The sequence below is a fragment of the Lissotriton helveticus genome, chromosome 1_2, assembly GCF_964261635.1.
Source record: "Lissotriton helveticus chromosome 1_2, aLisHel1.1, whole genome shotgun sequence".
Taxonomy (NCBI): domain Eukaryota; kingdom Metazoa; phylum Chordata; class Amphibia; order Caudata; family Salamandridae; genus Lissotriton; species Lissotriton helveticus.
In genome coordinates, this window is record NC_136058.1 from 318,335,319 (window position 1) to 318,407,407 (window position 72,089).

Genomic DNA, 72,089 nt, shown 5'->3' on the forward strand with positions numbered 1-72,089 from the left:
GGAGATGCTACCAGGAAGGAGAACTGCTGTGCTGCTGAAGGACTTCCACTCTGTTTTGCTGGACCCCTGCCTTGCTGTGCTGCCCTCCTGCCTGCTGTTACCCTACCTGAGTGAGAATGACTGGACCTGCATCACTTAAACCCAGAGTGACTCCAACGACTTGCTGGGACCCCAGTCCTAGACCCTTGAAAGTTGGCCTAAGGTGTTTGTTCCAGCGGAACCGATGCATGAGAGCAGCACAGGCATTGCACAGGGAGTCTCTGCTGCTGTCCCAGGGTCTGCTGGGACTAGTAAGCACCAGAACACAAAAGGGAGAGTAGCGATACTGCTGACAGATACATGCTTTTTTTCATTATTAACCCAGCGCTCCTCCTCCCATGCTCTGCCTCCCATGCTCCCCCACGCTCCCTGCAACTCCTCCCCTCCACCCGCGGCACCACCTCTTCATGGTGTCAGCCACCACTTCTTGCTGAAGATATGAGTTTTGATATTGCTGAGGTTGAATATCTGAGGGGCAGGTCTACCTTTCTTGTTTCTGGTGTGCATGAACCTCCTGTCTGATCTTTGACCCCACGCACTAACCTTGGTGCTCCACGCATTGTTCCATATAATATAAATTTGACTCTGGAATGCAGTGTCAATGCAGTAGTAACTCCCCAATCTGTCAGCACTCAATGGCTAGGGAACACTGATGAGAACTGTAGAAGAACATAAACTGGATGCCAGGTTCAAAGGCCCTGGCGCTGAATTCATGTGACATCACACTCCACATTTTACTATTCTGCCGACCCTGCTTGTTTTCTTGTCAATGAGATCTGTGTCATGTCACAAGACCACTAGTTACTGCTCTACAACGATGTTGTATATTACTCACCAGCAGAGTGACAGAGGTACACCTCAAAGTGAATATGTGATGTTACATCACATGCATTACAATGCATGCAGTTACAACGTGGTTGTTACAATGACCGCGTTGTTACAATGTATACCATTACATCGAACGTAGGGGGCTTGCTGGATTTAGGAATAGTATAATTTGCTATTCCAACTCCAGCGTGTGCAACAGTAAGGAAGGTGTTGGAATAGTAAATGACACTATTCCTTAGTTTAGCACGCCCCTACAGCAAGTCGTAGAAACGACTTGTGTTGTAATGATTTGCATTGTAAAAACGTGGTCCTTGTAACAACCGCGTTGTAATCGCATGCGTTACAGTGCATGCTTTGCAGCGCATGCAATGTAAACGCTGCTTCCCCCTCAAAGTGGTACTCCTTTTAATGTGCATGGTTCTTCAAATGCAATGGCGCTGCAAATCTTGGGCGGCAGCTGATTATAGTCGAGATGTAACAGCCTTTTCCATGTGAGGGACCTGTCAACTGTCTTTAGCAGGTAAACAAGAGTAGTGACGCTGTCTCCCCTTTTGTTGCATGCCCTTTGGGCCCTGTGCGTCAGCAAATCTGTTGAATCTTTTCTAAAGTCAAGTACAGCTGTAGTACTCCTTCATTGCACTGGACCTGGACTCAGCCAATCCCAGCAGGTTAGCCTGCAGCTAGAAAAAAGCCAGTACCCAAGCAATACAGTGGCCCAAATATAGGGCCACGGTGACACAACAGCGTCAAAGAAAGGGGCTCCCAGAGGCAAGATGGCCACTGACGGGTTGTAGTGAGAAGTCGAATCTCACTCCTCCTCCCGTTCATTACAGAAATGGCTAAAAAGTGATCCCGCTGAAGGTTATGAGCTCGAGGCCCTGGGCTCCGAATCGTGGAGGCGCAAGCAACACTCCAAAAGTTTCACCTAGCTGGCTTTGGAGACTGTCAGAGCTCGACCCCCCTCCCCCCCCCACCCGAAATGACAAGAAATCAACACTCCACCCGTGTGTGGAGCAGCACCGAACAACATTAAGTCCCGCGACGGCCGGAGGTGAAACTACAATTCCCGGCATGCCGAGAATCGCGTCGCACAGGAGACGCTGGGTCAGGCGCTCACCCGGAAATAAAGACCGCATCTGAAACCAGCGGCGGCGCCGATAATTCAGCTTAATCCGGAGGGGTTGGTGCTGTAAGCAGTGGTAGCGGTAAGCTTTTCTGGTCTCTGTTACGGGTACTCTCGAGACCCTCAATACTCTTTTGTGGACTACAGTTCTGAACACGCAGGTAGCGTGTGTTATGGGCATCCGGTGACTTTTATTGTGCCTCAGTTCTGAACACGCAGGTAGCGTGTGTGAAAGTGCTCCAGTATCTCTTTGGTTGAGAGGGGTAAAAAATGATCAGTGAGGACTCTAAACGTGCATAAGTACCGGCGCAGTGTTGCAACGTCGCATAGATGCATTAGTCAAGATTTGATTTACTGGATTAGCAACACGAGCATAGAGACATTAATAAATTCAGCAGGCAAACAACGTTAAGGAGGAATTAACCCTGTTTGCTGTCTTTTGTTTGTTCTTTCCACAACCTTGTTTTGTTTTGTTTTCACATGCAGGAGAACCGAGAGAGGGGTATCTAATGTAAGGGGTCCTGTGCTGTTAGGTGAGCAGTCCGGAGATGGTATGCGTAGAACTGTATGAGTGAATAGTGTGGTCTTTGTCAACCTCAGGGTTTCATGCAGGTTCTTTTTGTCTCTTATACAGTTAAACAGAATCCCTGGTATCACCTCAAGTCTCTTCTCCTCACCTTAGTCCTCATTATTTTCTTCTACAGGTATGAAGGAAAGGTTATACAACTGCTTTGTATTTAAGTAGGAGGAGTGTTAGAAAGCAGTGGGTTCGGGGGGGTACTATTCTAATAGTTTGTTTATTTGTCATTCCAGATCTCCCTCCCCGCTGTTCCCTTCATTTCCTTCCCCGGTGAAACTACCTTAATGGTCTAGTGTTTAGATCCGGACATTGGGGTAGTTCTTCGGGGGAAGGTGTGGGTCTTTTCAGCACAGTTCCGAAGAGAAAGAGGCGGAGCCTGACAGGAGACAATATACCGCCGACTATCTAGAGGAGCTACTTGCTCGTGCCCGTGTCCACAAGTCGATATCTGCTTTTATTGCGCTGGCCTGTAGAGCGGTATTGAAGATGCCACCCAGGACGGTGAAAGGGAATGATCTAAAAGATCCTGTATCACTGAAAAATCCCGCTGGAAAAGAGAAAGCTGAAGGGAAAAGTGGTACCGGCACTAGTGATCTGAGGAATTCCGCCATCAATTCTTCAAAAAGGACTTTGGCAAAAAGATGAGTGATTATCGAGCCGGAGGCGAGGTGGCTCCAACCCCAAGGGCCCCACGAGATAGTGCTCCCCCCGTCAAACACTGAACAAACCAAAGTCTAAGGAAGTCACCATGAGGCAGCCCACAGTGACGGAAAGTTTTTGTCACAAACATGGTGAACTGGCCGCAGAAAGAATGGAGGATGCAGGTGCCGCGGAATTGAGCAGCGGACAGATGCTTGCAGCGGAGAACGTCCTCGTGGATGCCGGCACGCCGGTTGCTTAGCAACCAGCACAGGCGCTAATGGCTATGCTCAACGAACGCAGAATGAAAGCAGCACCAGGGGTAACATCAAAGGATGGTAGTCCGAGAGTAAAGGAGGCGCACAACCAGACCCCTGGAACTGTGAGTACATTAGGCACAGTCCTTGTTGCAGATGGGGGCGGCACACTTACTTTGGATTCACAGGGCAAATCTTCGCAGGTGAGACCCCAGGAGTTGGCTGCAATAGCTATGGGCCACCAGGGGAACAGAATGGAGAGGGCAAAAACACCCTGACAACCTGGGGGAGTAAACTAGCACTGGCCGATCTACAGCAGGAAACAGCTCTGCCTGGCAGCATGTGAGCGGGGCAGGGGGGGCACCTCACCAGACCACTTCTTTTCTGTGAATGAGGACTCAGAATCCTTGGAGTCTGACGAAGAGAGCACAGGAGAATCCACTGATACCGGGAGCAGCTCCAAAGCTCCTAAATACACACAGAAGAAAAGGAGATCTAGAAAGAATTCTAACCCTTTGGGCAGCCCCACAGACCCGTCTAAAAAACTAATGTGGGACTATTCAGCCACCTCACAGACCTACCAAGATTCTGAGGAGGCCTCACTCCCTCCAGGGGCACAGATCCCAGCACATGGGTCACCCCAACCCCAACCTGATTTGTTATTCAATACCCTCAAAACAATGGAAAGTGAGGCGAGGGTGGAAAGTCGGAGGGCAAGACAAGGTGCAAAAAAAATTCATAACTGTCTTAGGAAAATGAGTAAGCTGTATGAGGAGGTTGCCGAGAGGGTTACACAGGTCGAAGAAAGGACAAGCAAGTTGGAGGATGACCTTGGTAGTTTCCACACTTTCAAGCAAGATCAACAGAAAGTTGCAGAGGTTGTGCAGTGGAAGTTGGAGGACTACGAGAATCGCCAGAGGCACAATAACGTTAGACTTTTGGGGGTCGAGGAGGGGCTCGAAGGACAAGATGTCAGGCTTTTTGTGGTGAATTTGCTGAAGGGGGCTTTCCCGGAGTTATCCTCATGGCAGTGGGAGGTGGAAGTGCAGAGGGCACACCGTTTCCCCTTTACAATCAAGAGGGGAGAAGCCGGGGGTAAAGACGGGAGGCCTAGAGCGATCCTCATATTCATCGGAAATTTCTTGTTGAGACAATTAATACTAGAAAAGGCAAAGCCAGAAGCGAAGCGCTCCTTTAACAATGTTTCTTTTTTTGCAAGACCTGACTTTTGCCACATTACGGTGGAGCGCAGATGGAGGCTCAGGCAGCTGATAGCTCCTATACAGGCCCTAGGGTCAGAGGCCTACCTGCTGTACCCAGCCAAATTAAAAGTGATCACTAAAGGGCAAATGAAAATATTTTTTTCAGAGATCAGGGCGAAAGAGTACATGATGGAGGTGCTGGGCTACAGGGAAGGGAGTCGCTGAGTAGAGAGGGTGAAAGGCGTTGGGTAATGGCTCTGATCTGGGTCACAGGGGTTAGTAATGGGTAAGATGGTAGGAAGGGTATCACTTTGTTCTCAGCAAAGGATATATAAGGATGGGAGGAGAAGGCGGCTACACTCCTAAGCGACCACAGATAGGTCATGTATGACCTATTTGCCGGTAGGGGGGAGGGTCTGGGTAAGAGACTGGGGGGGGGTGGCAGGGGAGAGTGGGGGGGAGGGAGAGGTAGGGCACGCACAGCACATGCAGCACAGCACAGGGGTTTTTCTAAATAAATACTCGGTGGAAATAGTAGAACAATCATTTGATCTTTTTTTAATGACTTGTCGCATTGCCACAATTAATGTCTGTGGGTTAAATGATGTACAGAAAAGGATTCGGGTCCCCGCACTTCTTAAAACAATGAAGTTAGACTTTGTATGCTTACAAGAGACGCATGTTGAGGGAGGGAAGGGTTTTCTGCTGGAACAACTGGGGTTTACCTTACTAGCTCACACTAAACAACGGTCTAAATCAAGGGGGGTTGCGATCCTGGCTAGAGAAAGGGGTTGCTTAGTTACTAGAAAGGCTGAAGATGTATGGGGGAGGTGGGTTATTATGGAATTAGTATATAGGGGGGAGAAAATTACTTTGGTTTCGGTCTATGGATCCACAGAGGATGAGCCGGATATTTTTGTATATTTGGACACAGAACTTGCTAGCTGGCCTTAGCCCATTATTTGTTGCGGTGACTTGAACATCAATAGCTCCTCAGACTATGAGATTCAAAGAGGGGGTAGATATACCGGTAGGAAGAAGATAGTTTTCCGAGCAGTAGCAGCCATGGCACAGCATATTGGGCTGGTAGATCTGTGGGCCAAGCTAAATCCACAACGGAATGGTAGTACTTTTTTTTCAGCGCCCCATAGGGTCCTGGTCAGGCTAGATTACTTTTTGATTTCCAACTCTTTAGTATCTAAATCCCAAATTGAAAAATCTCCACGACTTATCTCAGATCATAACCCCCTGATTCTCACAGTAAATTTAATAGGGACAGCTATTAAACAATGTACCTGGACATTTGAAAGGGCTCTGCTAAATGACAATGGATATATTAGGTTTATGAATAACTGGATTAAAGACTTTGGGGCAATTAATAGAGGGAGTACATCAGCAGGGAATGCATGGGACGCATTCAAGGCAGGAGTTACAGGGGAGACGCTTAGCTACTAAGTGCATAAGCAGAAGTCCAAAAGGAGAAGAGTGGATGAAATTGTTAGGAGGGTAGCAAGTGCAGAGGAGGGTCTCAATTTATTAATTCAACAAGGGATGCCTGTAGAACAACAATTGTTAAAAATCATGGCATTAAAATCTGACGCAATAGAGGATATTGCTAGTAAGGTGGCTGCTAAATACCTAGCTAAAAAGGAACAATCCTTTGAATTAAGTGAAAGGGTTGGGCATATCCTTGCAATTCGCACCAGGCAGCAGGCGGCAGCAGGAGAAATCAATGGGATTCTGGATGGACAGGGTACATTGGTAGAAGAGACAGAGGGGGTCAGGGAGGTGTTTAGGGAGTTTTATGCCGATCTCTATGGAACAGTTGAGGGAGGTAAAGGTAGTGAGATTAAGGATTATTTTAGGCATAATTTAGCACCGGAGCTATCAGAGGAAGATAAAGCAGCTTTGGATGCCCCAATCAACCTGGAGGAAGTGACCTTAGCATTAACAGACCTCCTGATAAGCGTGGCTCAAAGCCACCCGAGTGACTTACCGCACTCACCTATAATTACCAAGTAAGAAGTCAGCCGGACAGTGGAGAAGAATAAACAAAGTATTTTATTAGGCCACAAACTCCCATATGAGAGGGCCCTGTCCGACCTCAGCCCTAGGAGTGCGCCGAGCGGACTGACTCATCTCATCACAGCAATACATTATAACATGGTACAGCAGAGTGAAAACACGCCCATACTGGGGCCGAGTCAGGAATATACACACAGCAAGACGTCCCGATGACGCGACAGGCTCCACCCCTATCAGCAAGGATGACGTCAAGCACCATCCGATTCTGGATCGTAAATAATCTCATAGCCTGCATCTCTGCAGACATATTAGCTGCAATGTCTGCCTCAGTATTCACTACTTTCTCCATCACCCTTGACAATCTCCGAATAGCCCTACTGTTAAATATGGGACCCCAGAACGGCAGTAAACCCTTAGAAAAATCTGTCCATTGCTGCAAAGAAGTATCAGTCTGGTCTACATCCTCAACTTGGAGTGCCCTCCTTTTACGCTGTTCAGGCATTGTGGCAAACCGACGATGAGTCTTATGATAGTCTGAGGGTGCGACATAGACAGGAGGAAGCAGATAAGCCAGATAACAGACTCCACCCCAACTCTCAGGCAACCACAAGTATCCTTTATCTCCACAAATAAAGTAAATATTCGGGGGAGTGACTAAAGAAGGACTAAGGGGCAAGCAAATCAAAGCAGTCACATTGCGAGAACTGTCCCCAAGCTTTATAGGGCCCCTCCCCCTTATACAGAAGAATGGTGAGGGCCCAACAACTGCTAGGGGCACCAAAGAATGACTACTATCGTTTGTCATCGGAGGGTGTCTATAAGCCAGGGAGGAGTTCAACTGTAGGAAACTCTCCCTGACTTTGTCAGTGTCATTAGGAGTCACATACCGTCCCATTTTCCTCGAGCATGTTTCCAGAAACGTCTGATCGAAACGTCCATCAGTAAACAACCATCCAAGAGAAGAGGTGGGCATAGGGCGTACTCGCATTGTCAAAGTAGATCCTTTACTAGGTAATCGAGGCTCTAGAAAATCAGGTTGTTGGAAGAATTTCACCATCCCAATTAAAGTGTACCATCCCACACAACTATTCACAGGAGTTAAAAGGAGTGCCAGCAATCTATTCTTTTTATAGCCGGCAGAAGGTAGTAACCCACAAACCCAACAATCTGTCACATTATATACAGCATGGGCATGATGCAGAGTCTTAATAAAAACATGATCACTATAACCTTTTCGCAGACACTAACCATAATCAACAGTAACCATATTGTGCTCAGGAAGGGCAGAAGGTGTAGGGATAAACTTATGAACAGGATAGGCTTCATCTAGGAAAAACAGTATTCCAAGAATTATTAGAAATACAATGATGAATATCACAATGACCACAAATTTTCCTTTCCGTGACAGAGCAAGCCATGGAGAATCGGGTTCTGGTCTACGTGGAGCTGAAAAAGGCTGTTCCTCCTCAGGAATGGGACGGCCAAAAGGATACATGTTCCCTAACTAAAAGTCCAAAACTAAACTAAAAGTATTCAAACAGTCACACTGAAGCCTGCCAGGGGGGTTCTTCACCCTCAAAAGGGATCTTCTCCCTGTGTCCGTTAAAGCCTCACAGGCAGGCTTCTATTGTTTGTTCCCTAATCCCACGACAGAGTCGCCCAGCTTTTGTAACTCAGGAGCACTTAATCCGGGCCCAGGCGCAATCCTAGTGTCCCGCCGAACAATGTCTCGACAGTGCACCAGGGCTCTTACTAGAAGTCCATCCCTAACACTTAACTATGTTTCAGCATCCCTATCTCAGCCCTTCTTCCAGTGCTCAGTTCTCCTTCTGTCCCTTCCTGGGCCGCAGATTATAACGAGTGCTCCCTCGCACCTCTGGATCTTTGAACAGAATGGGGGGCTCCATGGCAGGGGACTTATCCGCTGATGTTTGCTCACTGTGATCAGGAGAGGCCTCACCACTTGCAATCAGGGTTGGCCTCTTCGCTCTTTGATCCGGCTCCTCACCCCTCAATGAAGCATCCGAGAAGGGTATGTACCGAGGAACTACTTCACATTCATGATCAGCGATGCAGTTTCTCACCCATTCGTCATATGGCAGTGGCAGTGGGACGCGCTTCACGTGGGACGCATGTGTACATGCCTTGCGGCCCTGGATCCGGAGTGCGGTGCGGGTGGTGAGGAGAACTTGCCTCGGCTCCGACCACCTTGGTTCCAAACAGGACTTCCGCTGGTACTTCTTCACGACAACCCAGTCCCTGGGTTGTATGGTGTGTCCTGGCCCCTCCGTCAGCAGCTTCAGGGTGTCTGCTACCTGCTGATGAACAGAACGGAGATCTTTAGTCAAATCATACGGGTAATCTATCAACAAAGGATATTCTATTTCCGAAAAACATTTAGGTCTAGGGACACCCCACACGTTGGCCGGACGGCCAAAGATGACCTCGTGGGGTGAGACACCTGTCTTGGAAATGACTGTCACTCTAGTGGAAAGCAAAGCCAGGGGGACTGCGTCTGGCCAACGTAACCCTGTACTCTCTTGCATCTTGGCCATCTTCAACTTCAATGTCCCATTGAACCTCTCTACCAAACCCGCAGCCTGGGGGTGTTGTGCTGCATGAAACTTTTGTGATATGTGTAGTCCCTTACATATCTGTTTCATTAATTCAGCATTAAAAGATGTGCCGTTGTCGCTCCAGATCACCCGGGGCAAGCCATAACGGGAAAAATATTCCTTTATCAACATCTTAGCTGTGGAGATTGCCGTACAATCCTTAGTTGGGAGAGCCTCCACCCACCTACTAAAGGAGCACACCACCACCAGGACGTATTTGAGGTTGTTGACTCTCTCCATTTCAATATAATCCATTTGGATCACTTCAAAAGGAAAAGAAGTAGGAACAAAATTGCCAACCGGAACAGGTGTTCCCTTTCCAGGATTATGTCTTAAACAAACCATGCACTGCTGCACTAAATGGGTTGCCACCTTGGAAATGTTCTTATTACTCCACACTGGGTCTAATAATTAACATATTCCTTTCGCACTAATATGAGCTGGCCCATGAGCCATCGTCACCACTGGGAGGACATATGCGTCCGGGAGTAACCATCGTCTTTTGTCTGACACATCTGTCCAACACTCATCCGAGTCCAACCGTCCCCCACCATTCTTCCATGTCCTCAACTCATCCTCAGTTGCTTTTTCTTGTATGTTCCGCACACTTTGTACAGTATTCACGAACATGTTAACGTCCGGTTCCCACCTAGCTGGTCCTGCCGCAAACATTCGTGGGAGTTTTGTCCTAGCTGTCTCCTTAGCTGTCTGATCTGCAAATGCATTGCCCCGTCCTACATCATCCACCACCACTTTGTGTGCGCTACATTTGATCACAGCCAGTCGTTTGGGAAGCGTCAATGCTGTCAATAGTCGTAATATCAATGGACCATTCTGGATCCTTTGTCCGTGTGATGTCAAAAAAAACCTTTCTGCCCACAGTCGCCCATAGCTATGAGCAACGCCGAAGGCGTATCGGCTGTCAGTGTAAATATTCACGTCCAGTCCTTCACTCAATTCGCACGCTCGCATCAATGCTATTATTTCTGCAGCTTGGGCCGAGTGGTACGGGACCCTAGAAGTCTCCACCACTGTCTTCAATGTTGTGACTGCGTATGCTGCAGTTGAGGTACCATCCGCAAGTTTAAAACAGGAACCGTCAACATACAGCTCCCCGTCGGGATCATCTAGGGGGGTGTCCGTTAAATCTATCCTTCCCTTCGTCTCCTTCTCTGTCCGAAACAAACAATCATGGACTTCATCGTCCTTTTCATCTGAAGTAATGGGTAGCAAAATGGCCGGGTTCAAAGCGGCACATCTTTTAATCGTAACATGGGGTACGAATAATGTCGTCTCATAACCAGTAAGACAAGCACTAATTAAATGCTGCGTCTGCGTTCTGTTCAATAAAATGTCCACAGCATGTGGTACCATTACTGTGAGGTCTGAACCAAGCACGAGCCCCACCGATTGTCTAATTGAGACCACAGCAGCCGCTGCAGCCCTTAGACAGCTCGGTAACACTCTCGCCACGTTGTCAAGCATAGCAGAAAAATAAGCGCAAGGTCTCTGTTTCTCTCCAAAACATTGAGTTAGGACAGACAACGCGCAACCTTCTGCCTCATGTACATAAAGCACAAAAGGCTTCTGGTAATCAGGAGTTCCCAAAACAGGTGCAGAACACAAAGCAGTTTTTAGTGCCTCAAAAGATTCTTGACATGCCGGTGTCCTGGGTAGGGGTTCGCGCACCTCCTTAGTAGTCAGATACGGAAGGGGTTTGGTTAGTAAAGCATAATTAGGTATCCACTGGCGACAATACGAGGTTATGCCCAAAAACACGCGCACCTCTCGCTGCGTGTTAGCTACAGCCATGTTAGTTATCGCCTTGATGCGCTCCGGTGTCAACCTCCTTCCCTCCTTCGATAGGAGATGACCTAAGTAGGTAACCTCCTGTCGACAGTATTGAAATTTAGGAAGGGACACTTTGTGTCCCTTTCGAGCTAAATTGTGCAACAATTTGACAGTGGCGTCTCGACACCCCTCTTCGGTGTCAGATGCTATGAGAACATCATCTACATATTGCAATAAAACATTGCCCTTGGGGAGTTCCAAATCATCCAATTGAGCTTTCAAAGCCTGGCTATAAATGCTGGGGCTCTCGGTATAGCCTTGAGGAATTCTACAAAATCTGAAGCTTCGGCCAGCCAATGAGAATCCGAAAAGATAACGGCTGTCAGGGTGTACTGGGATGCTAAAGAAAGCGTTTTTCAAATCCAAAACTGAGAAATATCTGGCTGTGGGAGGGATCATTGTCAAAATCGTGGTAATGTCAGAGACCACCGGATATTAGGGTTCAACCACCTTATTAATGTGGCATAAATCAATCACAAAACGATAAACATCAGGTGCACCATCACTTGCATCCGCAGAGGGTCTTTTAAGAATCGGGAGAATGGGGCTGTTTCAAATGTTAGATGCTGTCTCCTCCACTACACGTGACTGTATCAAATCCTGTATTATTTGTAGCAGAGCCTTTCGCCATCCCTGGAGATTTTGTATTGGGGTATTCGGGGCAATCGGGCTCCCACCTTAATCTTGATGGACACTGGAGCAATAGCCATCTTTCCCACATCAGTATCACCACTGGCCCACAAAGTGTCTGGAATCCCTATTAACTCAGCCGGAAGAGGCTTGTCTTTTGAGAAGCACTGTTGCGCACGCGCGACAGTAGGACCCAAAGTGACGTACACTCCGTCTGGAGAACAGTAAATGGCGGCCTGCAACCTTTTCAACAAATCCAAACCCAGCAGATTATCGCCACAATTCGAAGTCAAATGGAAAGGAGAGTCAACGGTGAAAGGACCAATCGTAAGAGTAAGAGGCTCAGAAATGGGGCTAATTACCGGAGTATCTGAGAACCCTACGGAAACATTATTCCTGCCAGACAGAGCCGCCCCTGGGACCTGAGAACGTGCTACAGAACTTTTCATAGCACCCGTGTCCACCAAAAATTTCTGAGGGGACCCCAACAAATCCGCAGTCACATAGGGTCCTCGTTGATCAACATCTACAGAAACTGGTCCCATGCTCTGTCCTACGCTGTCCTAGTTATGGGAGAAGCCAGTCGTGTCGTCCAATGCGTATGCATCATGGTAGTACTGTCTATCTCTGTCATGGTCACCCTCAGTTTGAAAATGTTGTCTAGCCCTTTCTCCGTCAAAGCAGTTTTTCCCTGGTCGTCTATCGTCATCAGATTGTCTGTCATCCCTGCGAAATTCACCACGACCTCTACATCTGCCTGGTCCAGCATTGGACCGAGCCTCCGGACAATCTCTCCACCAGTATCCCTCCTTTTTGCAGTTCGCACACTGATTCGGCCCCAGACTCTCTCTCTTCGCTCCCCTTACGTAACTACTTCCACCTCGACCCGATACCATAGGTGGGGCTCCACGTCCCCGACCCTTCGACACCTGCTGCAGCAGTACCCTTGTCTTCAAATCTTTGGCTTTCTTTTCCTGTCTGTCTTTGTTCTCATTCTCCCTATGTTCATAATACTGAGCCATACTCAGAATACCAGAGGGGGTGGACGTCGTCCACGTACTCTCCGATGCCTGCAATCTAGCCGATATTTCTGGTAACAAGTTAGTTACAAACCTAAAATTATATGTAACTTGAGTGTGTATCTGGATAAGAAAATCTACTACGTAGAACATCATATAAATGTACGAGTTCCCATCAGTCAACTCACGAGACCGCCCTTCATCATTTGGGGACCGTCACATTTCCACAATAGATTGGCTGTTGTTTTTAAGCCTAATCTATAACAAACATAGGAGGACTGGGTGTCTGTGGGAGACTGAGTAGCAGTGCAACAAAAAGTGAAAGTGAGTTGGTGAGTAATTGTTAAAATTGGGTAGTGATTGGGGAAAACAACATTTATTCCGTACCCCTTCAATCCCAAATCATAAAAACCAGTGCAATAGTAGTGTAACAAAATAACTACTAGGGAGTATCTTAGGTCGACATGTTTCTGCAGACTATTGGAGCCAGGTGGTCTCCCGCTGCTTCCTCAGGACCATTACATGCTACTGCTAAAAAACGTGAATTTATTATCAACTTAGACGTGATCTGTTACCATCTTCCAGACTTCATGGTGTAATCGTCCAAGGTAAAATACCAGATACATACAGAAGAAACAAAAAGGAACACACATGGCATTATTAGTATATGTCAGAATTATAAAAATAATATAATTCCAACCTTTGGCTAGTCTAATGACAGCCACTATTAACACTTGAAATTGTCATAGCATTTTCCTGCTCACTCACCTTATTGGCAGGAAGGAATAGCCCCACCTCACCTGGCTTCAGCTCAGGTACATGGAGCACCGCTCTGGCGGGGGAATAAACATGTATTTACAATCAAGAACTACAACACCATTAAACTGTAATGATTTCACTGTCTAAAACAGCCGACCAATCGGTATAGAGTACTTTCCATATTTCACACAGTGGCCAGATGATTTCATTAATTGTCACCAAAAGCTGTTTCTTGTGACAGTTCGCTAGAATAGAATACAGCCTTTAGGAGCCTTTAGGAGCGGGACTAGTGATGTTTAACAGAATCACTCGCTTCCGTTGTATTCTAAGGAGCGGGATTAGTGATGGTTTACCGATTCACTCGCTTCAGTTACATTTTAAATGTAATTGGAATTTGAGTTATTCAGGCAAAGTGATTTATGGTGATGTTTTACATAATCACTCGCTTCTGTTACATTTCCAATGTACTTGTAATTTCAATTATTCAGTCATAGGGATTTTTTGGGTCAAGTAGCTTAGCTATTCAATCAGTGTACTCACAAAACTAGACTGATCTGTCAACAAAACGCCAGTCGGCCATTTGAAAGAACATACTATGAAACCAACAAACAAACAACCCAACACACAGGCTGCACGCCATGTACTGACCTCTCCGTCGGTACCCCGGACGTCCCTCTGGGCTGTCTGTTGTGGAGGTACCGACGCGATGAGGACGCGCCATTTTCATTGTTTACGCGGGCGGCGGCGCCGTGGCGTGTGACGATGTGACCATGTAACGGGGAATGCCGTCGCCACGCGAAATGACCAGAGGTTCTCTGGGTGCGTTGTCCACTAGCTCGATCGCTACCTTCCGGAAAATGTGTGGTCACAGACTGATAGACTACAACTACCAAGGTGTCTATGACAGTGTGCCCGGCTGGGTTCACTGTAAGTAAATTCATTTTGCTTCTACACGCATGGGTTATGACTAGCCTACTATAAGACGTCCCTCACTCCCAGTCCTGATGAGACCCTCATTCTAAGGGTCGAAACGCCGTCGACGTACTTGGAGGCAAATAAGACTCACACAGTGCCTATGATTGTATAGCAGCTGTTCCACGATTGATTTCAATAATTGTCTTTGAGTCATGTCTCCTTCTTGTAAAAAGCTACCACTGTAACCTGTATAGTTCACCTCATTGTACACATGTTGATCTTTGGTTACTTCACAAATCACTGGGGACACATTGCACTTTGTATACTGTATGATATGTTGTAGCCAAAACTATTTCAATTACCTTTGTCATTTGAAAAATATATATAAAAAATGGTTTGAAACTGCGTTAATTGTGTCTCTCTCATGTGATTGCCACTCTTTCTCTAATACTTGGATTGGTATTAAGTCCCCATTTATCAAATATTTATGAAGCGATATGCCACAGGAACCTTTTGTTTTTCGGTAGAATCGAGGCACAAGAAACCCAAAACAAAACGTTGCAAAACGCGAAAAGGGGGCAGGGTAGAAACACTGGTTTGGGGTAGAACACTGAGGCCTGCTCAGGGGGTCCCACAAAATATGTATATATTTGTTTTTAGGAGGATGCGCCCAGGATCCTGCCGATAAAAAAATTTATAATCAGCGCGGTCCCCTGCGCTTCATTGGTATTTAGCCCCCGGGGGGGCCAAATCCTGGGGACAATGGTTTTTATGTAAAGGGGGGCCGAGAGGGGCCCCCCTTTACATAAGGGTACCACCACCCCCGGGGCTTTTTAAAATTATGTACGGGGGCTCTCAGGCCCCCCCAGCCCCGGGGACCGCCACCCCCGGGGCTTTTTAAACTTGGGTGGGGTCCTCTCAGGCCCCCCAGCCCCTGGGACCGCCACCGCCCTTCTGGAGCCTTGTACAGGCCCTGGGGACTGCCACCACCCAGGGCCGGCTCCTGCAGTGTCCCGGGGTGGCCACCCCCAGGACAATGCTGTTTGCAATGGCAGGGCGGGAGGTTCGCGGCTCCCACCCTGCTATTTCAAACTGCTTTGCTTCATTGTAGCGAGAGCAGGGAAAACTGCTCTCGCTTCAATGAAGCAGAGCAAATTGCTTTTCCTTATGGCGAGCTGCATGTTAGATGCTCCCCATGTGGAATAGCAATGCCGGCTCCCACAAGAGGCGGGGAGCCGGCGGGACCGTGGGGGGATTGGGTACCCCCCCCAAAGAAGAGGGCCAGCCCCGGGTGATGGGGTCCCCGGGGCTACAAGTGGCCTGGGGGGGGGATGGAGGGGGGTGGGGGAACCCTCCGCATAAAAAAACTCAAAATAAAAATAAAAGAATGGCTGGCCCCGGGGGATGGGGTCCCCGGGGTCTTAAGTGGCCTGAGGAGGGGGGCTATGCAGCTCCCATCCATAAAAATATGAAAAAACATTTGGCCATGCCCCGGGGGATGGGGTCCCCGGGGCCCGGAATTGGCCATTTTAGTTTGGGGGTAAGGCCTTGGGAGGTGGGGTCCCAAGGGCCCCAAAAAAGTAAAAGGAAGGGGGGCCATACAGCCCCCCTTTCAATTTAAAAAAGAAAAAAAAATGCAATCATCCCTAGATCCCAACCCCTCACAAACACACTCTGCAAATGCGCCCTGTGGCGCGTTTTAAATTGGGGAATACTCAGTTAACTAATCAATAACTAATATAGAATTTCACGTAGCTATTAACCAACTGGTGCAGCAGTTTACACAACAACTGACAAAGTAATACAGCTATTCACACAGTTTAGTCGCTATCCAATATATTTTGTGAGACACTATAAATTAGTCAAGTAAACAGTCAATCACACGCTACTAAATCCTCCATCCCGATATTTATATTTATATATCCACTCATTCTTTAATGAAAATTGCTATATATATATCCATACTAATATAATAAAGAGAGAGCCCAAACCTTTGAGGCGGGTAATCTCAGGAACCACAGCACCAATCACAACACCCAATACAGCGTTGGAAAGGGCAGTTGCAGCAGAAGGACATAGGCTACGCAGACGCCCACCATATACATTTAAAAGGTAAAAGAACCGTGCCAGCAAAGTAGTCCCTTGTGGGCGTGTCTGCGTTGTGCTGTGGGCGTGTGCTGGGGGCGTGACAGACGCTGGGGGCGTGTGGTTCGTTCCGCCCTTCGGGCTGGACTGTTCCCATGAGGCACACTGTCAAGGCTGATTTGCATATGGCCATGTCTGAACTGGGGTGGTGTGGAGTGCAAAAAAACGATGGATTTATGCCCAGATCTCTGTACTGGGGTGAATGTATGACATTGTTCTGCATTCTGTCCATCAACTGTTGTTTTTGCATTTGTCACCCCGAGTGGGAGGGGTATGCTCGGACGTGAGTCCCGTGCTCTCCAGACCACTGGAGTCAAGCTATTCTGGCTGAAGACTGCTGATAGCCAGAAACTGGTTCTAGGGTGGTTGCTTCTGGTCCAAGAAAGACATGGCTTGGCAGGTCGGGCTGGACTGTTCCCCTGAGGCACAGGGTCAAGGCTGATTTGCATAGGGCCATGTCTGAATTGGGGTGGTGTGGAGTGAAAAAAAGATGGATTTAGGCCCAAATCTCTGTACTGGGGCAAATGTATGACATTGTTTTGCATTCTGTCCATCAACTGTTGTTTTTGCATTTGTCATCCTGAGTGGGTTGGGTATGCTCAGACGTGAGTCCCATGCTCTCCACACCACTGGAGTAAAGCTATCCTTGCTGAAGACGGCTGATAGCCAGAAACCTGTCCTAGGATGCTTGATTCCCATCCAGGAAAGACATGGCTTGGCAGTTTGGGCTGGACTGTTCCCAAGAGGCACAGGGTCAAGGCTGATTTGCATATGGCCATGTCTGAACTAGGGTGGTCTGGAATGCAAAAAAACTATGGATTTAGGCCCAGATCTCTGTACTAGGGTGAATATATGACATTGTTCTGCGTTCTGTATATCAACTGTTGTTTTTACATTCCGCCCTTCATGCCATGTCTTATATCGTGTGTGCGCTGGGCGCGGGATTACGGGAAAAAAAGCAATCGTTGTGCCAAATATTTCATTGTTTTTTCTTCCCAGGTTCTGTACATTCCAGCTCCGGGTGTCCACCCTGCTCCCTTTAAATACCCCTGCATCGCATAATCATAACCCACCCTTACTCCTTAAAATACCCCAACACCCTTAAACACTAACCCATCTTAACCCTATAAATATACCCTGTACCCCAAAACCCAAACCTATCCCTAAGCCCTAAAAACACCCCTCTACCCCAAGACCCAAACCTAGCCCTGAACCCTATAAATACCCCTGTACCTCAAAACCCAAACCTACCCCTGAACCCTAAACATACCCCTGTACCCCAAAACCCAAACCTAGCCCTGAACCATAAAAATAACCATGTACCCCAAAACCCAATCCTACCCCTGAACCCTAAAATACCCCTGTACCCCAAAACCCAAACCTAGCCCTGAACCCTAAAAATACCCCTGTACCCCAAACCCTAAACCTAGCCCTGAACCCTTAAAATTCCCCTGTACCCCAAAACCCAAACCTAACCCTGAACCCTACAAATACCCCTATACCCCAAAACCCAAACCTAGCCCTGAACCCTAAAAATACCCCTGTACCCCAAAACCCATACCTATCCCTAAACCCTAAAACGTTCCCTGTACCCCATAACCAAAACTATATCTGAACCCTTAAAATACCCAAACACCCCAAAACATATACCTTAGTACCCCAAAACATATACCCCTATACCAATACTTACCTTATCCAAACATTAAAAAATAATGCTATTGCCATTCATGCATTTACAACGAATTTCGTTGTAAATTTATGCGTGGTAAAAGCATGTAAAATGTAATGCCAATCGTTATAATGGCATTGCGGCGTCATGGTACTTTTGTAATGAAAGTATGCGGAGTGATGGTATGCGTAAAGAAAGTTGCCGAATAATGGGTGTTTACCCTCCCCCGGTAAGTACATTGGTGGCACGGCGGCCCACATCTCCAGCAACATACTCATATTTTTTCACCACCGATTTGAAAAATGCACAGGTCTCTCTCATTGATGGCCAGCACCGACATACACTTTTAGGCACACCTCACGCCACAAGTTCTAGAATTGCGAACTTTAGAGCTGGGGAGCTACGTTCGAATCTCGGAATCAGCCCAACATCTTGTGATTCCAGGCAAATCACTTTGTCTCTCCGTGCCTACCACAAATGAATGTGTTCTTCTGTAATGTAAATTGTGCTCTTGCCATGTTCTCGAGTTCGCGCTATATAATATTTCAAGGAAAAATAAAGTAGGGCAACTCGAGTTCACACACTACTGAACGCGCACTCTTAAGTGCTTCAGCAGTGCACTGTGAATCGGAGCGTTTCACAGGCCTGTCACAGATAAGAAATGCTATCAAAACGAAATCCTACAAAACAATATACTACTGGCTGGCAGCAATTCATACCCGGACAACGTCGGGACGGGCTGCTAGTATAATACATAATTAAATAACGAACCAAACCACATTCACTGATGTCATCAGTGATGTCATTTGAGATGTCATCAGTGATGTCACTGACCATGTCATGAATGATGTAATATGTGACATCATCAGCAGTGGATTGCGGGCGCGCGAGATGTAGTTAATACAACTAACTATATTGGAGGAATTTCAATTGTTTTGTATGAGTGAAATGTCCAGCTAACTATAACACCCCTAAAACCTATGTTTTTTTCAGTGAATTTCTATGGTTTTTTAAATGCTAATTCCTAACTATATCAGGCCTGAAACCTATGTTTTTTTCAGTGAATTTCAAAGGTTTTTTAAATGCTAATTCCTAACTATATCAAGCCTGAAACCTATATATATATATATATGTATATACACACACACACAGACACACACACAAACCCTCACACACAACCACACACACACAACCACACACAACCACAACCACACCCAAAACCACACCCACAACCACACCCACAACCACACCCATAACCACACCCACTACCACACCCACAACCACACCCACAACCACACACACCCATAACCACACAACCAAACACACAACCACAACCACACACAACCACACACACACACAACCATACACACACAACCACACACACAACCACAAACACACAACCACACCCACACATTGCCGCTCAATGGTTAGAGCGGCAGACCCTGATGCAGAGGTCTAGCCCGGGACCAGGGTTCAATTCCCCACCTCGGCGGGTGTTGGGCTCAAAAACTTCCACGGACCTGATAATTCTCGCCTCGGTGCCTATTCAAATCATGGAGTCCCACTCTGCAACTCTGGGCAATAGCTTGCTTAATCTCCACAACGGCCCCCACAACGCTAAGGATGCCTGGCCTCCACCTTGGGGGTGCCCAGGAGTGGACACCTCACAGGGAAAGCCAGGATGGGTTCCACAGCGGTATTCGTACAAGCGCCTTGAGACCCTTGCGGGTGAGTAGTGCGCTATACAAGTATCAATTTACAATTACAATTTACAATTTACAACCACAACCACACACACAACCACGCACATACAACCACACACACAACCACACACAACCAAAACCACACACACAGCCCCACTCACAACCACACACAGACAACCACACACCTAACTACACAACCACACCCACAATCACACACACAACCACACACAACCACGCCCACAACCACACAAAACCACACACAACCACAACCACGCACACCCACAACAACAACCACACAACCACACACACAACCACAACCACACACAACCACACACCACACCCACCACCACACCCAACCACACAAAACCAACCACAACTAACCACAACCACACACACAACCACACACACAACCACAACCACACACAAACCGCACATTCAACCACACAACCACACACACACCCACAACCACACAGCCAACCAAACACACACACACACATAACCACACACCCTCAACCACACACCCACAATCACACACCCACAATCACACACACACAACCACACACACAAACACACTCACACAACCACCACACACACAACCCCAACCAGCCAGACAACCACACACACAACCACACACACCACCACAGCCACACACAACACACAACCACACACACAAAACCACACACACCACCACAACCACACACAACACACAACCACACACACACAACCACAACCACACATACACACAACCACACACACAACCACACACACACACAAAACCACACATACACAACCACACAAACACAGCCACAAACACAACCACACACACAGAACCACACAAACACAACCACCCACAAACATAACCACACACAACCACAACCACACAAAACCACATATAACACCACACACACACCCGTCCACAACCACACACACAACCACACACACAACCACACACACACAACAACACACAACCACACACACAACCACAAACACAACCACACACACAACAACACACACAACCACACACACAACCATAGCACCACCCACAAACATAACCACACACAACCACACAAAACCACATATACAACCACACACACACACACAACCACACACACAAGCACAGACACACACCACACACACAACCACACACAAACCCCCACACACACACAACCACACAACCTCACACCCTCCAAAAAACCACACACACAAGCACAGACACACACCACCACAGACACACAAAACCACACACACACACCACATACACAACCACACTCAAACACACACACAACCACAACCACACACACAACCACACACACAACCACACCCAGCCACACACAGAACCACAACCACAACCACACACACAACCACACACACTACCACAACCCCACACACAAACACAACCACACACAACCACACACACACAACCACACACACAACCAAACACACACCACAAACACACAACCGCACACACAACCCCAACCACACAACCACACAATCACACACCCACAATCACACACACACAACCACACACACAAACACACTCACACAGCCACCACACACACAACCCCAACCAGCCAGACAACCACACACACAACCACACACACCACCACAGCCACACACAACACACAACCACACACACAAAACCACACACACCACCACAACCACACACAACACACAACCACACACACACAACCACAACCACACATACACACAACCACACACACAACCACACACACACAAAACCACACATACACAACCACACAAACACAACCACAAACACAACCACACACACAGAACCACACAAACACAACCACCCACAAACATAACCACACACAACCACAACCACACAAAACCACATATAACACCACACACACACCCGTCCACAACCACACACACAACCACACACACAACCACACACACACAACAACACACAACCACACACACAACCACAAACACAACCACACACACAACAACACACACAACCACACACACAACCATAGCACCACCCACAAACATAACCACACACAACCACACAAAACCACATATACAACCACACACACACACACAACCACACACACAAGCACAGACACACACCACACACACAACCACACACAAACCCCCACACACACACAACCACACAACCTCACACCCTCCAAAAAACCACACACACAAGCACAGACACACACCACCACAGACACACAAAACCACACACACACACCACATACACAACCACACTCAAACACACACACAACCACAACCACACACACAACCACACACACAACCACACCCAGCCACACACAGAACCACAACCACAACCACACACACAACCACACACACTACCACAACCCCACACACAAACACAACCACACACAACCACACACACACAACCACACACACAACCAAACACACACCACAAACACACAACCGCACACACAACCCCAACCACACAACCACACAATCACACAACCACACTCACAAGCACACACACACACACACAAACACACACACACAACTACACACAGACAACCACTCACACACAACCACACACATAACCACACACAACCACATGCACAACCACAAACACACACATACAACCACAACCACACAGACAACCACACACACAACCATGGCCAACCACACAACCACACCCACAACCACACCCACAAACACACCCATACCCACAACCACAACCACACCCACAGCCAACCACACACCCAACCACACACGCACAACCACACACTCAACCACAACCATACACACAACCACAACCACACACACAATCATACACAACCAGAACCACAACCAGACACACACAACCACATACACAACCACACACACAACCAAATATACACACAACCACACACATAACCACACACACAAGTACACCCACACACACAACCACACACACACAACCACACATATACACAACCAGACACACACAGCCACACACACACAACCACCCACAACCACACACACAACCACACACATAATCACACACACAACTACACACACACACAACCACACCCTCACACACACACCCACACACAAACCACAACCACACACACACAACCACACACACACACCAATCACTAACACAACCACACACACACAACCACATGCACACACAACCACATACACAACCACAACTACACCCACCCACACCCACAACCACACCCACACTCAACCACACATACAACCACACACACACAACCACACACACAACCACAACCACACACAGAACCACGCACACAACCACAACCACACACAACAAAACACACACAACCACACACACACACCCTGCCCCCGGCTACTCACTGCCTATCCGCCTAGGTAGCGCGATCACAATCAGTTTCACTTTCACTCAATTGTGATCAGTATCACTTTCACGGCCACGTTTGCTGTGAAAGTGTTCGCGTTTCTAGTTTTAATCAGCATTCACTCTTGTTTCCCAGTGCTTGACAAGCCAAACTCTACAATATTTAATCAGCCTGCAAGTCTCCTGTCACCCATACCACAACCACACACAAACACACACAACCACACACACCACCACAACCACACACAACACACAACCACACACACACAACCACACACACCACCACAACCACACACAACACACAACCACACACACACAACCACAACCACACACACACACAACCACACACACAACCACACACACACACAAAACCACACACACACAACCACACAAACACAACCACAAACACAACCACACACACAGAACCGCACACACACACACAACCACACACACACACAACTACACACACAACAAACACCCACAACCATAGCACCACCCACAAACATAACCACACACAACCACAACCACACAAAACCACATATAACACCACACACACACCCACCCAGAACCACACACACAACCACACACACAACCACACACACACAACGACACACAACCACACACACAACCACAAACACAACCACACACACAACCACACACACACACACACAACCACACACACAACCACACACACAACCATAGCACCACCCACAAACATAACCACACACAACCACACAAAACCACATATACAACCACACACACACACCCACAACCACACACACAAGCACAGACACACACCACACACACACACACAACCACGCACAAACCCACACACACACACCACATACACAACCACACCCAACCACACACACAACCACAACCACACACACAACCACACAACCTCACACCCTACCACACAACTACACACACAAGCACAGACACATACCACCACAGACACACACAACCACACACAAAACCACACACACACACACCACATACACAACCACACCCAAACACACACACAACCACAACCACACACAACCACACACACAACCACACACAGCCACACACACACAACCGCACACACACAACCACAACCACACACAGAACCACAACCACAACCACACACACAACCACACACACTACCACAACCACACACACAAACACAACCACACACAACCACACACACACAACCAAACACACACCACAAACATACAACCGCACACACAACCCCAACCACACAACCACACAATCAGACAACCACACTCACAAGCACACACACACACACACAAACACACACACACAACTACACACAGACAACCACTCACACACAACCACACACATAACCACACACAACCACACACAACGACACACACAACCACAAACACACACACACAACCACAACCACACACACAACCATGGCCAACCACACAACCACATACTCAACCACACCGACAACCACACCCATACCCACAACCACAACCCCACCCACAACCAACCACACACCCAACCACACACGCACAACCACACACTCAACCACAACCATACACACAACCACAACCACACACACAATCATACACAACCAGAACCACAACCAGACACACAACCACATACACAACCACACACAACCACACACAACCAAATATACACATAACCACACACACAAGTACACCCACACACACAACCACACATATACACAACCAGACACACACAGCCACACACACACAACCACCCACAACCACACACACAACCACACACATAATCACACACACACACAACCACACCCTCACACACAACCGCACACAAACCACAACCACACACACACAACCACACACACACACACAACCACTAACACAACCACACACACACAACCACATGCACACACAACCACATACACAACCACAACTACACCCACCCACACCCACAACCACATCCACACTCAACCACACATACAACCACACACCCACAACCACACACACAACCACAACCACACACAAAACCACGCACACAACCACAACCACACACAACAAAACACACACAACCACACACACACACCCTGCCCCCGGCTACTCACTGCCTATCCGCCTAGGTAGCGCGATCACAATCAGTTTCACTTTCACACAATCGTGATCAGTATCACTTTCACGGCCACGTTTGCCGTGAAAGTGTTCGCGTTTCTAGTTTTAATCAGCATTCACTCTTGTTTCCCAGTGCGTGACAATTGTTAGAAAGGTTACCCCGGAGGCGGCAGAAGATGTCTGACTGACCCCCCCTAGGTCCACCCCTCCTTCGAGAAGGAGCCGAGCGGTACGGAGAGGCCTCCGGAATGAGGGCCCTCTCCGAGGATCGTACAGCAGAGTAATCACAACACTACAAACGGACACCACACAAGAGGTCAAGTTCTTGAGCTTTTATAGAGAATAAAGGTTGCGGGTTCTTGGCAGTATATACAGATGGATCGAGGGATCCGTAAAGTCTCGACAAGGGGGGTAGGTAGTGGGACAGTCTAGCTTCTGGGCGGAGGAAGGGATACCCTACGCACAGCTCTCAATCCTCGAGCCGGGGGGTTCCGAGAGGCTCGAGCCGCGGCAGCGCCAGCAGGCTTACAAGATGGTTCAGCAGGTAGGCCGCGGCAGCGCCAGCAGGCTCTCAGATGGTTCAGCAAGGGAGGCCGCGGCAGCGCCAGCAGGCTCTCAGATGGTTCAGCAAGGGAGGCCGCGGCAGCGCCAGCAGGCTCTCAGAAGGTTCAGCAAGGGAGGCCGCGGCAGCGCCAGCAGGCTCTCGGATGGTTCAGCAAGGTAGACCGCGGCAGCGCCAGCAGGCTCTCGGATGGTTCCGCAAGGTAGGCCGCGGCAGCGCCAGCAGGCTCTCAAGAGGGTTTCGGGTTACAGGAGGGATGAGTTCGTCTGGTGTCGGCCGTGACAGCGTCAGCAGGGCTTCCAGTCCAGGATACAACTGGCGTCCTACTCCGGGGCTGGCCCAGATATAGGACGGGGGTCCTTTGATGTCCGGACCCTCGCGCCTGGGGGCCAGAGGGGCCGGGATGATGGTGTCCAGACACCCAGCAGGGGGGTGGAGCCAGCGCCCAGGGAGGCCGGAGGGCGATCGATACCAGGCATCCGGGGACGGCTGGAGGCCCATCAAAACTCCTCTTCCTCCGGGGTCTGTCGAGTGGCCACTCGACCACCTGGGTGGATCTTGGTGCCTCGATGTCGGGGCTTCACTGGGGGCCGAGGCTGGGGCCGAGGCCACGTGGTTGTGACGTGGTGGGCCCAAGATGGAGTCGGGCACGGCCTCATGCTTAGGTTGTGATGGGCCTACGCTGGAGCCAGGCCGGTGATGGGGGACCGGGATGGTAGCCGGACCGGTGGTGTTGGGGCGTGCAGGATCGGGCCGAAGGGGCCGTCCGAGGCCCGGTGGAGGGCTGATGTCGTTCTGGGCCCGCCATGCGGGGGCGGTAGGACCACGCCAGGAGGCCGGGTCCAACACGCGTCCCCCCCCAGCTGAAGGCAGGGGAGAGTCACCCATCTTCTTGGGGATTCTCCTCGCCGAGGCGGAAGAATCTGGAGAGGCCGTCAGCATTGGCGTGGTCGTTGCCAGGGCGATGCTCCACAGTGAAGTCCATCCCTTGGAGGGAGATGGACCAGCGCAGCAGTTTCGGGTTTTCTCCCCGCATCTGCATTAACCACCGCAGGGGCTGGTGGTCTGTCTGGACTCGGAAGTGGGTGCCGAAGAGGTAGGGCCGGAGCTTCTTGAGGGCCCACACCACAGCGAAGGCTTCTCTCTCGATGGTGCTCCATCGCTGTTCTCTTGCCAGTAGGCGTCGGCTGATGAAGGCCACAGGCCGGTCGATTCCCTCGGTGTTAACTTGTGACCGGACCGCCCCGATGCCGTGCTCTGAGGCGTCGGTTTGGACCACAAACTCCCTGCTGTAGTCGGGGGCCTGGAGCACAGGGGCGGTGCACTTGGCGGTCTTTAGGGTCTCAAAGGCTGTCTGGCACTCGGGGGTCCAGTGCACCTTCTGTGGTAGCCTCTTTGAGGTCAGTTCTGTGAGGGGCCCCACAATGCTCCCGTAGTCCTTTATAAATCGCCGATAATATCCAGTGAGCCCCAGGAAGGCACGGACGGCGGTCTGGGTGACCGGGGGCTCCCAGGCCCGGATGGTGTCTATCTTTGGTTGGAGGGGAGCCACTTGGCCGCTCCCTACTTGGTGTCCCAGATAGGTCACGGACCCTTGGCCTATCTGGCACTTACTGGCTTTGATGGTGAGTCCGGCCCGCCGCAGGGCCGTCAGGACTGTCCAGAGGTGGGTCAGGTGCTCATCCCAGTGGAGGCTGTACACGGCAATGTCATCGAGATAGGGGCACTGTACCCCTCTAGCCCGGCCAGCACCTGGTTCACTAGTCTCTGGAAGGTTGCCGGTGCGTTCTTCATGCCGAAGGGCATCACTTTGAAGTGATAGTGGCCATCTGGTGTCGAGAAGGCCGATCGCTCTTGTGCACCCGGGGTAAGGCCAATCTGTGAGATCGAAGGTGCTGAGGTATTTGGCGGCCCCTAGGCGATCGATCAATTCATCCGCCCTGGGGATGGGATGGGCGTCGGTCCTGGTGACTGCATTCAGTCCCCTGTAGTCAACACAGAACCGGAGCTCCGGAGCTGTTCCGGGGGTGGCGGCTTTAGGGACCAGGACAACGGGACTGGCCCAGGGACTGTTGGAGGGTTCGACTACCCCCAGAGCCAACATCTTGGCCACCTCTGCTTGGATGCAGGCCCGAACCCGGTCGGGCACTCGAAAAGCTCTGTGTCTTACAGGCAGGCTGTGTCCGGTGTCCACATCGTGGACACACCACCGGGTGACCCCCGGAGTGAGGGAAAACAGATCCGCAAACTGCCCCAGCAGCTTCCGGCAGTCCTGTTGCTGCTCTGGGGTCAGGGTAGAGGAGAGCCGGACCCCTTCGAAGGAGCCGTCTTTCTCGGTGGTGCTGAGGAGATCTGGCAGGGGTTCGGAGTCGTCTTCAGCTCCGTCATCGGTTGCTAGCAGCAGGCTCAGTTCAGTGCGTGCAAAGTGTGGCTTGAGCCGGTTAGCGTGCAGAACCCGGAGGGGGTTCCTGGGGGACTCCAGGTCTACCAGATAGGTGACGGGGCTCTTGCGCTCCACCACTTTGAAGGGCCCCGTCCACTTGTCCTGGAGGGCACAAGGTTCGACCGGGGACATGACCCAGACCTGCTGGCCCGGCTCGAATTCGATGGACGAGGCGTTCTGGTCATACCAGCGTTTCATCTCCTCCTGACTAGCTTCCAGGTTGGCCTCGGCAAGTTCCCGGAACTTCCGAGTCTGATTGCGGAGGGTCAGGAGGTACCGGTAGACATGAGGTGGGGCATCTCGAACGGCTGTCTCCCAGCCTTCCTTGACCAGGCTGAGGGGGCCTCGGACCGGGTGTCCGTACAAGAGTTCGAAAGGGCTGAACCCCAGGGACTTCTGGGGTACTTCTCGGTAGGCGAACAGGAGGCAAGGTAGCAGGACATCCCATTTGCGCCGGAGTGGTTCTTCCAGGCCCTTGATCATCCCCTTCAAGGTTCTGTTAAATCGTTCCACTAGTCCATTTCCTTGGGGATGATACGGGGTGGTGAATTTATAGGTGACCCCGCACTGTTGCCATAGGGACCGCATATGCTTCGAGATAAAGTTGGAGCCCCGATCACTCACGACTTCTCGGGGGAAGCCGACTGGGGAGAAGAGGCTTATGAGGGCCCGGCCCACCACGGGGGCCGTGATGGTTCGGAGGGGGATGGCTTCGGGATAGCGGGTAGCATGGTCCACCAGGACGAGGATGAAGCGGTGCCCCTGCGAGGTTTGAGGGTCCAGGGGCCCTACGATGTCTATTCCCACTCGCTCGAAGGGGGTAGTCACTACGGGGAATGGCTGGAGCGGGGCTTTGACTTTCCCCCCGCTCTTCCCGCTGGCTTGACAGGTCGGGCAGGTCCTGCAGTGGTTATGCACATCGGTGCGCATTCTGGGCCAGAAGAAACGGGTCACCAGGCGGCTGTAGGTTTTGTCCTGCCCCAGGTGCCCGGCGAGGGGCACGTCATGTGCTAAGTTCAGGAGGAAGTCTCTGAATCGGAGGGGTACGACCAGTACCCGGCCGGCCCCTAGCTCAGCAATCTTTTGCTCACTGTAGAGAAGGTCGTTGTCCCAATAAATCCAGTGGGACCCCGCGGGGTCTCCAGCTGCTTCAGTAGCAGCTTGCTGTCGGATCCCCTCGAGGGAGGGGCAGGTTTTCTGTTCCTGCCGGAACTGTTCGCGGGTGGGGCCACCTTCTTGGCGCCAATGAGCGAGTTCTGGGAGGTGTCCGAGCTCAGTGAGATCTTCTTGGTCGAACCCTTGGGGGCCGTGTTCGGGGTCGGCGTCCTCAGGGACGACGGGTGGCGGAGGTGCGGGCCACTCTGGCTCCTCGGTCGGAGCTCCCCCCGCTGGGGTGGAGGCTCGGGCGGTCATGGAGCGGGTGGTCGCACAGACCCACTCGGGAAGGCCTAGCATCCCCAGGTGCTCCCTTCGCTCAACGCTAGCCCAGGGGGAACTTTCCAGGTCGTACCCAAGGAGGCAGTCCACGGGGGCATCATCGCGGACAGTCACTTTCAGCACGCCGGACACTCCCCCCCACTCGAAGGGGATGCGGGCCATTTGGCACAAAGTCTCCGAGTTATCCGCGGACCGGACTGGGCACAGGACGTTAGGAAGGATCTGTTCCGGGGTCACCAGATGGCAGCGGACCGCTGTCACGCTGGCTCCAGTGTCGCGGAGGGCTTCGGTCCGGCGACCATTGATGGTGACCCACTGGAGGTATTTCTGGGTGTTGCCAGGGATCGGGCCTCGGGGGATCAGGTCGTGAGTTCCCAGGCAGGCTAAGGTCATGGCGGCGGGCTCCCACTCGGCCTGCTCGTGGTTGTCGTCCTCCTCTTCACTCCTTTCTTCACCCAGGGCGGCGGCCGCGATCTGGCGGGCTGGGGGACCGGTAGTGCCGGGTCGCTGATTCATCGGGCAGAGGGGGTCATTCGCATAATGACCCTGGCTCTGGCATCTGTGGCATGTAACCTTCGGGCGGGGCCCTGGTCTGGCCGGGGGGCCCCCTCTCCGGCCTAGGGTTGGAGACGTGGGGGTAGGGGAGGACCCCTGGGGGGCGTCTCGGCCCTGGCTCTGGCCGCCTCTGCCGCCTCGTGGTCAGTGGTTCCCCGGGGATCCCCGGCCGTAGTCTCCCATCGGACTCCGGGGAACCCGGGTGCTCACCCATCTATCCGCCTCGACAGCGAGTTTTCGTGGCTCAGTCAGTTTGATGTCGAGGAGGTGTTGTCGGAGTTCGATGAAGCAGTTATTGGAAAGCTGTTCCCATAGGATGAGGTCGATCAACTGCTGGTAGGTGGTGACCTGGCAGCCCCGAATCCACCCTTCGAAGGCTCTACTGTAATAGTTCACGTACTCCACCCACGTGGTACCGGGGATCTTTCTGCAATCTCGGAATCGCTGCCGGTACATCTCGGGGGTGAGTCCGTAGCGAGTGAGGAGGGCGGTCTTCATGTGCTCGTACGAGGTCATCTCGGTATCAGGGAGCTCCAGCAAGACGTCTCTCCCTTCGTTGATAAACTTCCCCCACAGGCCGGCGCCCCAGTCCTTGAGGGGTACTCGATGGGCGGCCATGGCGACCTCGTAGGCTTTGAACCACTGTTGGATGTCGTCGGTCTTATAGTACTCCTTGACGACATCCTTGGGTATGTGCACCTTCGTGTCCACTGGGGGGTGTGGGGTCTTACCCCCGGAGGTGGCAGTCTCGTTTGCCTTGGCTTTAAGTTCCATTTCTTTGAGGACGCGCTCGTGCTCGAGCATGAGTTTTTTTTCCTCGAGGGCTAACTTCCTTTCTGCCAGTTGGAGTTCTCCTTCTTGTCTGAGTCGGGCCAGATCCAACTCGTGGAGCCGGTTCCTCTCTCGTTCTCGGGCGTCTTCGTGGGGGAGGCCCGTGTCTGGGTTTGCGAGTCTCCCTCCCGCTGGGTTTGTCTCATCCTCCGGGCCTCCGTTCGGGCCCGGGTTATCTTCACTCGGGGGTGGCGTCTCGCCGGCGTCCACCCAGGCCTGCAGGGCCGTTTTAAAGTCTTCTTTGGTGCTTAAGCCAGTGGTAGCGATGCCTAGGTCTTTGCAGAACTGCTTTAGCTCCTTGTGACTGTAATCTTCCATTTTCTCTTTCTGGAATTCTGTGCTCATGGTCGCAGTGGGTTTTTCTGGGTAGCGAGTGAATCACTCGCTGTACGATCTGCGTGGGCTCGGATCCCAGCGCTTGCCACCAATGTTAGAAAGGCGACCCCGGGGGCGGCAGAAGATGTCTGACTGACCACTCCTAGGTCCACCCCTCCTTCGAGAAGGAGCCGAGCGGTACGGAGAGGCCTCCGGAATGAGGGCCCTCTCCGAGGATCGTACAGCAGAGTAATCACAACACTACAAACGGACACCACACAAGAGGTCAAGTTCTTGAGCTTTTATATAGAATAAAGGTTGCGGGTTTTTGGCAGTATATACAGATGGATCGAGGGATCCGTAAAGTCTCGACAAGGGGGGTAGGTAGCGGGACAGTCTAGCTTCTGGGCAGAGGAAGGGATACCCTGCGCACAGCTCTCAATCCTCGAGCCGGGGGGTTCCGAGAGGCTCGAGCCGCGGCAGCGCCAGCAGGCTTACAAGATGGTTCAGCAGGTAGGCCGCGGCAGCGCCAGCAGGCTCTCAGATGGTTCAGCAAGGGAGGCCGCGGCAGCGCCAGCAGGCTCTCAGATGGTTCAGCAAGGGAGGCCGCGGCAGCGCCAGCAGGCTCTCAGATGGTTCAGCAAGGGAGGCCGCGGCAGCGCCAGCAGGCTCTCGGATGGTTCAGCAAGGTAGGCCGCGGCAGCGCCAGCAGGCTCTCGGATGGTTCAGCAAGGTAGGCCGCGGCAGCGCCAGCAGGCTCTCAAGAGGGTTTCGGGTTACAGGAGGGATGAGTTTGTCTGGTGTCGGCCGTGACAGCGTCAGCAGGGCTTCCAGTCCAGGATACAACTGGCGTCCTACTCCGGAGCTGGCCCAGATATAGGACGGGGGTCCTTTGATGTCCGGACCCTCGCGCCTGGGGGCCAGTGGGGCCGGGATGATGGTGTCCAGACACCCAGCAGGGGGGTGGAGCCAGCGCCCAGGGAGGCCGGAGGGCGATCGATACCAGGCGTCCGGGGCCGGCTGGAGGCCCATCGAAACTCCTCTTCCTCCGGGGTCTGTCGAGTGGCCACTTGACCACCTGGGTGGATCTTGGTGCCTCGATGTCGGGGCTTCGCTGGGGGCCGAGGCTGGGGCCGAGGCCACGTGGTTGTGACGTGGTGGGCCCAAGATGGAGTCGGGCACGGCCTCGTGCTTAGGTCGTGATGGGCCTACGCTGGAGCCAGGCCGGTGATGGGGGACCGGGATGGTAGCCGGACCGGTGGTGTTGGGGCGTGCAGGATCGGGCCGAAGGGGCCGTCCGAGGCCCGGTGGAAGGCTGATGTCGTTCTGGGCCCGCCATGCGGGGGCGGTAGGACCACGCCAGGAGGCCGGGTCCAACAACAATCCAAACTCTACAATATTTAATCAGCCTGCAAGTCTCCTGTCACCCATACCACTCCATGCATTTTCTCCAATCCACATAGATATCAGTGGTACAGACAAAGGTAACCAGGTTTCTGATCCTTCCTTCAAGCAATAACCAGAATACTAAACTGCATTTTTGCCCCACTTAGTTTTAAACAGCAAACAGTTAGTCTAATCGGTTTGTTTCACAGAGGTTGTGTCTTAGGAGAAGGGCAGTGGCACTCGCATGGCACTATTTGCTAGTGTGTCCAAAAGAGTTGTTAAAAAAAAGGTTTTATGAAAAATGGACCCTTCAGATTTCACCAGAATGCTACATTTCTGGTTTGTACATTTACCTTACCTATAAATTCCTGTAACCAGGACCTGTAAGTTAAATGTCACTAGCAAACTGCAGCACCCATTGTGCTACTCCCAAAAATGTCATTGAAAAAATATTTACTAATTAATTCAAGCATTCCATCCGTCACTTCTTGTATACTTTTTATTGACAGTAAAAGATAGCCATACTTTGGGTGCTTTGGACCCATAACACATGAGGTCATGGTCCCACTGCACTTGCTGCACATTTGATAGCTACACCTTTCAGAGGGGACTCTTGCCCTGCACCTTGCAGCCATGGGCCAGTGTTGCAAGGCCCAGAACAGCAGGCTTCCTCCCTTGGGCCTCTCAGCACTGGACCGTGGCTTGTTGACCTTGGGGAGGATGGCCCTTTCCTGGGCCTTGCAGCTCTAGATCATGATTGTGCATTGCATGGGAGAATGAATTAGTGGCCTAGTAATGTAGCCATGAGCCCTGATGCAAGAAAATGTATGATGCTGGACAGTAAAACACAGCCATCATCTGGGTGCATTGGATCCCTAACTTCCATGATCCCTATTACCACAGCACCTGTTGCACTACTGATAGTTATCCTTCTGAGAGGGGCACCCCATGAGCCTCACAGCCTTATTCATGGGCTGGTGCCTCCTCCCCTGAGAGTCCAATCATGGCCGGCTGCGAGGCCCAGCTCTGGAAAAATGTCCGTTAGGCCCATGGAAGAGAGGCAAATTAAAAGCATCTCCTAATTCTTGTTCACTGGCTGCACGTTAAAATAAAGCCACCATTTGGAATATTGAGCACTTAGGGGCAGATTTACAAGCCCCTTGCAACACTTTTGTGACCCAACAGACGCATGAAAAAAAGACAGCAAATTTACAACGTGACGCATTGTAACGGAGTGAGGCGGAGTATAACCGAGGAGTGGTGGGCTCCCGGAAATGACCCTGTTGTGCCTCCTTCCTTACAGACGGACCCCTGGGAGACAGGACTGGACGACCTGGATGAGGAGGAACACGGCGCCTTTAAGTGGGCGTTCTCGGAGGAGGAGGAGACCACTCCTCCTGTATACGTCAGCGAGCTCGGACTGGATAAACCTCAGGAAGCAATGAACGAGGGGTGTGACATCACCCCGGAGGAGGAGAAGGCGAGGAGCGGCGTCGGAGAGCGGTTGGGACGGAGAGAAGAAGGCGATTGCGAAGGACAACGAAGGAACCCCGAGGAATATCCCGGAGGAGGAGGAGACGAGAACAACGGAGTGCCAGGAGGCCAACGACCCCGTGAGCCGCCGTGCCACTCTCCCAGGGGAGGAGCGTGGCTGACCCAGGTCCCGCAGCGTATGGCGGTGTGGGCGGGAAGAAAGCTTGTGTAATTAGTGTAAATAGACCCGTGTTCGTTTATTCCGCGTCTTTCCCTTCCTTCTGTTTCCTTTACCCCGCGTTTAACCCTCACTTCCTGTAAAGCCTCCCCACGTCACCGACGGTGGTTTAGCTGCACGTTGTACACTGGTGACCCCCTCCCTGCCTCACTTCACACGGTCCCAAAGGTGCACTCCCCGGAAGACAGTAGAACTAACGGTTCCCTCTCTGTTGGTCTTCCTTTACATGGGATCCGGAGCGGCGAGCTACCTCCATGACCAGACCTTGAGGATAAGCCCGGGGACCTGAAGACAGGAGAAGTGAACACCCGTGCTGCCAAAACGGATCCCAGTCAGTTTGCCCGGGAAAGACTCACATTTAGAACCAGGAGAACTTTGATGCTCAATACCAAACGTGCGATCACAATAAAACCCTCTTTACCTGCAAGACCTGGTGTCCATCTCGTCCCTAACGTGCAACCTGGTACAATCATTAGACCTGACCCAGACCCAGCAACCAGTGCTCCCATTAACCCTGGTCCACAACCCCAGGCTACACGCATCTAGGGAGATGCGTCATGTTGTAAAGCCCTGCGTCACATTATACCTGCGTCAGGTAGAACGTATGCAGGGTGGGCGTTCCCATGCAGGAAAGCCTCGTAAAAGTTACGCCGTGAAATCTAAAAGATTTCACTGCGTGACTTTTAGGACGCCACTGCGTCAAAACCTTATGCCTGCTTGAAGCAGGCATAAGGAGTGATGCAGTGTATTGGGAATAGGCCGCAACTCGCGTTGCTGGAGTTGCATCGTACTTGTGACATGACTCCAGCAATATGTGACTTTTTTACCGACAGATGCATCAGAATTTCTGACGCATCTGTCAATCCTTGCGTCATAATGCGCCGTATTGTAAATACCGCTCATCTATGGTGGTGCAAGGGTTTTTTCACACAGGCGCAGGGAAACTGACGCATCTATACAGATGCGTTAGCAGTTTCTCGTAAATCTGGCCTGCTGCACTACTGTTGGCTATGGCCCTGACTGACGGCTATGCCCAGGCAGAGAGGGAATATACAAGGCCCCTCTAATTTGCATAACGTGTGAAATCACAGGACATTACATCACAGGACATGGACTCTGACATGGACCCATGCACAGAGCCTTAGTACAGAGCTGTGAAGCAGCTTCAATAGGGCCCACGTTAAGTGCGCCCTCAAACATAGTGCATAGCTGAGAGGATTAGGGGAGGGAGACACTAACCTACTTACCTGCCAGCCCATAAGCATAGCTGAGAGGCTTAAGGGGAAGGGCCCTCCCCAAGGCCTTGCAATGCTATACCATTACTATGAGGCATAGGGTAGGTTCCTTCTCTCCCCTACACCTTACAACCAGGAGCGTATCCTCTATTAGGATGGAGGAGCATCGCCCCACTGCCCAAAATGCCCCCCATGGTTGAAAAATAAAATGGTAATAAAGTTAGTTTATTACCATTTTATTTTCTATCCTCGTCATTCTGAACTGAGTCTTAGGATGGGTCGGGGCCACTGCAGCTGACAGACAGCAGGGAGCTGGGCACCTCAGTTTAAAGTGCGCATGTCTTTTTGGCCGGCTCCCTTGTGACAGCCAGCCAGACATGCGCACTTTAAACTTCTCCAACCCAGCTGTCTTAACACAGCTGGGTTAGAGAAAGCACAGGCCTCCAGTGCTCTTGAGAGCGCTGGGAGAGGGCGCTCTCGCCAATCCTGGCGCATCTCTCATGCTGGTTACCAGCATGAGAGCAGCACCATGATTGCTTAAGGGAATTTACTGGAGCGCGAGGAGACCGGAGCGAGGAGGGCGTCTGACATCGGTAGGTGTGCAGCTAGCAAGGTAAGTGTTTTACCTTTTTTATTTACACACCACTCACCTTGCATGCATGCACGTAAGACACCAGATATGCCCGCCCCCGCACTCTGCCTACATGCCAACTGCCGCTGCTCACAAACATGATCTAGTGCTGCGAGGCCCAGGAAAGGAAACCATAATTGGTGGGGCAGGGGGAGCTCTACAATCGGTCTAACAACAATTGAGTAGCAATGCAATCCCAGGGGAAGGGTATTCTGTCTGGTCCCCAGTCATCACAGTGTAGGCCAAAGACTGTGGCCAATTCTCCATTACCACTTCAGTGGACAAGTTGTGTATTTGTAGAAACACTGCGCATGTGGAACCACGTTGTGTGTGCAGAGACGTCAGGAGATATTCATTGGGAGTAGGGGAAGCATGAGTCACATATCAGATTTTTGGTGCTTCATTTGAAATCTGCCATGTTAAAAGATAAGTCAGCGGGAGATCAAGTTTGTGAATGTGATTACTTTTTATACTATATTTAAGTTGGAATACCTTTACCACCTCCTGGAATAAGCCTTGACTGCTCACTATTGCACATTTTAAGCAAAAACTTTAGAAAATGAACTCTGGTATCCAATTAGAATGAAATAGTCTTCAGCTTTCAAACACCAGCGGTAAATATAAAGATCTACCATGCATAGTGTTCATTAAGTACCCCTACCTCAGGACCTGGTCCATTCGGTATGTTTTAACCTTAGATGAGTGAAACAAACAACATGTGCTAAAGCTAGGTAGGGCTCATAATAACAGAGTAGCAATTTCCTGGAGGACCAGCCCCTTCACCTTGTGATCGGTATCACTGACACCCAAGTTGTAGTCTAGTGAACTAGGTGGAATTATGGAGCTAGGAGACACATTCTTTAAATCCTGGCCTCCCAGTTGGCCAAAGTGTGTGATCTTGCGCAACCACTTTTCTGAACTGATTGCCATGGCCACTAGAATTATGAGGCTTCTGCATTTTTCACATAATTATAGATTGTCCGCATATGCCACGTAATCCATCATCTCCCACATAGGGGCCGATTCCGATTCGGTAAACCAAACGTACGACCAAATCGAATCCATAGCCCTTTCCGTACGACTCGTAGAATTCCGTCCGAATCGGGTAGTACGATTTGTTTGACAAATATACGACCAAATCGTTGCGAACCTTATGAAAAGCAAGGGAAAATCCGTACGACACGGACCCTCACAATGAACCGTACAAATCGTAAACTTGATGTACGACCCAACAAGTGCGATCCGGACTGGGGAATGAGAACGCGATTCATACGGAAAACGTCGCGTATGAGCGATTTGTACGGAGAGGCACACAATCACATACACACCGCACCCCTGCAATCATGGGGTGTATGCACCGTACCCCTAGGCACCGTACCCTGCAATCATTGGGTGTATGCACTGTACCTCTACGTACCGTACCCCTGCAATCATGGGGTGTATGCACTGTACCCCTGCAATCATGGGGTATACGCACCGTACCCCTGCAATCATGTGGTGTACGCACCGTACCTGGGGGGGAAATCTGCTTTTCCAGATGTTTTGAGCTCCCGTAGAAAAAGAGTCGTACGGAGTGTTGACGAGACAAATCATACTTGCTGGGTCAGGAAATGCTGCTTCGATCCGTACAGACGTCGCAAACTACGTGTTACGAATGCGATTCATACGGATTTTTAAGTCGTATGGTCTTTCGTACGATTCGTACGGAGATCTGCTTTGGGTCTGAATCGTACTTCATCGTACGTACGGGGACGTTTAAGGGTACGATTCGTACGGGAAATATGCTCCGTACGGCTATTTGTAAAGGATTTTACAGAATCGGAATCGGCCCCATAGTGTACCGATTTTAACAAAACAATATTCTAGCTGAAATAGTTCAAAAGTTACTATAAACACAGCAACATGTGAACAGTCAAAGAGCCTGTGCAAATCTTTGCCTGTGACCTTTCTGTAGCTTATTGCTACATTTGCATGTTAAGCTGGCACTAATGAGATGCAACTAATTCCTAGGCAGTGTGAACAAGTTTATAATGAAATAATACTATCATTAAATGTGCCACGGTGCACCACATAATTTTCCTTTTCTTACCACATAATTTACTCAACCTTGCCACACAATTTACCCTCCCTGGCTGCATAATTTCAATAGCCCTGCTAATTGCTCAGCTGCTCCCTTTGTGGCAAGATTTGGAGAATTTTTGTTCAACAAACTATGGGGCATATTATCAAGAATGGCGTTAAAATTATGGCTGCTTAAGAGGCGATAATGAGCTTGCTAATATGCCCTTGTAAATCCCCATAGAAGCCCAGGTTAACACCAGAACCTGGACTTCTGTTGGAATTCACAAGAGCATATTATCAAGCTCATTATCGCTGCTTTAGCGGCAGTTTCCTGCCGCTAAAGCGGCAATAATTTTAACGCCATTCTTGATAATATGCCCCTATGTGAGCTTGGGTAAATAATACTCTCTCACTCTGTGCCTCGTCCATTGAACTGACAGTATGGCAGCACATGGAAACAGTCTTAATGTGAAAGATAGACACCAAGGCGTACTTCCTGGCTCTGGCTCAGCTCGAGGTCCAATTGGAATCTCGATCCCAGAACGAGTCAAGCTTTGATGTGGCTTCTGCCTGCCACCCTTTCTTTACTCAGGATGTGGCGTTATGGCTAGAGCTGCCAACTTTGAACTGAGGAACCGGTTCCAGTCTTGGCATCAGCTCAACATCCTGTGATTCTGGGCAATCCACTTAACCCCATGTGCCTAAGCAAAGAATGTGTCCTTGTTTATGTAACTGGTACTCATGTAAAGCGCTCCAATGCCTTCGGGTTGAGTTCACCAAATGTAAAACTGCAAAAATGGTTTTTGTTCAATAAACAACCTTTACAACGCAGTCATTACATTGCAACATCCTTTACATCACATGTCATTACAACGCAGCCATTACATTGCATGTCACTACAACGCATGTCATTACAATGCATGTCACTACAATGCAGGCATTACATCGCAAGTCATTACAACGCACACCATTACAACGCATAGTACCTTAACACTATCCGACACTTACCATACTGTTGCACTCACTGGAGTTAGAATAGTAATTATTACCCCTATAGTATCCAACACTTACCTTAAATGTGATGTAATGGTATGCATTGTAATGGTATGCGTTGTAAAGGTATAATGCGATGTAATGGAATGCGTTGTAAAGGTAGTTTCTGAAAATGCGATGTAATGGCATGCTATGTAAAAGAATGCGTTGTAAAGGATGTTGCAATGTAAAAACTGCGTTGTAAAGGCATGCATTGTAAATGTATGCGTTGTAACTTCATACATTCGCAGGCTGGTACAAAAATAAACAAAATCACCTAAAGCCGTTATTTTTAGCCCTTATCTGTACATACTTCAAACAGAAAATACAAAAAAAAACCACTTTTAATTGTTTTTTAAAGCAGCACAATTCCTGACTAATAATTCAATCAAACAAAGGCAAAAAAGTCATGTTACAAATGAATAAATAAAATACGATTTTCTTTAAAGTCCCATTTAGTAGCCTGTCCTGGCATCTGCAGACACTCAAAACAACAACAAATGGAGGGCATTTTTCTCTTGAAAGGTGACAACCCTATTTGCATCCCAATAGTTAAAGGGGATCCTGAACATTCATGGCACAGTACCCCTCCTGTGCAGAAATGCCCCCTTCCAGACGCTGACAAGCATCTCTTTCACCTCCATGGTGCAGGACCCTCCTGTGCAGCAAGGCCTCATCCCAGACACAAACAAACATCTCTTACAACTGCATGACGCAGGAGCCCTCTGGTGCAGCAAGGCCCCCTACCTGATGCTGACAAGCACCTCTTTAACCTGCGTGGCCCAGGGCCCCTCCTGCGTGGTAAGGCGCCCTCCCAGATGCCAGAGCTAGACTGGGAACCACAACCAGCCCTGGCAGATTGCTGTTCGACCGGTCCTGGGAGCAGGGGTTGGTGCTAGCTAGAAGCACTACTCGCTCTTTTGTTACAGGAGGGCCGATATTGAAGTACTGCTGTAAAACTGGCCTCCACGAGCACAAAACTGGCCCCACCCCTCCGGCCCACCTGGTAAATGCCCAATGCCCGCTACGACCAGTCCGGCCCTGCCAGACACTGACAAGCATCGTTATCATCTGCATGGCTCAGGACCCCTGCAGTGCAGCAGTGGGTGGGGCACAAAGTGTCAGCCTGGAGAAGTGAAGCACAGAGGCAGGAGGAAAAGTCTCCCGGTGCAATCCCCTTAGAAATTAATTAGAGGAGGGCGGGGCCTGAGACAGCGGAACCTGCGATGCAGCCAACAGGCGCTGTGAAATGCAGCTCCCAGGGGGGAAAGAACAGGCAGGCACAATAGTGGAACCTGCAGAACTCAAGAAAGAGCTGGTAGGTACCGGGGTCATGACGGACGGTACAGTGGTGGCAGAGGATACATATAAAAAGAAATTGGCCTACATGAGTTTGGCGATGCCGTTGGGGTCTCATTTGTCCGAAAAAACGATTTGGAATTTGGAAGCATGACGCGAAAGGTGCACTGGGTTTTTTCAGGTGGGGGCAGGTAACCGCCCTCTGGGGGTTTCCTGGTTGGCGGGATGGTGAGTCACGTACCGGCATCTCCAGCCCTGGGGGAGGGGTGCACAGGTGACGGATGGGGGTGTGCTGGGTGCAATGAGCAGCGGAATGAACTTCAAGGGAGAGATTGTGTTTATAGAATGAGGTCAGCGAGGGAAATGGGAAGGAGTGAGGCTAATGAGATGGTGAGTTGAAATGTCGCGGGGAGAATGAAACGGTACCTGTCATCAGGAGTTAGATTTGGAATTGTTGTTAAGTTTGATAAAGTTCATTAGTATGTTTGCAGCCTTATCCTAATAAATGGCCTTTTACGCTTCTGTACAGCTTGGAGTGTGGTGATTGCACGAGCGTCTCTTCCACAGCTCTTCGGGGGCTGAAAGAGGGAGAGTTGCTTCTTCTTTGAAGGTTCCCTTCCCTTACACATGCCTGGGGGGGCCGAGGAGAGGGAGGCCCCTCCCCTGGGCCTCGCAGTGCTGCAGCATAGGCGCGAGGCACAGGCGGGGCTGGGGGGACACTGGCGCGAGGCCCATATTGGTGGGCTGAGTGCGGGCCCTGGACAGCTGCGCATGCCTAGCGCCAGCCCTGTGCTGTGAACGTGAACATGGCCGTTGGCATCACTGCCTGTAGAGCCTGTAATGTCTCTCAGTGTATGCACTGCTGTTTGTACCACTGCCTGTATGCATGTAATGTTTGTGAGTCCGCGCCCAGCTGCTTGCCTCACTGCCTGTAGAGCTTGTAGTGTCTGTCAATGTGTGCACACTTATTTTTACCACTGCCTGTAGAGCCAGTAATGTTTGAGTGTGTTCCTAGCTGTTTGTGCCACTGCCTGTAGTCGAGCCTATAAAGCCTATAGGAGGGGGTGCTTCATCCCTTGTCCTGTGCCAGTGGGTATGTTTGCCACAGATGGGTCGTGTTAGTTCTGTTAATCTGTCACGGTGCAGAAAGGTTGTACATTTGAGCCATGACACCTTTTTAAAGCCATCTGGGTCAGAAGTCACTTGGCTGTGTTTTCTCTGAGCGGATTCCCACACCCTGGGGCAAATCTATACGAACGTGCCGCAGCGCGGCTCCACAAGCCCTTTGGCTGCGCCACGCTGCGGCACTTTCAGAGCACAGGAATGCAACATATCTACAATGATATGTGGCATTCCTGGGCTCTCCCCTGCGCCGGCGCAGAAACAGCTGCCATGCGCGGGCGCAGACACCCTTGCACCATGGTGCAAGGATGCCTGCGCCATGGGGAGATTGCTTTTGTGACAGCAACACCCATGTCCCGCGCCTAACACACAAAGGGGCAGATTTATGAAGGCCTGGCGCCGCCGGTGCGTCACTTTATTTGACGCAAAGGCGGCGCAAACAATGCGCCCTATTTACAACGTGACGCATCTAGGAGATGCGTCACGTTGTAAAGCCCTGCGCCATAAGGAGGTGTTCCTGCGCAGGGTGGGGCGTTCCTGCGCAGGAACGCCTCCTAAAAGTGGCTGAGTGAAATCTATGAGATTTCACTCAGTCACTTTCAGGACAATGCTGCGTCAAAACCCTGCGCCTGCTTGAAGCAGGCGTAGGTCTTGACGCAGTATTGTGGAGATGGGTCATCCCCGAGCCTTGCTGGAGCTGCGTCGCGCTTGCGACGCAACTCCAGCAATGCGCCACCTTTACGGCACAGATGAGTCACGCATCTGTGCCGTTTTTGCCCCATGGTGCGCCGCATTGTAAATGCGGCGCACCATGGGTGGCGGAGCAGCGGCGCAGGATGACTGGCGCATCCCTGGGGATGTGCCAGTCATCATAAATCTGCCCCAAAGTTTTGCGTGAACAGGTGCGATATTTACAAGCACAGGTTCAGTCATGCAGGGTGACTTTACCTGTGCTTGTAAATATCCTTTAGCAGGCTGTGCCACCTGATGCACAACGTGATGCACCAGCGGCGCATGGGGCTTGTAAATCTGCACCACTGCACTTTGATTTACTTCAATTACGTCATCATTGCGTCCCTTTTAAGTGATTCAGCTTCTGGCAATATCTTCAATATACAATCTGTGGATGTGAGACTTGAACCCCTCCTGCCTCTGCGGTCTCAGACTGGGGGCCGGTTTATGGAAACAGACTGGGGGCGCCTGGAACTCTTAAAGTGAGAGTCCAGGCGCTGGCTTCAGGGGGCTGGAGTGAGCAATGTTTGTTTAAGGAGGTTGAATTCCACGTGGACCAAGGCTAGGAAGTGTTCCTGAGATAACATGCACACTGGAACAGTATTCACATAATTAAGGATAGCGGTACCTATCACACCTTTCATGAAGCCCGGATAGCTCGGTCGGTAGAGCATCAGACTTTTAATCTGAGGGTCTAGGGTTCAAGTCCCTATTCGGGCGAGGAGAATTTTTTTTTTGTTATTCAGCAGATTCAAAATGGAGTTTTTTAACAGAAAGTGATTTTGCTTTTTACTCTTTTATTTCGATCGCTCTAACTTTTCCTCTGTTATCATTCGGGTTTCTTAAAACAAGTAGCGAATCCACCTATTATAGAAGTTTCCACTTACATTTAAGAATCAGACATTGCTTTTTGCCCACGCGGCCAACTGTGACGTCCAAAATTGTGCATTTAATACATTTATAGTCTCAGTGATTGAAACAAACTCCAAAGCCCCCTGATCACAAGCAAACTTCTAATTTATACCAAACCACACGTCCTGTCAGTGCTGCAAGGGGACTGTGTCGAACTTTGTCACCAGTTTATATTGTATTTCCCTGACCACGATTGTCTGCTCACTTTTCGGTGGAACACCTGATAATACTGTTTGTAACAATGTGTCAAGAAGATTTCTCCACTAGAGAGGGGAGATTTGTTTTCCATCTGACCCCACTTTTTATTTCCAGAACTTTCACTTTTTTTGCCACAACTTAGATTCAATGATAATAATAAAGTAATGAACTATTGTGAGTTACTTTTTTCCAAGGGAAAAAAAAGTGTTTCCGCCCGGTCTCGAACCGGGGACCTTTCGCGTGTTAGGCGAACGTGATAACCACTACACTACGGAAACCCATGGGAAGGGCCAGAGGCACCTTTAGTTGCAATGAGAAGAGAGCCCTGGAGGCAGCTGGAGAGATGCAGAGGTATGGAAGCTTTTCTAAAGTTCTCTCACTGAATGCACAGTACTCAATGCTGCACAAGCATCGTCTCTCACTGAATGCACAGTACTCAATGCTGTACAAGCATCGTGTCTCACTGAATGCACAGTACTCAATGCTGTACAAGCATCGTGTCTCACTGAATTCACAGTACTCAAGGGTGCACAAGCATCGTGTCTCACTCTCACTGAATGCACAGTACTCAATGCTGCACAAGCATCACCTCTCACTGAATGCACAGTACTCAATGCTGCACAAGCATCGTCTCTCACTGAATGCATAGTACTCAATGCTGTACAAGCATCGTGTCTCACTGAATGCACAGTACTCAATGCTGTACAAGCATCGTGTCTCACTGAATTCACAGTACTCAAGGGTGCACAAGCATCGTGTCTCACTCTCACTGAATGCACAGTACTCAATGCTGCACAAGCATCACCTCTCACTGAATGCACAGTACTCAATGCTGCACAAGCATCGTCTCTCACTGAATGCATAGTACTCAATGCTGCACAAGCATCGTGTCTCACTGAATACATAGTACTCAATGCTGCACAAGCATCGTCTCTCACTGAATGCACAGTACTCAATGCTGCACAAGCATCGTGTCTCACTGAATGCACAGTACTCAATGCTGCACAAGCATCGTGTCTCACTGAATGCACAGTACTCTGGGCTGCACGAGTAAGAGATCTCTCACTCTATGCACATTTCTCTGATCCCGCACAGGTGAGCAGACTCTCAGTGACTGCATGTCACTGAAAACATCAGCGCACGTGAGCTCTCACTGGATGCTCGTGCCTGAACCCTGCATAGCTGAAATACCCATCAATGAATATGAGTGAAAGCTGCAGAGCAGTGACCTCTCTCACTGAATCCAGATCACTGACCCTGCACAGCTGAATGACTACACTCACAGCTAAGAGGAATCTCACTGAACACCAGTGACCGATGCACAGATAAGAGCTCCCTGTGCACACGGGTAGCTCTCACTGAATGCAGATCACTGAACGCCGCACACCTGAGGTCTCTCACTGAAGGGAGATCCTTGGACCTCTCCCTGTCACCCTGGCCTCGGTCTCTCTTGTAAGTGCATCTTTGTTTTGTTCGTTTCCTTACCTTGTGGTTTGCAAGACAGTTGGTTAACTTCTATATGACACTTTCCTGTGTTGTGGATTTTCTGTAAAAGCATCGGTAGGATGAATGTGAATATAAATAGCGCCTCAATGCAACATTCACACACTCACAGCTGCACCTTTGTAGTCATGAGGGTCTGAAAAGGGAATGCCCACGAGCGCTCCCTGGTGGCCTAGTGGTTAGAATTCGGCGCTCTCACCGCCGCGGCCCGGGTTCGATTCCCGGTCAGGGAAAAGTGATGTTTTTACTCTTTATTTCACAACTGTTCGATTGATTGTGCTTTAGGTGGATTTTTAAAATAGAATTTCCAGCTGAGGAGTCTGTTTTAATGGGAATCAAATAAAATAAAAGAATTTTTGAAATAAGATCTGGAGCTTTCGAGTACTCCCTTTGGTGCACCGTCCTTTTACACAAGAATGTCATGTTTAATCACACTGATTACTTAATGATGGGCCCAATATTCGAGGCATGGATAACACATAGTTAACATTTTTAACATCTTAGTGACACAGGGTTTTTTATTAATCTTTTGATTTCTGTTGACGCCCCCTCCCCCCTACTGAATGGGTCATTGGAAGCCCTGGACACTGACTGAAAGAGGTTAAACTAAAACAATACTCAAACTACAGAAATACATCAAATATGTATAGTAATTAAGAAATACTTTTGTTAAACCACAAACATAAATCGAAATTCTATTGAGAACGTTGCAGTTTTATTTTTCAGAGATAAACCCATAAACTGGGCTACCCCACACCTCTTTTTAGGTTCCGCCTATTATCATTCGCTTGCGAATGTAATAGGCGAAAATTCAAGGGCTCGATCGACTCGTCAAACCACTGCAGTTTTTCCACAGTGCATGTGAGGGTCACGTGAGCATGTGAGGGTCACGTGACCACACAAGCACGCGCATCTCCCTAATCCGCCTGCCACACTTCTCCTCCCCTCGCTCGCATTCCCGCCCCCCCCCCCCCCCACCAGGCTCTCCCGCCCCCATCCGGCTTCCCTCCGGCCATTTGCCAGCATACACTCTCCTAGCGCATCGCGCTTTCGCACACAGGCATTAACTCCCACGAGCAGAAGGCAGGTATAGAGCGACATCTGGCATCCATCAATGAGGCCTGGCTACATTCTTGCTGGTGTTATCTTATCTCGAGTGCATAGCTCAGAGTCCCCCGGGGCAACCTCTGCAAATTGTAAAACAACACGAACAGGTTTCAACAGCTATCGGTTAGAAAACGGGTCTATTTTGTAAAGCACCGATCGCAATGATTTGTCGAGTGTGAACAATGAGACAACGCCTTTCACTGTAACGAGGCGGAGAGAAGGGCTTCATGGCGCCTGGGTGTGCGCCTCGAAGGTCCATGGAGCTCGCACACGCACTCTGCTGCAAGCAACGTTCTCGCGCGGTATCAAAACGCATCCTTTCTCTTGACAGCATCTAAAAGTGATTTAGAGCTCCTTCATTTTCAGAGGCATCAGATCTCCAAACATTCTTAGTCAATCTCTAGTTTCTTTCTCTCATGCTCTCTCTCTCGCTCTCTATCCCTCCTTCTGTCTTTCTCTTACTTCACCTCCCCCTCAGCCTCCCCACTCCCTTTACATCTGCATACATGCCAACATTTTAGAACGAGAAAGTGGGAGATTTTGAGGTAAAAATAAGGTAAATATATTTTCCCAATTGACTTCTATAGAAGCAGAGACTTCAGGAGGGAGACAGTTATAATAAAGCACACGTTTTGCTTTACAAATCGGGAGTCTCCCGCGTGAAACGGGTCTATTGTCTTGTATCCATCTGGGTCTCTATGCCTTTTCTCTCTCTATCTGTCTTCATTTCCCTCGCTTAACCCTCTCTGTCTCCCTCTCCTCTTCTGTCACCCCTCTTACTCTTGCTTTGTCTGAACAGGCTCTGCCATAAGCTCACCGATCTAGGGGAGGAGATGTGGACACATGGCCAGAGCTGTATACCTTGGAAGTGGCAGAAACACTGCATACCTTGGCAGTGAGGGGAGGCGGGTCGGGGGCCAGGTTCCAGTTCCAGCATAAATCAACACACTGTAGTACTGAGCAATCATTTCATCTCCCAGTGTCTTCAAAAACATGAACCTGACCTTCTGTTACATTATACGGTGCTCATGAAAAGCGCTCAAATGCCCTCGGTCCCAGTAAGCAAAACAAATAAATTAAAAAAAAAATATATATATATAGTTCCGCTATATATAGAGTGACCCTAAACTATTGGAGCGCTTTTAGGCTCGGTGAGAATAAAGTTGTTTGCCCTTGCATATCGAATAAAAGCTTCAACCAAGTTGTTTGCCCTCTTTCACAGGATGCTGAGCCAGCGCAGAGACTCGAACTTGGTTCCCCAACTCCAAAGGCGACAGCTCTTGCAGTAATGCCACACTCCACAACAAGCACTGGCGTTGCCAATAGGTCTCGCAGTAGGAAAGTTGGAGCTATTGGTTTTGTAAATGACATTTTATATTTATATATCGTTATTGGCATTGTCAATAACAATATATAAATATAAAATGTCATTTACAAAACCAATAGCTCCAACTTTCCTACTGCGAGACCTATTGGCAACGCCAATGCTTGTTCTTTTAAGCTCCTAAACCGGCCTCTGTACTTTCCTCGGCGCAGACAGTGCCTCAGTGAGGCCAACAGCCTCCACGACACTCTGGCTCTACTTGTGCTGCTAGAACTTCATTTTTAGCCTTTAATTTAAAATCCCTTCACAGAGAATTTTAATTTTAATTGTAATCTCTAAGGGGCAGATTTACAACAAAGTAACGCAGCACGGTGCAGCAAGTCATTGTGCTGCGTTGTGATGCGTTAATTTGGAAAGCACAGAGATGTGACATATTTTCAAGAATATGTCGCATCTCTGTGCTTCCCTTGCGCTGGCGCACAAACTGCAGCCATGCGCCGGCGCAGGCACCCTTCCACCATGGCGCAAGGATGCCTGCGTAGTGGCGAGATTGTTTTTGTGCAGGAGGGTGCCCCTTCCTGCACAAATACAATCACAAGAGGCTTTTTCCTCTTTCATTGTAAGAGGGAAAAACGAGGAGAAATAAAAACATTTCTCCTCGTTGCGCCTTGCTACGCCACCTCTAGGGTGGCGTAGCATTCACACGCATCTCCAGATTTACGATTTCTCGTAAATCTGGAGATGTGCTTGTTCCATGGGTGTTGCGTGGGAACACCCACAGCAATACCCATGGAACGCCCCTTCCACGCACAGCGCTGCGAGTGAAGGGGTGATATTTACAAGGAGAGGAGAAGTCACGCAGAGGGGCTTTTCCTCTCTTTGATAATAAGCCCCTCAGTGTGATGAATGCCCAGCTGTTATTACATAATTGGTGCACAGGGTTGATGACAGCAGAACGCTCAATGAACGCCCCTATCTACAGGAAACAACACGCGCAGCCTTATGCGCCAGCCTTATGCGCCAACCTTATGTGCCAGACGCTTCTATAGCAGCAGGGTCAATGATTCACATGAGATTATCTCATATTTTGCCAATTCTGACAATTTACAGAAATCTTTAATAAAACGCGACCTGCCGTATTGTGCACAGAAAACCCTTACAAAGCAGCACCCTGCAGAGGCGAGTTTAAAGAGCACTAAGGATGAGTGAGGTGAACCTGGAGTAAATGTGATGTGTGGCGAAGACCCCCGTTCTGCCACCCGTGGGCACAACAGGGTCACTCCGATGAATGCCAGACTACTATGATGTAACTGGGGCAGGGGCTGGTGTCTACATGAAACCATGCACAAGCACACGACAAGCACGAGCACACGACATGCACGAGCACAAGGCATGCACGAGCACACGACATGCACGAGTGCATGACATGCACGAGCACATGACATGCACGAGCACATGACATGCACGAGCACACGACATGCACACGAGCACATGACATGCACGAGCACACGACATGCACGAGCGCAAGACATGCACGAGCACACAACATGCACGAGCGCATGACATGCACGAGCACACGACATGCACGAGCACAAGGCATGCACGAGCACAAGGCATGCACGAGCGCATGACATGCACGAGCACATGACATGCACGAGCACATGACATGCACGAGCACATGACATGCACGAGCACACGATATGCACACGAGCACACGACATGCACGAGCACACGACATGCACGAGGGCAAGACATGCACGAGCACACGACATGCACGAGCACATGACATGCACGAGCACACGACATGCACGAGCACATGACATGCACAAGCACACGACATGCACGAGCACACGACATGCACGAGCACACGACATGCACGAGCTCTGTCAGACGCTTCAATGGCAACAGTTTGAGCAACTGGAGATCACAGAGTGTGGAGAAGTGTGGCTCACTGGTTAGAGGAGGCAGACCTGGAAGCGGAGGTCAGCCCGGGACCAGGATTCAATTCCCGGCTCGGCGGGGTCTTGAGACCTAAAATGTCCATGGACTCAACAATTCTTGCTCCGGTGCCTACTCGATTCACGGGTTCACACTCTGCGACTCTGGACAATAGCTTGCTTAATCTCCACAACGGCCCTTCGCGGTGGGATGCCTGGCTTTCACCTTGCGGATACCCTGCTGGGGTTATCTCACAGGGGAATACCAGGACGGGTTCCCTAAGCAAGCGCTTAGAAACCGCTCGGTGATTTTGCGCTATATAAATTCCTGTACATTTCCATATACATTTCCATTTACAGAGCAAACCTCTGTCTAAAGGCTCATTTAAGGAAGAGAAATGTGATTTAAGATGAAAATGGACCGGTCTGGAGAATGCGTTATCAATCCCGCTGCCCCTCGATGCTGTGGAGGGGAATTAGCTCAGATGGTAGAGCGCTCGCTTAGCATGCGAGAGGTAGCGGGATCGATGCCCGCATTCTCCAATCTATGCCTTTTACTCATTTAATTGCATTTATTAGTTTTTCAGAGAGTGTTATGTGATTAAATGCACTTTTACTCATTTAATTGCGTTTATTGGTTTTTCAGAGGGTGTTATGTGATTAAGTGCTCATTTAGTTGCTGTTATTAAAATAAGAAACTTCTCCTGCAATTTGTTAAATTTGCCAAAACCAAGCGTCGGTGTTTGGAAAATGGTTCATTTGGTTTTGCTAAACGTAGTGTGTAAAGAGGAAAAAAGTTTATTGGGGACTAGTATGGGCTTCTCATGGAGACAAAACCGAAGGGGGTGGGGGGGACCTGTGCTGTCACCAACTGAACTATCTTCCAAATAATCCGAAGGTGCAGCAGCGAGGAAACCGTCATCAACCGTTACCAATAAAGAGCAGAAATAAAACAAAAAGCATTTTTCATTTGTATCCGTTCACACTTTATTAAAACCTTTCTTTTCCACACTGCTTTCCCGTCTGTGTGTCTCCTTGTAAGTTATCCGGTGTGAAGGGCGCTGGAGTCAGGTCCACACTGTGTGTGTTACTGTTGTGCAGCCACAGGAGAAAGGTGATCACACAGGCACAGGAATGATAAAACACCTGTGTGCAGCGTCAGGTGCCGCCCAGCACCACCTAAAGATAATGTATGGATATCCACAGGAGAAAGGTGTCCACACAGGCACAGGAATGATAAAACACCTGTGTGCAGCGTCACGTGCCACCAGCACCGCCTAAAGATAATGTATGGATATCAGCAGAGACCAGGAGAATGAAAACAGGAAGGGAGGGGGTATGTTAGGGATACAAATGCTCCACTGCTCAAGACCCAGAATAATTGGAATCAAATAAGAAAATCCTTAGGTCCCACCGAGATTTGAACTCGGATCGCTGGATTCAGAGTCCAGAGTCCTAACCATTACACCATGGAACCGCCTGGACACTGCTTGCGTCACCGCTCAATCATGTAAGGATGCGGAGTCAGTCACTTGCTCACTTTCTATTGGTCAATAGTGTCTGCTTAAACATCCAACATAAAAAAGTCAATTTTACTATTCAATCCTTAAACAGGACACACACAACTTGTTTTTAACCAACACATGGAAATGACTCTTTGATGCGTTAAACTGTCCTTTTAGGGCAGAGCTTTAACGTACTCTTAAAGGAGTGCAGGGCCGAGAAACGGCGGACACGGGAGCTGCCCACAGAGGAGAGAATAAACAAACTTCCTAAATGCTCATCTCCTATAAATCAACACAGCGCGAGATTAATGTCACAACACAGACTCTGAAAGCGCCTCTTCCACAGCAGGGGCGGAGCAGGAAAGAAACGAGCATTTCACACGGTGAGAGCCCAGGAAACGGGTGCCTTGTAATCCAGGCGCTATTGATATAATCTGTACTCTTTGTTGTGTGATAAAAGGCAAACATCGATTAACCCTTCACAGTATTGATCTGTAGCGTTCATTAATACTACAGCAGCTGAACAGGAAGGGCTGGGGCGGGAACAGGAGCTGAGGGGTCGGTGTAAACCACAGAGGGCTTTAGACTGATAGAAAGCAAGAGAGATTATTAGGACTTTCAGAGCCATTTTAGTTTGGATGGAATAAAATACATTTTATAATGTTGCATTAGCAAAAAGCTGTACTTCCCATACCGGGAGTCGAACCCGGGCCGCCTGGGTGAAAACCAGGAATCCTAACCGCTAGACCATATGGGAGGCTGTCAGTAACCCCTGTGGCTCAGTCTCTGTCCCATCACTCTGGTACATTTATAGTTATACTATCATTCTTATAGTCTGACCATCAATGGGTCACAGACCCCCCCCCCCCACTCCAGACAAACCCGAAGGAATGAGGGGTCAGGATTTGTGCCACAACCTGCTCATGTCTCATTATTTACAACCCTGGAACTTCCCCAGACCCAGGACCAGAGGACAGCAGCAGCCCCCACATTGACTCTTACTGCCCCCCCCAGGAGCCAGACAAAGCCACGCCCCTCTCCCCAGGACACTTCACTCCTGTGTCTCCTCACCAGGCTGAGGGCCCCACAGACCGCTCTCCAGTGACCGGCCAGCTGCTTCCTTGGTATCTTCAGATGCTCAGGTTGACCGCCAGGGGGCAGCACCGCCACAGCACTCACAGCCCACAGGGCCCTGGAGCAGCAATGGGGCATCAGCAGCCTTGACAGGGGCAGACCCCGAATAATCCCGCACAGCATTCTGGGAGAGCGGAGGGAAGAGCCTCTGCGGTGTGTGTTTACAAAAGTAAACATCTGGGGCCTCATTTATGAGGCCGTGCGTCACTTTTACACCGCCGGTGCGTCACTTTTTGTGACGCACCAGCAGCGTAAATAATGTGCCTTGTTGCACCATAGTTACAAAGTGACGCATCTAGGTAGATACGTCACTTTGTAAACCCCTGCGCTACATTATACCTGCGCCAGGTATAATGTATGCAAGGGGGGCGTATTGACGCAAGGAAGGGTCGTAGAAGTGACGCAGTGAAATCTATAAAATTTCACTGCGTCACTTTTAGGACGCCGTTGCGTCAAAATCTTGCGCCTGCCTCACAGCAGGCGTAAGACTGATGCAGGCCCTTTCACATGGAGCTTGCCCCATGTGAAAAGGGCGCATTGCTGGAGTTGCGTCACTTTTGTGACACACTCCAGCAATGCGTCACTTCTGCGCTTACAGATACGTCAGAAATACTGACGTATCTGTAACTCCGAGCGCCATGATGCGTCATACATTAAATATGACGTATCATTGGTGTCACAAGGAGGGCGGAGTGAAAAGTGACACATCACTGTTTTCACGCAGCGATGCGTCACTTTTCATAAATGAGGCCCCTGGGGCCTTATTTATGAAGGCCTTGCGCCGCAGTGCGTCACTTTTTCCCATTTTAAAAGTGGCGCACCGGCGGCGCAAGGCCTTCATAAATAAGGCCCCTGAGGTTAAAAGCAATAAACACACATTTGTAATCATTCTCTGCTGTGTTGTTCCTTTCTGACATCATTTCAATTTAAAAGAACCGAATGGAAAAACTTATTTTTTTTTTAAATCGGGTAGGATAAGATACGACTGAAGCATGGGAGGGCAGGTTAAACATTCTAAAGTACAACTGATTCCATATTTATTCATGTCAAATGTAAACAAGTTATAAATCAAAATATGTATCTATGTTTACACCGGATGTAAAAAGTGTGCACTAATAGGGTCAGGGTGCAGTTTATTTCCCCCATTTCTTCCTTTCATACATGTGGGTCCCCAAGTAAGCTTTCAGCTGCTCTGTCTTGTTATTCTGAGTCAGGTGTTAAAAGGGGGGCCTGGTCCCTAGTTTGGGGGCCCAGAGTACGGAGGCCCCGGGGCACCAGAAGTAAACACCCCTCCTTGATACAACTATGGCCCAGTAACCTCTGATTGCCCTCTGACCCCTCAGACTGGATTCCTGCAGGCCTCTTTTATAGAGGAGGTGGGACTGACGTTGAGGCGATGCTGCTGAGGGGCAAAGGGCTGACAATGGCTCCGCATTTCAACCCAGTCTCCTCCTATTATCATCTTTGTTACACCCACAGCATATAAGAGCTCTGATAGGTCAGAGGGGACAGCCCTCTTGTCACCTTCTGGTGTTTAAACAGATCCTATTACAAGGACCAGCCCCTGAACTTTAAGTAAAACCAGCCCCTGGTGTCACAGAGCAAAACATAAAATGTTACACCTGATGAAGTTTAACATATATATAACTAGATAACATAACCACATTATTAACTTGTGGATCCCATGGTGATTACCATTTTTATAATTAAAATGCACGAACCGCAAAAACACATTTAAGTATTTAATGCTACAAAGAACATCCGAACTAAAAAAATAACTCTTAAAAGACCATAACACATGTTACCCAGGATCTACAGCAATAATGTATCCAACAGTAAACACGAAACACCCTAAATAAATAAAAAACAAATATACCAGGAAACCTACGGTGTTTGAGCGCTACATATATATATATAACTATATAACATAACCCCATTATTAACTTTTGGATCCCAAAATAATAATTGTAAATATATCATGAAAATCAGTCAAGACTCAGACGTTTCCCTGTTAGTTAAATATTTGTCGGGTTTGCAGCTTTATCAAGTGTTAAGACACAGAATAGTGCCCAGTCCAGAACCACTTCTAATGCCATATAGCGCCTAGTCATGTGTAACCAGCCTAGCCTTCGATAGCTCAGTTGGTAGAGCGGAGGACTGTAGTGGAGTGACTCTCATCCTTAGGTCGCTGGTTCAAATCCGGCTCGAAGGATTTTTGCAAACTCTTCACTTTTTTCCCCTCTGCTTCACAATAGAAAGCGCCTCTTTCTCAGACCCTCATATGCCTGGGCTTTTCCTGCCTCCTCTCTTCACCTTTACAGCACAGCTCTCTCCTCCGGCTGGGGCGGGAGGCTTGTGGGAGAGTCTCCCGCCCTCCCTGTGTGCAGCCCCCGCTGCAATGCCCCCTCATCAGACGGAGCCGGGGGCCCCTGGGCTGAAGAGCCAGGCCGGGCCCCGTCTGGAGCAGCCCTGGGAGCTGGTTGTGGCGACTCTGGCATCAGGGGATGCTGCTGAGAGCGTCTGCTGGGAGGCGAGAGGGCTGCTGTGAGGTGTGAGGGAGGAGTGTGTTTGTGTGTATTGTGGGAGGGAGTGTGTGTGTTGAACCTGTGGCCCCTTGCGTTGGTGTCGAGGAGCTGGAAATGAGACCCATCAGTCACAGGCGGGACAGGGCGGGTTGAAGCCGCGACAAGGAGCTGCTTAGCGACTGTGCACCCATCAAATCCTCGTTAGTATAGTGGTCAGTATCCCCGCCTGTCACGCGGGAGACCGGGGTTCAATTCCCCGACGGGGAGATTCACTTTTTTTTAAACTAAGCAAACGTTTTAACGATAGAAAACCTTTTTTAAATGCAATTTATACAGTTATACTGATATTACAATTTGCTGATTCTTTTTATTAATGGCCACACCTTTACATGTTAAAATATTTAGAAGTCTTTTACCTTTTGGATTGCATTTGTGCCTTTTCTTTTAAGTAATTGAAAAAGTAAAAAGTAATTGAGGCTTATTATTTATATAAACATATATGATATTAAAATCAAAGAACTACATGGAAAATGCATTTTAACGAGTATTCTTCATGCTAAACAAATAGAATGATGGGGCGGGATCTGAATGGGGAATTGTTTTATACGAAGGTGTCACATTTATCTATTTAAGCGTAAAAGTTTAAAACTTACAGACACATTGTGAAAGTAAAAGTGCCACTGGGCGGACGTGCACGCCCCTCCACCCTCCTCAGAGATCTTATATTCCCAGGTCCAGCATGAGTACCTAACACAGGTCGGTGTTTACCCTCTATATTGGGACATGATAGGACTACAGGCCCCTGCATTGTAAGTAAAACCCTGTCCAGTAGGGAGACAAACTGGCATGGGTGTAAATTCAGGACAAAACTTTGAGACAAAAGTAACGTTTTACAGACACATCAGAGGAGGTCGCGCAATAGTATATAAGTAAGCCCATCAATATCCAAACATATTCTTCCATTTGCTAACTTATCCATCATGTATCCTTCCTTCCATCCATCATTTCATTCATCTATCCACACTTTCACTCATCCTTCCACCACTTCACAATATCCATCCGTACACTCATCCATCCACTCTTCCAACCAACCATCCGTGCACTCATCCATCCAGCCGTTTACCCTTTCACCCATCAGCCATCCTTTTACTTACTCATTCATCCACCCAGTCATTCATCCTTCCACTCATTCACCTTTTCAGTCATCCATCCATCCTCCCTTTCTCTCTCCATTGACCCTTTCACTTAGCCATCAATCCATCCATCCACCCATCCATCTACTCATCCACTCATGAATCCATCCATTGACCCTATCACTCATCCATCCATCCTTTCTCTCATCCATCCACCTTTTCACCCCTTCACTCAACTATCCATCCTTTTGTCCATCTACCCTCCTTTTCACTCACTCATCCATCCTTACATCCATCCTTCCACTCTTCTTCTTAGAAAGCTTTATTCGGTTTGCATAACACAACCATAAAAGCAACAATAAAACAAGAATACATCCAAATTATATGTTATAAAATCATCATAATGCAAATTTTATAATTACCCTACTAAATTGGAAGGAAACGTAACTGTACCTTCCATAGCTGGCCCATGAAGTGATGCACCAACGGAGCAACATTATTTAATAAATACTAAGAATAATTTAACAATAAGTTCGGGCATTTATATAGAGCACTACTCACCCAGAGGGTCTCAAGGCGCTAGAGGGAGGGGTTCACTATTTGTCGAATAGCCAGGTTTTCAGTTCTTTTCTGAAGGAGATGTGGTTCTAAGTAAGGCGAAGGTGGGTGGGGAGTGAGTTCCAGGTTTTGGCAGCCAGGAAGGAGAATGATCTGCCACCCATGGTGGTTTTTCGGATGCGCGGGACTGCGGCGAGGGCTTGATTGGATGATCTTAGTTGGCGGGTGGGAATGTAGAAGGACAGCCGGGTGTTGAGGCATTCGGGTCCCAGATTATAAAGGGCCTTGTGTGCGTGGGTAAGAAGGCGGAAAGTGATTCTCTTGTTGACGGGAAGCCAGTGGAGATTTTTTAGGTGTCCGGTGATGTGCTCTTGGCGCGGGATGTCTAAAATGAGTCTCGCTGACGCGTTTTGGATACGCTGGAGCTTTTTCTGCAATTTTGTTGTAATTCCGGCGTAAAGTGTGTTGCCATAGTCTAGTCGACTCGTGACCAGTGCATGGGTGACAGTCTTTCTTGTCTCCAGGGGGATCCAGCGGAAGATCTTTTTGAGAATGCGAAGGACGTTGAAGCAGGAGGACGATACGGCGTTGACTTGTCTGGACATTGAGAGAGAGGAGTCTAGAATGAAGCCAAGGTTACGTGCATGGTCTGTGGGTGTGGGTGCTGATCCCAAAGCGGAAGGCCACCATGAGTCGTCCCAAGCTGAGGGGGAGGATCCTAGGATGAGCACCTCCGTTTTGTCTGAGCTGAGTTTTAGGCGGCTCTGTTTCATCCATTCGGCTACTTCTTTCATACCTTCGTGAAGATTGGTTTTGGCGGTGTTGGGGTCTTTGGTGAGTGAAAGGATTAGCTGGGTGTCGTCGGCGTAGGAGATGATGTTGAGGTTGTGTTGACGTGCGATGGAGGCGAGAGGACTCATGTAGACGTTGAAGAGGGTGGGACTGAGTGAGGAACCATGAGGTACGCCGCAGATGACTTCGGTGGGCTCTGAGTAGAATGGGGGGAGTCTGACTCTCTGGGTTCTCCCAGCTAGGAACGAGATGATCCAGTCCAAGGCTTTTCCTTGTATGCCGATGTTGTTGAGGCGTTTTATGAGGGTGCTGTGACAGACAGTGTCGAAGGCGGCGGAGAGGTCGAGTAGAATGAGGGCCACTGTTTCTCCGTTGTCCAGGAGTGCTCGGATGTCATCGGTCGCCGCAATGAGGGCGGTTTCGGTGCTGTGTTTGGCTCGAAAGCCGTTCTGTGAGGGATCCAGGGAGTTGTTGGATTCAAGGAAGGCGGCGAGTTGGCTGTTGACGGCTTTCTCGATTACTTTGGCCGGGAAAGGGAGGAGGGATATGGGTCGGTAGTTTTTCAGTTCTGAGGGGTCTGCTGTGGGTTTTTTCAGAAGGGCGCTGAGTTCGGCGTGTTTCCAGATTTCTGGAAAGGTGGCAGAGTTGAGAGAGCAGTTGATGACATTGCGGAGTTGGGGAGCGATGATGGAGTCAGCTTTGTTGAAGATGTAGTGGGGACAGGGGTCAGAAGGCGAGCCAGAGTGGATTGAGTTCATGAGGCGAATGGTGTCTTCAATGGTGATTGGGTTCCAAGAGCTGAGGTTGTTAGTTGGAGGGGTGGGATCTGAAGGGGGTGGGGCGGGTTGGTCACTGGGAGTATTCTTGAGGCTGTTGTGGATGTCGGCAATTTTGTTGTAGAAGAAGGAGGATAGCGCATCGCAGAGGTCTTGGGAGTTAGTGATGTCGTTGGATGCTGCGGAAGGGTTGGTGAATTCTTTGACGATATTGAAGAGTTCCTTGCTGTTATGAGAATTGTTGTCGAGACGGTCCTTGAATGCTGATTTCTTGGCGGATCGAATCAGTTGGTGGTGTTTGCGGGTGGCTGTCTTGAGGGAGGCCATGTTGTCTGAGGTTGGTTCTTTTCTCCAATTCTTCTCCAGGGTGCGGCATGTCTTCTTGGATTTTTTAAGGTCATCACTGACCCAGGGAGCCTTTTTGCTGGATGATTTCAACTGGTGTTTTTTCAGGGGTGCTAGTTCGTCCGCACTGTGGGTAATCCATTGCCTGAAGTTGGTGACCGCTTGGTCAGGGTCCATTGCTAGGGTGGGAGGGTTTTGGTTGAGTGATGTGAGGAGTTGGTCGGTGGTGATTTTGTTCCATTTTCTCCGGGGAATGGGTTGTGGACAGTTGTGGGTCAGGGTGGTTTTGTAGCTGAAGTGAACACAGCTGTGATCCGTCCAGTGGAGAGCTGTAGTGTGATCGAAGGAGATGTGCTTGCTGGAGGTGAAGATAGGGTCGAGCGTGTGTCCGGCTGTGTGAGTGGGGGTGTCAACAAGTTGTTTGAGTCCGAGATTGGACAGGTTGTCCAGAAGGGTGGTGGTGTTGTTGTCGAGTATGTTTTCAAGGTGGTAGTTGAGGTCTCCTAGAAGAATGTAGTTCTCGGAGGCGAGGGCGTGCGGGCTGACGAAGTCTGTGATGTCGTCGCTGAATTGAGATCTCGTGCCTGGAGGCCTGTAAATGAGGGTGCCTCTAAGGGTGGTCCTGGGGTCGGTGTGGATCTGAAAGTGGAGATGTTCGGCGGTTGCAAGATAGTCGTCAGAGCTGGTTGTGATTTTGATGGTGTTTCTATGGACGATGGCGATGCCTCCTCCAGTTTTTTTATTGGTGCGGTCTTTTCGAATGATCTTGTAAGTGTCCGGTATAGCTATGGCTATGTCGGGGGCAGAAGATGCGTTCATCCATGTTTCAGTAAGGAAGGCGACGTCAGGTGACGCAGTGTCGATTAGGTCCCAGAGTTCTGTTGCATGTCTGTGGACTGAGCGGGTGTTCAGTAGGATGCATTTCAGGCTGTTGAGTTCGGAGCTGTGTGTGGAGGAAGTGGATTTGGTGAGGGTCCTGAAGCAGTTGAACTTGCAGGAGAGGCAGGTGAATGGGCCGTGGGTACGTCCTGGGGTAGCTTCGCAGCATAGTGGGGTGCGTCCGGGGTTGAGGGCGAGGAGAAAAGTGGCATCATATGTGACTCTAGAGGGTTGGGAGTGGCGGGGACCAGGGGGTCTGGCGCTGGGCACGGTCCAGGCACGGACGGGCGTAGACGGGCTTACCTTTGGCGCACCTTCGGCGTGAATTGGGCGCGATCGCTGCGCGTGAACGCTGCGCGCAAGAGTATCTGTCATATGTGGATAGTGAGGGGGGAGGGGCGAGGGAGGGGCAGCTGGGAGGCGGGTGTGGGTCGGATATCCGGTCAGGTAGGCACAACAATCTCCACAAAATGGCAGCGAGCCAAGGCGGGCACATACATCAATCAGAGCAAAGCAATTAAAATAATCGTACACCCAAGAGACCAGCAGGCAGCGCAGCACAACTGAAAAGCGCACTTTGTCAACTAGCGCTATAAAATGTTCAGCCAGGCGGAATACAAATAAGCAGCAATCTGGCCCTTTTGCGTTGCGAACTTAATTGAATAACGAGTAAATAATAAATTAATTAAATAATGTCGAGGCGCGTTAGTCAGCAAGGCGGGGTAGCGGTATGCAGTCAGGCTGGGAGCGCTACGATACCGTGCAATCAGGCAGGGTCGGGAGCAGTGTGTGGAGCGGCCCCGTCTGAGAGGATCAGGGCGGTCACAGCGAGGCCGTGGGAACGATGGCCTTACTGTGTCAGTGGGAGGGAGGGGCAGCTGGGAGGCGGGTGTGGGTCGGATATCCGGTCAGGTAGGCACAACAATCTCCACAAAATGGCAGCGAGCCAAGGCGGGCACATACATCAATCAGAGCAAAGCAATTAAAATAATCGTACACCCAAGAGACCAGCAGGCAGCGCAGCACAACTAAAAAGCGCACTTTGTCAACTAGCGCTATAAAATGTTCAGCCAGGCGGAATACAAATAAGCAGCAATCTGGCCCTTTTGCGTTGCAAACTTAATTGAATAACGAGTAAATAATACATTAATTAAATAATGTCGAGGCGCGTTAGTCAGCAAGGCGGGGTAGCGGTATGCAGTCAGGCTGGGAGCGCTACGATACGGTGCAATCAGGCAGGGTCGGGAGCAGTGTGTGGAGCGGCCGCGTCTGAGAGGATCAGTGCGGTCACAATCGCATACAAACTAGTAGCAGCAGACGAAAGGAGTGTTACAGTAAAAGTGCATAGTGCTAGAAAGTGCTTCAACTAGAGCTTTAGCCAGTACTCATTAAAATGACATATGCCTAAAAATACTTCGAACAATCACATACAAAATAGTAGCAGCATAACAAAAATATTACAATAAAAGTGCATAGTGCTAAGAAGTACTTTAGCTTGGACTTTAGCCAGTACTCTTTAAAGTGACATATGCCTAAGTAAACATTCGGGTTCTTGCAACATATAATAAACATATTTCCATCCCGACAAAAAAGTGTCATGTGCTTGTATACAGTTTCACCATGGCAATTGATTAAAATATTATGGATTTCCTGGCTGCTCTACATTTCAATATATACAATGCAACCCGAAAGCAAATATCCGTATTCTCAAGGGCACATAGTAAGTTCATTGCATCCACTGTTGTACGAACGTTATATTTTAAAAAGATAGGCTTCAGGTAAAATTTCCGTAAAAATGTATAAAATTTACAGAAAAGTAAAAAATGACAACAACTCTGGCTAGAGGTACTATCACATGGACATATCATAGTAGATCGCTCTCCTATTTCTGGGAAGGATACCAAGTGATGTACAATGCCCAGCCTCAGGCGTATTAAAACAAAGCGATGTGACAATCTGGACACATCGGACAAATAAGCCTGAAAACCACTTTCGAGTTCAAGTTGCCTATAAAACACAACAGTCTTTTGGGTCCTAGTTAGTTTCAGTCGCTCTCCCCTCTTAAAGGACAAGAAGGAATCCTTAATTTCCTTCTTTGAAAAGGGGATTGTGTATTCGGACACCTTTAAAATATTAAAATCAAACAGTATACCATACCAATGTATAATATAACTCAGCCATGGGATGCGGGAAGCGTACTCTAATTTAAGGCAATCTTGAATTATTTTCTGAGTGAACTCTGTCTCACTCTTATACCAGATCGAACGCCACAAAAGTAGAGGGCGTAGAGCTGCTAGATCCGATATATAATTAAGGCCGGTTTCTTGGTGGATCAAATCAGTAGAGGCCGAAGCCGGGACACTCAGGAGTTGTTTTAAAAAACAATTTTCGTTATTTTGAAGTTGGTCTGTAGATGAATGGCCCCATATTCCGGCTCCAAACAAGGCTGAGGAAACACATCTAGTGTTATATATGGTTACCATATTCTGTAATCTACACCCCTAATTTGCTAGCAAAACGAAAAATTCCATTTGTGTTCCTTATCATTTCATGTCTAGAGTTTTAAATTAAAATTTAACGCCAACCTATCCGGGTTAAAAATATTAGAAACATGTTGGATCCATTCGGTGTAATTAACGTAAGATGTTAATTCGGGTACACAGTTTTCCTTTAAAAAAGGGCTACTAACAGTTTCCCAAAAGAGTTTGCTGTTTTTGGTGTCCGCAGCCATATTTAATTGGTCCCAGGCTGCAGTTCTCAGATCTTTTTTATGTGTGAGCAAAATTATTTTATAACTTTTTCTAAGTTCCTGGATTAACAGTTGATTACGAGGCTTAGACCCTAACGCCATTTTAAGTTTCTGTAAAGCCTGGGTGCATTTTGAGTCAAACCACCTTGTGCCACCCTGTTTGTCTACTCTAGGGATTTTTGTTAATACACTCTTGATTACATTATTTATTTCTGCAAAGTTAGTTAATAAAATTCCAGGTATAACATCCTTATTTAAGCAACAATCAATAGCATCCCTGCATCTGGTGACCACCTCTGCTTGAATCTTTGGTGGATCCACACTAGCCCACTTTATTCTCATCCCATTGGGCCTAACAGGGACAATATCTACAAGTCGGTCCTCATTGTTAACTTTTTTCCCGCCCCAATCTAGTAGTGCTATAGAGATGCTATTGTGGTCGCTGACCACCTGCTCTGTTACCCAGAGATCAGTAAAAAAACTATGTTCAGATAATGCAATGTGGTCTATGTTACTATTCCCATTCCTCCCAGTAAATGTTGGGCATTTGATATGGCCTTTAGTCATAGAGCAATCTAAAAGCTCAAGGTCGAATTTTGCCATAAATGTATTTATAGCCATGCCATAATCACAATGCAAAAAATGTAAAGTATTGTCATCATTTGTAAAGGGGGTACAATGGGACTTCATTAATCCACAAGAATTGGTTAGTGCCGCTGGGCAAACACGAATATTAAAATCACCCGCTCACAGAATAACTACGAGTTTTCTGGAGAGATTTAATACTCTATCTATTTCCTTTTCTAATGGGCCTAATGGTGATTGTCTTTCCTTATTAAAATTATTATTATAAAAATTTATTAAAACCAAGTCCTTACCCTTCGGAAAGGTTAGTCTCAGGACTTGGCTATTATTGCCAATTGATGCATAACTTGTAATTTTACACCCCACTAGTTTTGTTGATATGAGCAGCAATAACCCACCTTTGGCTCTTCCTGTTTGGGAGGGTACAGCACTTAAGCAGAAAGAGGTATAACCCTCCACTACAACCTCTTCAGTACTCCATGTCTCTTGTAAGCAGATGAAGTCACTACCATCTCTGATGAAATCCTGCCAAAATGTGGTATCCAACTTTCTCTTCAGGCCTGCGATGTTCCAGGTTGTTAATGTGTACCCTTCTTGTCCTAAACCAACCGGGCCCCCAATAGACTCTACATTTAGATCTAAAATTAGACATTCGTTTAACTGCTCGTCCCCATTTACCAAACGCTCTGCAGTAGTTACTGTACCTGGATTACAAGTCACGCTATCCTCATGGGTTCCGTCGTCCCTACTCCCCAAATGATCGCCTATGTTAGTAATTAGGCTATTTCTTTCAGCCCAACCCATTTCAGGGGTACCATCTACTGTCAACTGGCCCGTCTTGTGACCTGGGGTACCCTTTCCGAGACTTTATGTCAGTCATTTTCCTCCATCATTGTCAAACATTCAAATCTGTTAAGCAGCGGGATGAGGAGTCGCATTGGATGAGCTATTCGTGGAAAAGGTAAGTAGTTAATGTTAAGGTTGGGGCCCAGCATTCTACGTTCAGGTTCTAGGTGATTGGCCCATAAATGTTTATAGAAATACCCCAAAGGTAGTAGTGTCATATTATACTCTGTACATGATGGTGGGGGGGGCGTTAATTAAAGTTGCATGCGCCCAGTTTGGTGACCTGAAACTTATTATCACACAGTCCCCGTCAAAAGTATTAGGAGCTGGGCCTATCCATCCCACTCTTTGAGTAAGTAATATGTGTTCAGCACTAGATATGGGATAATTACAATTGTTAGTCATCCAATAAAGGGTTTTGTTCCTAAGTGTTTCTTGCGTTTCCGTTTGACCTTCCTGCAATTTAGGTACATTACAAAGGACAGTGACGTAGGTACTGCATTCTGGGGGTAAATTCACTACCCGGGGTATGTCACTGCGCTTTGAAATTCCTGAAGGGCAGGAGCCCTTCCTCTCTTCCATGTCAGTTTTCCCTGTAGACCCAACCCCGCCTTGGGCGGTTGCCCTTGTCTCCTTAAGTGGGGTATGTTGTATCCCCTGTGTAACTCCCTTACTATTTCTCGGTGCGTTATTCTTATTGTTTGAGTCATTACCAACAGACGATGGACCCTTGTTGGTATTTATGGCATTAGTGATCCCCTTATATATAAGTTCTGATCTTTCTATTTCCTTCCCCCATCTTTGTTTTTATTATTTGGGATGATCTTTGGCAATGCCCCGTTTGAAGTGGATGCTCGTGGTAGCAAACATTGCTTGACGCCAGAAATCTCACTGCGTTCTGCTATTTTTACTATTTGTTCTTCCATAGAGGCCATCCTGGTTTCAATATTTAACATCTTTAGACAGATAGGCCCTAATAAAGTAGAAAGCAGAGTCTCCATACGAACCCAGAATCTGGCATCCCCACCTCTGTGTTATCCTCAAGGGATTGGGCATCTATAGCATTAAGCTGATTCACACCCTTATCACCTCTTTGCCCAGCAGGATTTTGTGTCACCTTCCGATATGTGCGGCTACTTTTACCCCTTTGTTTATTTGTAAGTTGTTCATTGATAACATGTTTCATTTTACTCTTTGCTTTCTGCCCCCTGGTTCGTGCTGGTGGGCTATCGATGTTTACCCCATCCATAGTTACTAATTCACTACGTGGGTAGATGTCTGAACCCTCCAGTACTACCAAGTCACCAGTTTCATGTGATAAAGAATCTTTATCTGACGGGGGCAACTGCAGAGTAGGGGTAGATGAAAGCCTACTACCCATAAGGGAATGTTCTATCAATGCCAGGTCTTATTTTGAACTATTCCCATTATTCACGGCTCCAGGAAGTCCTGCATAAGAGTCCATGAGTAAAGATTCAGAGAAGTTAGCCAGGGCCATAGATGTATTTACTAATTGGGTAAATGGGAGAATGCTTGGAGGGAGTGAGAGGCGTCTCTCGGTGTTCTCTATGACTGTAGCCACAACCACTATAGTTTTTTGTAGCATTTTGTCAAACGCAGTCAAACTTGGGACAGGGGTGGTGATAGTTTTCAGCCTAGTTTGCGACCACGATAAAGCAGGAGTTTTTTTACCCATTCTTAATAAGGTTTGGGATATAGCCTTCAGGGATGTAGAAACAACCAATACAAATACAAAATAGTAATAGGGGACAATAAAAAATATAAGGTCAATATTTGAGGATCAGATCTGTTCCATTGCCATTTAGTCCTACTGTACTGTCTGCAATGATGATTGTACTGCCAAGGGACATGGCCCTGCCCGGCCTCTCCCGGCCCCGGACGGCCACAGACGGCCCGCCCTTTGCCCGGGCGCTGGCTGTAGCGTCACCGGTGCGCTGGTGTGCTGCTACTGGGGCACCTGGGATTTGTGGTTAATTACAGCCGTTCCCCTCACGGCACTGGAAAACACTGCTGCACTGCCCCGCCGTCGCCGTTTCCCACACGGCCGGAGCTTCCACCGGTAAGTGCTGCTTGTTGTTGGGACCCCCAGAGCACTCGGCGCTCTGATGTTAAATAGCGCCTCCGGGCGCTGGCTGTAGCGTCACCGGTGCGCCGATGTGCTGCTACTGGGGCACCTGGGATTTGTGGTTAATTACAGCCGTTCCCCTCACGGCACTGGAAAACACTGCTGCACTGCCCCGCCGTTGCCGTTTCCCTCACGGCCGGAGCTTCCGCCGGTAAGTGCTGCTTGTTGTTGGGACCCCTTCCACTCATCTGTCCATCCATTCACACTGTCACTTATCAATCCATCTATCAATTCACGCATCCATCCACCCATTCACTCGCCCATCAGCCATCCTTTCACTTATCCATCCATCCTTTCACTCATCCATCCACCCATTTACCCATCCTTCTACCCTTCCACCCATACATCCATTTACCTTTTCTCTCATCCATCCTTCCACTCACTCATCCATCCATCCATTCTCTCATTATCCATCCATTCACCCTTTCATTCATCCATTCACACTTTCCCTAATCCATCCAGCCATCCACCCATCCCTTCAATTACTCACTCGCCCACCTTTTCATATGAATTATAAACTGAGCCCTTGACTGCAGAGTTGCAGATAGAAGAGGCCCATCAAGAATTTCACCCTTGCTGTAGTTCCTAAAGCAAGGGGTTGGGTGGGGGTAGGGTTCACTATGCCCCTGAACATAGGCAATCTGAAAAAGTAGAAGTCATGAGTCAAGTTTGCGAGGCGGCCCCATCAGGGAGCTGAGGCATCATGCAGGGGAACAGTGCTATTGCCCAATGCCCAAAATTACAGACAAAAGCCATCCATAAAAGGGATTGTCACAGACTAGGGATGTGAGATCCAAATTCTGGACAGTCCATGAAATTTACAGACGGTTGGTCACCCTACTGTCCAGGGGAGGCGCTCATGCACATGCATGTCTGGGAAACCTGGGGCTGCCCTCCTGCAAGGTCCCTGAGAAGAAGCTCTGACCCACGCATTGTACTTTCTATTTTTCTTGGTTCATTGGTCACTGATATTTTTAGGTCGAGCCTGGGCAGCGAATGCGCTGGTCTACGATGCATGCTGTTCTGGAATTTGTACTTGGAGTCCCGGCCACTCTCCGCCCATATTTGTCATTGGCCTGTACCATTGTCCTTCATAAATGCTGGCTCCTGATTCCTTAATAGGCTTGTTAGTCCCTCCTTAATACTGCCTTGTCCTCATTTGTAAGCTCCCATTAGGACTTGCCCTTTTAGTTCGGTTGTTACACAGTAGGTCTTTTTTTAGTCTGCAAGCCAGCCGTCACCACTGCAGGTAACAGCGGTGGGGCCGCGTGAGATGGAATTTCGAGAGTCTCTCAATATCCCCCCTCACCTGGCCCCACCGCCCCAGCGCTCTCACCTGCAGTGGTCGTGGCTGCTGTAAGCACTATTTTCTTTAATGAGTTTCTCCTACTGCGGGCACTACATGCTTTCCTTCAACATTCAGCACGTCATGCGTGCTTTCACGGGACGCTTTTACAAAAATAAGCACCCCTTACAGCGCTTTCATTTTAATAGCAGCCGCTGATGTTTCTTTAGACACGGCTCGTCTAAAGAAAGGGGCGTGGCCTCTATTAACATGAAAGAGCAGCATGGGGCGTTTGTAAACAACAAGCATTTGCAATGCAATAGGTCTCGTATTTTATACATTTTGACCTATTGGTATTGTAAATGACAATGCCTTTTATTATTGCAGGTTTTTTAAACATATAAATAAAAGGCATTGTTATTTACAATGCCAATAGCTCAAAATCTCGCAATTGCGAGACCTAGTGCATTACAAATGCTTGTTCCTCTCTAGTTTGTAGAGTAGAAGCTGCCTTTATAATGTGATACAAAATATCTACCTTAAAGGCCTGTAGAATGTTGACACAAACAAATTAATTAAAAGTTACTGAAGCTACTGAAAGTAAAGATTCTTTTGTAACGTGTGGAAAAGTAAATTTTGCCATGTTGTATGTGCCTACGTGTTCCCCATGTTATGTCATATGTGCATGATCGATATGCATGTATTCCCTTCTGATCAATTAAAGACGCAATTACAGTTGTGTCCATCTCTAGTATGTCAGTTTCCAGTCCTCGTGAATACAACGAATATTAGGCCTATGTAAAGCTACGTTGCCACGTTTTACAGTGTGCACGTTAATTCATTGAATTATCCCCGTTTCTAGGCCTCAAAAGGGCCCGGACTCAGATTCAGCTCCTGTTTCCTGAACCCTCTCCAAGGAGCGATACAGCCCCCACCTGTATCCCTGACCCTTAGCTTACTTTCATGCCTCGCAGTGCCCGGCTCGGCCTGGCTCTGCCTCCCAGTCTGCCAAGAGTATGTTATGTTTCTAGTTATCAGTCCAGCCCTCCTTCTCTGCATTCCTAAGCTACTGAATCGCATCAATAGTTTCCGTCATGGTCTAGCCTTTATGTCTCCATGTAAGAGAAATACTGTATTAATATTCATAGAATATTCCTCGCACACGCACTACAAGTAGAATTATGCATGCACCAGTCTTAATGTCTGTTAGCCTTTACTCTGATAACTTTTGGATTCTATCAACATGTACTCTAAACACCAGATACTAGATATGCCTGGGTACATGTCGCTCTGACACTCCAGACTTTAGTCTCCTCTTCTAGCGCAGAAGTCATAGCCCCCAGTTCTCCCTAGTAACACGTCATTGCCAGTTTGCGCGCACCACTAGGTTAGAGGTCCCAGCTGCTCAGACAGCCTCCTCCATGTTTCCGCCCCGTTTATGACATATTCTGTTACGTTTGTATCACATGTCTATGTATACGCCCTGTACACGCCTTCTTGTTGCATCAGTTTTGCCCTTATCTTTCGCGACTGCTACAAACCCCGCCTACTGCTAAGCCTACTGTATTGAATGTAATGTATTTTGTTTAACTATATATATTGTGCCCGGATATTAAAGTTTGCTAGCCAATTCCCAGATCCTGCCCGACAGCTGTCGGGCCCTGCCATCCTACTCTTGTACAGGCTGTCCTGTTCCTGTCCTTTATGCTTGATTAAAGCCTGTCAAACTCCAACTACCTCGAATCTTGACTCTTATTTATTGAGCTACCTGTTTATTGATTATAGTCAAAAATAGATCCGGTAATAATTTATTTATTTACCACATAATGGCGCCCGAATAGGGACTTGCCCTTTCCCCACGCGCCGGAGAAGCCACGCAGGCCCCCTGATCCTCTGCAGCCGTGACGGAACCATACCGTGCACGTGCAGATATTTCTGCTTCAAGTATCCCTCAGGCCCACGGAGGAGACGGAGGTTGCGGTCCAGCGTCCAGACGAGGCGGTGGAGGAACGCGGCGAGTCCCGACCAGAGCCCAAGCCGAGAGTCCAAGGTCCGAGGTATCCGGAGGCCCACCTGTAACTGAAATCCGAAGTTCGTCCGTCCGTCGTCGTAGCAGTCCAGTCCAGTCCGAGGCCTTCCGTTCTTGCTGCCCGGTGAGTACCGTTGCTGGGGTAGTATCTAGACAGGGTCAATTAATTTGTCTCTGGTCCGTGGGTTTGGGTACGCAAATCCAACACGAAGTGTTCACTTAGGTGGGCGCGGGTCCTGACGTGTCTCTTTATGGGACCGGTAAGTTTCGTACTGTTTTAGCAGTGCATCTAGTCATTCTAGTAAAGTTTCTGTTCTAGTAAGTTCTGTTCTCGAGAAATTCATGTGTTCTGTTCTCAGTATTTTAGGTAATATTCTGTCCGAACTGTTATGTTAAATGTTATTACATGTGTTTTCAATGTCGTGGTATGAGTGATTTGTTTTCTTAAAGTCATTATTGTGTTTATCGTGTATTGTATTGTGTCTAGACTCCAGTCTAAGTTATGCCTCTGTTCACGAAATTACGTCAGTTAAAAACTAGAAAAGGTCTGCTCGAGGAAGCAGTTCCTGTCCCGCCTAGGGACAGTCCAGGTCATTTTATGTATCATAAGCATGGCATAAGTGCCATATTGTATCTAGATTTATGGGTGGAGTACACCAAAGAATTAGAAGAAAAGTATAGATGGCCCGTATCAGGTACGTGGGATGCCGAGTGCATCATGCGAGTAGAAGAAGCATTATGGAAAAAGAAAGCCAGACAGTCCCAGAAAGATGCCATCGAGTTATGGCGCAAAGAATCTCATAAAAGAACCGAAAAAGAAATCAGAAAGTCTGAATTAAGTAGGGAATCCTCAGAAAGAGCCCAAGAAAGGGAATTAATTGAAATAGGTGAACGAGTAAAAGCCGAACAGTCAGACAGACAGAGAAATGCCCTCATTAAGGGTATGTATCCTCTTCTTGCCGAGGGCTTGCCAAAAGCAACCCCGGAAGCACCATGTAATTTTCCGCCGCCATTAGTTCCGATTAAGCTACGTCACAAACCGACCGCAGCTGATATTTTTCTCTCGTCCTATTTGGACGACACAGTCCCGGAATATGCGAATCCTGTTCCGCCTGCTCCTGTAAATAATGTAATTCCTGTTCCTCCAGCCACCGGGGCACCTGTTACAGCACCTGTTACGGTACCCCCGGTCCAGCCCATAGTACAAGTTCCCGCTACATCGGTCACTCTGCCAGCACGAAGAGTATCAGTCGACGATTCCAGTTTAGGGGCCGCGGGGGGAGGTCCTCCTGGTACCCCGCCGCCACACAAACGTGTAACGTTAGTCGAGTTACATGAACGTGCGTTACAGCGTACGCCCAAACATCAGTCCGTTGCAGATATCAAGCGAGCTCTTACCGAATGCCGTTATGATCCAGTCCCAGGCGATGATAATATGGTTATATATTCATTGCGCGTAAGACGGGTGACCGAGTATTTGGACACCCTACCGAATATGAAAGAAGATCTAGACAGAATATATCGTTTCATCCGTACAGGGGATGATCCAGAAAGTATTGGCGAAATCATGTCTCAAAGGAAAGCTGAGATTCAGCTCATGCTATTAAAGTTTCTAATCAATTGTTTAATAAGGGAACAAGATTATCCGACTAAAGATCCGATCGAAATGAGAGTTCTGACAAAGTGGAGTGATCATATAGCCGAGGGAAGACACAAGACACTCAGTAGTATAGAGAGTATGTACAAGAAAATTCGTAAGGAAATAATAAGGTTGCACCAGCAACGTAAAACAGCACAAGTGTCCGAGAAAGAAGACGACTCTCCTACCGAAGAGGTAGAAGACGAGAATACCGCCAGAATAGCGTATGTAGGTAAATCTAGACTTCCAGACCGACATTCACGTCTAGAACACAAGAAAGTTTTTCCTCTTCCAGCACCAGAACAAGGTTCTCTTGAGCAAGTATTTCAAGCTACCGATCACATTCTGAAATCACGAATCGGTTATAGTGAACTTAGTACCATACATGAACAAGAACTAGCCCGATCAGCAGTCCGATGGATTACTGATTCTACCACTTTTCCAGATGAAATAGTGGCACAAATGTTTCTGAAACTACCCCCAGCCGAGCAGCGACTGGTGGGTATGTATATGATCCAGCACCTCATTACACTGTATGAGGGACAACAATCTGAGTCCGGTCCCTATGTACACAGTCAAGTATTAGGGAAAGACAGAAAGTTGTTGATTGATACAGGGGCAAGTAGGACTACTATCAGTCATGACGAGGTTCCAGGGGCTCCGCTCTCAGGCTCTAGAAATGTTTCCCTTGGTTTTTCAGGAAAGCCTATTGTTAACGAGATTTCAAAACCAGTTTCTCTAGGAGTTGGTCCATTGTCCCGAACTACTGATTTGTTACTTACGAAGTCATGTCCAGAAAATTTGTTAGGCATTAAAACATTGAAAGAATTAGGTGCAGTAATTTGCTGCTCCCCAGAAGGAATCCGATTGTTTTTGCGTGACTTTAAAGGTCACTATGTATTACGTGATTTTGATCCAAGATTACTAAATGTTCCACAGCATTTATGGGCGCAAGGTCCAACTGATGTAGGTTTTATGCAAATCACACCCCATCGTGTGACCCTCAAGCAAGGTATAGTCTTGCCACGAATCAGACAGTACAGATTGCCACCTGAGGCTGTAGCAGCCTTATCCAAAATTATTGACGAGCTCATTGCTCAAGGAGTGGTTGTAGAAACTGACTCCAATGTATGTAATTCTCCTATCATTCGAGTCATGAAACGTACTGATCCAAATGCACCTCCAGTATATCAATTAGTGATTGACCTTCGAGAACTTAATAAATGTATCATACCCCAGTACCCAGTAGTCCCAGATATCTCATCCCTATTGACAGCTATTGATTCTGAAGCTACATTTTTCACTGTTATAGACCTCAAGAATGCATTTTTCAGTGTTCCCATTCATCCAGACAGCCAGTACCTTTTTGGTTTTTGTTTAAATGGAAGGAGCTATAAATTCACACGAGCTCCTCAAGGTTTCACAGAAAGTCCTAGTATT

General features: G+C 48.8%; 7 non-coding genes across 7 annotated transcripts; 4 read left to right on the top strand and 3 right to left on the bottom strand.

The window, feature by feature from the left end:
- Positions 1 to 44,057: 44,057 nt before the first annotated feature.
- Positions 44,058 to 44,130, bottom strand: TRNAV-AAC (transfer RNA valine (anticodon AAC)). The gene has a single exon. It is a non-coding gene; the product is annotated as a tRNA-Val (tRNA).
- A 1,386-nt stretch (positions 44,131 to 45,516) lies between these two features.
- Positions 45,517 to 45,588, top strand: TRNAE-CUC (transfer RNA glutamic acid (anticodon CUC)). The gene has a single exon. It is a non-coding gene; the product is annotated as a tRNA-Glu (tRNA).
- Positions 45,589 to 50,193: 4,605 nt separating this feature from the next.
- TRNAA-AGC (transfer RNA alanine (anticodon AGC)) lies at positions 50,194 to 50,266 on the top strand. The gene has a single exon. It is a non-coding gene; the product is annotated as a tRNA-Ala (tRNA).
- An 862-nt stretch (positions 50,267 to 51,128) lies between these two features.
- Positions 51,129 to 51,200, bottom strand: TRNAQ-CUG (transfer RNA glutamine (anticodon CUG)). The gene has a single exon. It is a non-coding gene; the product is annotated as a tRNA-Gln (tRNA).
- Positions 51,201 to 51,913: 713 nt separating this feature from the next.
- On the bottom strand, positions 51,914 to 51,985 carry TRNAE-UUC (transfer RNA glutamic acid (anticodon UUC)). Its single transcript has one exon. It is a non-coding gene; the product is annotated as a tRNA-Glu (tRNA).
- Positions 51,986 to 54,488: 2,503 nt separating this feature from the next.
- Positions 54,489 to 54,574, top strand: TRNAY-GUA (transfer RNA tyrosine (anticodon GUA)). Its single transcript is given in 2 exon segments — positions 54,489 to 54,525; positions 54,539 to 54,574. It is a non-coding gene; the product is annotated as a tRNA-Tyr (tRNA).
- A 508-nt stretch (positions 54,575 to 55,082) lies between these two features.
- On the top strand, positions 55,083 to 55,154 carry TRNAD-GUC (transfer RNA aspartic acid (anticodon GUC)). The gene has a single exon. It is a non-coding gene; the product is annotated as a tRNA-Asp (tRNA).
- Positions 55,155 to 72,089: the final 16,935 nt, after the last annotated feature.